The following is a 62,292-nucleotide window of genomic DNA, read 5'->3' on the forward strand; positions in this document are numbered from 1 at the left end:
GTTTATGGCCATACTCTCGCTTTGTTGAGAAACATGATCTGGTTGAGCATCCTTCCACTCTTCAGAAACATGAATGATCGGGTTGTTAAGTGGATTGCCTCCATGTGTGAATGAGCGTTGTCTCTGTCTCAGCCCCGTTTAGTGAGTGGCAACCTGTCACAGTAAAATAACTGAGATGAAGATATGGAAAATGTCGATTGCGCTTTTCAAATTGCTTGTGACTCAACAGTGCCATCTGCCGAACTGCCAAATTACTACCAATGATACGCCGCATGGTTTGGAAACGGAAAACTTTTGATCAATATACCCTTTTTCATTCCTTCATTCATTTTTGGAACCGCTTATTCTTTTAAGAGGTTAAGTTGGTTAAATGGGTAAAATTACAATTACAAGCTATGATAAATTGAAAGCCACAAGCCTTTGTTGTTGTTGTGGTTGTTGAGTAGAGCTGCGTTCAAGAGTAAATAATAGAGTACAGTAAATAGATCCATCCAACCATTTTCTTTCTTCAATATTTTTTTTTTACCCGCCACATTTGAAGAATACCTGTTATTTGTTTGCTTTTTCTACATTTAAATATGAGGACGTCTTCAACATTTTTTGATCCACCGCACACTCATCCTCTTCTTTTTCTAATCAGTTAATTACTTGCATAATTTAAAATGGGGGGAAAAAATGTCCCCGATATTTTGACATGAACAAATATTCGGAATGTCATACGCAAACATTTATTAAATGCTTTATTGTTTCTATTGTTCAACACAACATGTGCTTCCTTTAATATAGCCAACCGCTGTCAAACTAAAAGATCATCTGCGATTAATACGTTTAATGCAATAACTTTTTTTTTGGGTGATTAATCAATGAGTTAATGTTTTAACTTGGATAGCACTAATATATAGCAAGGCTGTATCTACATTTCTATCGTTTATCTGTCCTGTTCTGGTGAAATTCTCTGAACAGGATTAAAAATCTAGTAACTTTAGTTCAATCTCTCCAGCGATGTGTCATTTGTGCAGTCATGACAACAGTCTGTTTGTTTTATTATTATTGTTTTTATTTTTGTATTTATTTTGACAAAAATGCCAACATTATTTTGTAAGTACAGTCTTCCCTCGCTATAACGCGGTTCAGTTTTCGCGGTCTCGCTGTATCGCAGATTTTTTTTAAGTGCAATTTTGCATATTTTTTTACAGTAATATACCCATTTTATAAAATTTATGAAGTTTTGAACATTAGCAATGTTTGAACAAGAGAGAAATGTGAGAACATGTAAATGCCTCAATGAGAAAAGTGTATAAATTGTGTGGTAGGGGATTTTAGAGCCTTAAAACATTTATAAGAGTTGTACAGTGTTGCCGGTAACGCGTTACTTAGTAACGAGTTACTCAAAAAAGTTGCTTTCTAAAGTAACTAATTGTCTAACGTGTTACTTTATTCTACAAAGTAGTCTGATTAAAGTTACTGTCCAGAGAATCAATGCGTTACTCCACATTTTCATGAAGAAGGCAAACTATCTCACTGTTGTAACAGTCACAAACAACTACTGCTAACTATGAAGATGAGGCAGAAGTCATTGATCACCACACTGAATTCAGCCATGGTCTGGTCATGAATGGTTTGCACATTCAAAACAAAAGTGATGATACTTTTACTACTAGTTTTATTAACCAACAGGCACACAACACAACAAAAAAAGTGTGCATTATGGACCATAAAAGTGGTAAAAAAAATAATTTATTTCCATCCTCAACTGGTCCGTGAAGCATTATGGGATGAGGTCGTCTCCGCCCTCTCGCCAGGGGGAGTGACGTCAGACAAGTTACGTTTTCAGTAGGGGTGGAACAAAAAAACGATTCGACCGAACCATCGTTCGTCAAGGGGAGCTAAACGACCGTATCGGTTGCGAGTGAGGCTTTATGGTTTTCATAACAATAGCAAGAGTTCTGCGTCGTGCTCTACTTGTTTTGTTTACATTTCAGTAGCATCACCATTCAAGCTACTTCCGTGTTTCCGTGCTCGCGACACGGCGCGCGCGCGCGCAACGAGTGACAACATACAAATGGAGACAGTTAGCAGAAGCCGGTGCCGTACATCTCGGTATTTCCCATGGCTATCGAGTCCTCTCGGTGCACTTGGATGTCCCGGGCCGGCGTTGGTACTGCGCGCGAGCCAAAAAGAATAACTCCCGTGACGATCCAATGCATGGATTCAAACGACACAGGTATGTCCCACAGCCAACGCACCAGCTAAGCTAAAAGCACACTGCAAGTATCTCATTTCTCAGTTTGTGGCTCCCTGTCAACGTATACAACTAGCATGAGCAGCAGATAGGAGAACTGAGACGTGCCCGCGATTACGACAGCCCAAAAAACAAAATATAAACAGTAGTGATTCTGTGGTCATCATCGTGTCTCAGATTAAAAAAACAAAAAGATGTCATACATTCACCAAAAATGAAAGTGATGACAAAAGAAAAAACAATTGTTAAATACAAAAATTGTTGATTAAAAAGGGAAATGAACTTTTGGAAATATTTTTGCATATATTAAGTGGTTAAAATGTGTTTGATAGATTTATTGTTCCATAAGGTGGCTTCATATTTCTTTTGGCTGGACGGTAGGTTTATTTCATGTCTTAAATTTATGTTTCTGAAATACTTCACAATGTGCAAATATTCTGTTTAATTGTGTTGGTGTCTGTCTAAAGGTTAAATATTTATATTTAACATTAAATGATCAACCTTTTGTTTTCCTGATCCTTATTTTGAAGAGAAAAAAACAAACAAACCAAAAAACAATTATAACTGTCAATAACTACTAATAAATATTTAAACTGATACATGTGTACACACTGGAATAGCGGAACAAACAAACAATAGAGGAATTTAGGGGATTTTCATTTTCAACCTGGATAGATTTTTATTTTTTGTTTTATAAAAAGTATTTACGTTACAAGAAGTCAAGAGAGACTGCCTATTTTGTTTTTCATAAAAAAAACCCTTTATTTTCATGTTAAAAATGCACTTTCAATAAAGTATTTGGAACTCCGTTTCTACTGCATTATTTTTATGTTGAGATGGTGTTATCGGCAGCTGCTGAAAGTAACTACAAAAGTAACTTTTAATCTAACTTAGTTACTTTTAAAACCAAGTAATCAGTAAAGTAACTAAGTTACTTTTTCAAGGTAACTGTGGCAACACTGGAGTTGTAAAACATAAAGCTAACTACTTCGTGGATTTCATTTATTGCGGGTATTTTTTGGAACCTAACCCCAGCGGAAAACGAGGGAACACTGTACAGTTATAAGCTGTTTTGCAACATTATTTGCTTACGTCATGTCAGTATAACTATACTTGAAAAATAACGAAACCTGTCTCCCGCTGTCGTCGAGTGGCGTGAAGGTGCTCCCGTATCTGGACGACTGGCGGATATGCATCCGTCCAGAGCTCAGGCATTCGGAGACACGTCTGTGCCAGCGCTGTTCTACCAGCACGTCTCAAAGTTGGCACCACCAATGCCAGCTCGAGTGGCTGAAGCGCAGTTTGGCAGCACAGGACTACTCAGGGTCAGTGGTCTGCAGCAGACACTGTTCTAGAACAATGGAACTTCAGTTCTATGAGTCCCGAACGACCGCTAGTATTGCTTGTCACTCAGAGCCCTTGTGTGTTTTGCGCGAGAAGGTTCTGAGAGACCGTGTTCCTCATCTTAAACATGGGGATGATGTCAACCGGAACTATGGACTACATGTCCTTTTTTGTATTATTACTCGAGTGAGGCATGCGCGTGGAGGAACCGTAGTTACATTCATAACTGTTGTTTTTCATAGCGGGCGGCACGGTAGTCGAGTGGTTAGCACGTCCGCTTCCCAGTTCTGAGCTCTCCGGTTCGAGTCCAGGCTCGGACCTTCCTGGGTGGAGTTTGCATGTTCTCCCCGTGCCCGCGTGGGTCTTCTCCGGGTACTCCGGTCTCCTCCCACATTCCAAAGACATGCATGGCAGGTTAATTGGGCGCTCCGAATTGTCCCCAGGTGTGCTTGTGAGTGTGGATGGTTGTTCGTCTCTGTGTGCCCTGCGATTGGCTGGCAACCAGTCCAGGGTGTCCCCCGCCTACTGCCCAGAGCCAGCTGAGATAGGCGCCAGCAGCCCCCGCGACCCTTGTGAGGAATAAGCGGTCAAGAAAATGGATGGATGGATGGATGTTTTTCATAGCAGCTAGTTGATTTCATTATGGAAAACGCTTTTTTGTAATCCAAAGTACATAGTATATATTAAAAACAAAACAAAAAGAAATACTGTATGTAGCGTTATCGTCACTTTTAATAACAAAAAGGTTATGTGGCTCCCAGTGATTTTTTTTTTTTCCCTGTGTTAGACAGTCCAAATGGCTCCTTGAGTGTTGAAGGTTGCTGACCCCTGCCCAAGTATAACTCAAGGTAGATTTGTCCATCCATCCATCCATCCATTTTCTTGACCGCTTATTCCTCACAAGGGTCGCGGGGGGTGCTCACCTGGCTTTGGGTAGTAGGCGGGGTACACCCTGGACTGGTTGCCATCCAATCGCAGGTAGATTTGTTTGGACCAATATTAGCAATGACAACCAAAACTGCTTGGCAGAGGTGAATTTTTTAAAAAAATGCAAAGAATCAAGGTGTACTCTGATATTAGTGTGATATTAGTTAGCAGACCAAGAGAAGCTTATCCATGCTTTTATCTCCAGCAGACTAGATTACTGTAACGGTCTTGTGACTGGACTCTCTCAAAAGAACATGAGACAATTGCAGCTCATTCAGAACGCTGCAGCTCGAGTTCTGACCAAAACAAAAAGATCAGAACATATTACTCCAGTACTTAAGGATTTACACTGGCTCCCTGTCAGCTGTAGAATCGATTTTAAAGTTCTGCTACTCGTCTATAAATCACTAAATGGTTTGGGTCCTGAATATATCCAAGAAATGCTGATTGAGTACAAGCCCAGCAGGGCTCTGAGATCTACAGACTTGGGCCAACTAGTGGAACCCAGAGTTCGAAGCAAACATGGTGAAGCTGCATTTAGCTATTATGCTGCACACAGATGGAATAGGCTACCAACAGAAGTGAAGTCAGCCCCGAGTGTAAATGCTTTTAAATCCAGGTTCAAAACTTTGCTTTTTTCTTATACCTTTGATTAGGGACTTTTAAACAGCTTTAATTAAGTGTTTTTTTTTTGTTTGTTTTTTAACTTCCTTATGTTAAATGTTTGTTGAATAATGTTTTCAGATTGTTATTGTATGTTCTTTTTAGTTAATTTTGTAACCTATTTTCATTTATTTTTCTTCTTCTGAATGTTAACTACTGTTTGATGATGCTTATGTGTTGTCTTTCCTTGTGTAAAGCACATTGAGTTGCCTTGTGTATGAAATGTGCTATACAAATAAACTTGCCTTGCCTAGTGTATAAGACATGGATAATATAATTTCTCATTTTATTACACTGCGATTGGTTGGCAACCAGTCCAGGGTGTCCCCCGCCTACTGCCCAGAGCCAGCTGAGATAGGCGCCAGCAACCCCCGCGACCCTTGTGAGGAATAAGCGGTCAAGAAAATGGATGGATGGATTTTATTACAATAGGAAATGTAATTTGTGAATTTAAAGGTATACTTGACTCATTGAGCCGTTTTAAACAGTAAAAGATAATATCCATCCTTCTATTTTCTTAACCGCTTGCTCCTCACAAGTTTTGCAGCGGTGCTGGAGCCTATCCCAGCTGGCTTCAGGCAGTAGGTGGGGTACACCTTGGACTGGTTGCCAGCCAATCGCAGGGCACACAGAGACGAACAACCATCCACACTCACACGCACACCTCGGGACAATTCGGAGCGCCCAATGAACCTGCCATGCATGTCTTTGGAATGTGGGAGGAGACCGGAGTACCCGGAGAAGACCCACGCGGGCACGGGGAGAACATGCAAACTACACCCAGGATGGCCGGAGCCTGGATTGATCTTGCGTCCTCAGAACTGGACGGCGGACGTGCTAAGCACTTGCCGCCAAGAAGATAATATTTTGCCTATAATTAATGTGATAGCTTCATTATTTCTCATTAACAAATTGTTCGGGTCTGGAAGGGTAGAGGATCCAAGTGCAGGGAAGCAGGGCGAGGAGGCAGAGGTGCAATTAACACATTCACTGCCATAGACGATTTTAGACGTCAAAGATTATTTCTTTTCCTGGACTGGCAGTGAATGAGTTAAAAAGGGATTTAATTAATCAAAACAAGGAGGTAAACAAGGATCTGGCTGAGGAAAACAACAACGTCCAAAAAACAAGCAAGGCAATCAAAGACAAGACAATCAAAATTTGGGGGGAACTTCAGGGCAAGACATGAGGGAAAACAACAATGAATCGACGCGGACAGCGGGGAGGCAAGAAACTAAATACACATACACTAATTGACAATTGGACACAGCTGGGCAAGACACATGTGGCAGAGGATGCTGATTGGTTGACACATGAGGAAGGGCAGGCAAACACAGGTGGACATGACAATGCTTGACAAGACTAGGGAGGCACACAAGGACAACAAAACAAAACACAGATCATGGCTGAAACTTAAAGAAACATGAGAATAAACTCAAACAAAATCCACTCAAAAATATAATCCTGACAAAAGCAAAAAGAAAAAAACAGACCAAAACCCAACCCAAACCTTTAAAACTAATTTTGCCACTTGTTATCGACTGGATGTCCAATCAGGACTCAGTTTGTTGACCAAACCCAGAAAACAGGTGAGCCGTGATTGGTCGTTATCAATTTCCTCAGCACAGGTGATGTCATCTTCAGTCGACAACAAGTGGCAAAATTTGTTTTTAAAGGTATTAATTGTACATAAAAAGCTATCAAATGAATTCTGGGCAAAATATATTTTTAGTGCCATTTTCAGCTAAATGAGTCAAGTATCCCTTTAAACAGTTTTAGTAATTGAAAACAAAGGTCAAAGGTCTGTAGAGCCCAAAAAAACACCACTCACTGTTCCCATGGAATGCATTCTATGTCAGCAATAAGCGACAAACAATATTGGACGATAACTAGCTGTTTTTACTCAGTTTGCTGACACCAAGCCCAGCAGGAAGAGTTTTGGAACTTGGGAAAAACGTCACAGAAACATACAGAATGCTTCAGACTGCTTATGGACCCTCTTTTGCACGGGTCGCTCATCGGTTTTTGAGTGTCACAAGAGATTCAAGGAAGGCAGAGTCTGTGAGCGGGAAGAGCAGGAAAATCAGAATACGAGAGTTGGTGGAAATCTTCAAAAATCTTCTGCATTTTTATATGTATACATACTGAATATACAGTATACTGTATATCATACTTGCCAGTTGCCCACTCCGATTCAGGCGGGAGACGCCCGGATTTCAACCTGATCTCCCGCGTGTCTCCCGATCAGTAATTTATTCCGTTAATCCGCTGATTTTACAGCAAAGTAAACAGATTACATTATGGGGAATATTTGACCCAGTACTGTATCTGGCAACCTGTCATTCGGCAAACGTCAACAGTCGGGACACCCTTCCGTCACTGTCAATCCGTCAATATTTCAAGCCGAACCACATTGTAATCATCAATATGCGGGCGTCCGTCAATGCTCCGCAGTCAGCAAAATGAGACATCCGTCATTGATGATTTGCAGTATTCCTGACGGACGAAAAACCCTTCCGGCAATGCTTAGTTTGTAAAAAAAAATAATAATAATTTTCTGTCAAACGGCAACACAATGGGCGTCCATCACTGACGGATTGATGGACCTTCCGTCAAGACTGACGAAATGTCCATCTTTACTGTTGTCTGGGAGATTTTGCTATCACTTCTCAATAACAGCACCCCCCCCCCCCCCCCCCCCCCCCCTATTTCTATTCATGATTGCAAGTTGACCAGGCCCTGGTTAGCAAAACAGTCCCATACCATGATGCTCCCTCCACCATGCTTTACGGTGGGGATGAGCTTTTGATGTTGGAGAGCTTTTCCTCCATAGCCTACATGACATCCTGTGTTCCTCCCAACAATTCAACTTTGGTTGTATCAGTTCACAAAATATTTTGGCAGTACTTCTGTTGAGTGTCCAAGTGCCTTTTCGCGAATATTAAACATGCAGCAATGTTTTTTTTTTCTCTTCTTTCTAAGCATTGGCTTCCTCTGTGGAGTCCTCGCATTACATCATTCTTGGTCAGTGTTTTGCATATCATCAAAGTTTGTAAACTAGAAAACTAGAAAAACTGAGCGTTTATATTAAAGATAAACTGATGGCCTATAAATCATTACATGTCTACGACTAACTACGTCTTGAATGGACATGTTCAAAATTTTGAATATAACAACTTGAGCGAGGACTTTTGTGTCGTGCGGTCGCAAGTGCTGCCAAGTCAACGACGGGGACAGACGACGAGGATATACGAGGCATGTACCTCTCCTACAAAAATTTTACAAGAAGTTATCGGAACCATTGTGGGGGCTTTCGCCTCGACAAAACTGAAACATACAGCTAACGTTTGGTTAGCTAGCGGTTAGCATTCGCGCATGTAGCATGTAAACACGGACTTTTTGTAAGTCCGTACATGTAAAAAGAATCCCACAAATAATGACTAACTTAAGTAATTTCAATCACAACTAAGTCTAGCCCATATCATTGTCCAGGCTGAAGCTGATAGTTAAATCTTACCTGATATGAAGTGTGCGCTGCAAACACGAGCATTGTTGATGATAGTCTCAGACAGCCCAGTCCTTTCGCCTAATTGCGTTCAACCACAGCCGTCTGCGATTACTTGAATGGCAGAGGCTGGGATGCGACAGAATTTTTGTTGGTGCTTTTCCGGTTCTGGCAATCAAAAACACAACAAGACGACATTTTCTACAGACAACCAGCGTTGTTTTCTTCTAGCTGCACTTCCGTTGCCTGCAGCGGCAAGTTGTTTTTGCCTCCAGTATACACTGTGACGTCATCGCGACATAGGCCATGAAGGGGTCCATAGTTGAAGTGTGCACATAGATATTGGACTGTGCCAGTGATTTCTGTCACTCTCTGGTTATTTATTACTCATCTGTGAACTCGTGGCATCATTTTTGGTGGACGGCCACTCCTTGGCAGAGAAGCAACAGCAATTTGGAGACAGTTTCTTTAACTGGATTGAAGAACATCCAGAAATTTAGAGATAGTTGTGTAACCTTCCCCACCCTAAAATATACAAATCACCAATTCTTGATCGCAGTTCTTCAGAGAGCTCTTTTGAGCGAGATATGGTGCACAGCAGGCAATGCTTCTTTCTCATCAAGACAATCCTTATAAGGTGTGTTTTTGTAGTGGGCAGGGCAGCTTTCAGCCTCTCCTTCATGATTGGACACATACCTGACTTACATTTTAAAAAAAAAATGACATTAAAGCAGCACTAAGGAACTTTTCAACCATAATAAAATACAAAAATAACTCTTCTGATGAAACATCCACTTAAAACTAGTTGAATGGTACCTTTGCCTTCAGGCATAACATTGACGCATTTGTCCATATGGCGTCACCATAACCAACGTAAGCTGTCAGTTCCTTAGTGTTGCCTTAATTCAGAGGTGTCCAAACTGAGGCCCGGGGGCCATTTGCGGCCTGCCGTCCATTTTTCAGTGGCCCACGACATATGCTAACAATAGCATTTGATTCAGTTCAAATAAAATAAACAAAACAAAAATGTTTGGAGATGGGCAAAGTAAGAAGGGAGGGTATTGAAAAACAGGTGTCATTAAAGGTTATTTTAGTTAACTAAACCTAAAACTAAAATACAAAAAACAATATTGTTACCGAAATAAAAACGAAAATGCTTTTTAAAAAAGGAAAACTAACTGAAACTACATTTTATGTTTACAAAACTAACTAAAACTAACAATAATCATAGCAAAAAATGTCCTTCGTTTTAGTCTTTGGTAATAATGGGGATGATTTGAAATGTGATTTTTAGCAGATTTATTTTTGATATAAACTAGAATAATGACGTTTGAAATTATGTCACACAGAAGTGATGTCATCTAGCCAATAGAAAAGCATCAAAAGATGATGTCACTCACGTTTTTTTAAATATTGCACACAAGTCATACACATTAAAAAAACAACTAATACTGAAACTAACAAGCTAAACTAAAATTAAGCTCTTTTTTTTAAAGAACTAAACTAATAAAAACTAACAGAACCACCCTGAAAACTGATTAAAACTAGCTAAAATAAAAAATTCCAAAACTACAATAATTTACTGCCATATTACAAATAAATTGGTTTATATACTGTCACATTTTTCTAAATATGCAAAAGCACAAATGAATTATTTGTACAATTTTTAGGACTAATTACAATTTCTCTTCATAACATTATGTGGCCCTTGCGTCTTTCTGTTTTTTCTGTATGTGGCCCTCAAATGAAAAAGTTTGGACACCCCTGCTTTAATTGCTAATCAAGTCTCCTTATCCAGAAGGTTCCGTTACCCGCTTTTCTGTCATTGTTTGCTTGTTATTCTCATTAATAATATGAAAACATTTAAATGTCTGGATGTTTTTAGATAAAGCAGACACTGTTTTTTTTTTTTCATCCACTTGATTTTAAGAATTCCAAAAGCTCCAGGCCACTGTGTGTAATATATTCATTTAAAGAGCTTATTCATTCTGCAAATGTTTGAAACAGAACACAAGACATAATTTAATAAGAAACATACTATCAGTTTAAAATGCATATCCCTTCCATTAGTACTCCATTCTTTCCTATGTTTCCTGCACATTACAAATTATTACTTTCCTTGCCAGAAGCGTGGATATAATATAGGGCAGAACATTGAGGTGAGAGTTTTGGTGGTGAAAGTGGTTATTGGTGCTGGAGACAGTTTCTATATCATGCAGAGATAGAAGAGGGCTTGGATAGGTCAGCACAGAGATACCGAGGCTCCTCTGGCAGAGCAGAAGAAGGTGTTTTGGGAGAGTCACCGTCACTGGCTATACTTCACAAAGGTAAAACCTAGAGCTAGAGACCAGCTCTGCTCTCTTTTAGCTGATGGCTGGACTATCTGTCTGCAGATCTGAAGTCTCTGAGGGTAAGCTGGGCTCCTCCGGAGGATCATCTGTGTTGGTGCTTGTGGAGGCTTGAGCAGGGACCTTGTGCAATGTTGTCTCACCCTGAATCTCCGTTCCATCCTCATTCTCTTCGGACTGTACAGCTGACATGAGGTGCAGGGAGCCTGGGAGTTTAACGGGGCAGAACGCCGAGCCAGTTGGAATGAAGTTTACCTTGTTTTTGTCGGGACAGGAGAAGAGGGGAACTGATGCTGAAGTCGACTGCCTGGAGCTGAAATGCAGTAAGTGCAGTGTCACAAGGGAACATATGCAGCGTTAAGATTCAAACCACAAGTATCAGAACAGCTTACCTCATCTCCTCAAAGGCTTTAATCTTCTCACAACCTTCAGGCGGCTCTCTCTTGAACATGTAGCTGTTGTTGGGTTTGGGTGAGGAGGCAAATTTGGGAAGTGGAGAGCTACTTTCACTGTCTGTAATAATAAAGACATGTTTTAAAGACTGGAATATTACAACTAGTGTTGTTCCGATACCGATACTGCATTAAAACAGTGGTATCGGGATTGGTGAGTACTCACAAGTAACATGCCGATACCATTAATTCCAACGCTAATATAGGATTTTGGATGCAGCATCTTGTGTCTTGCTCGTGTACGACATTCACTGGTATGTCACATGTTCACGACTGTCATGATGGTGTCATGAAGGGGTGATGTTTTGTCTCGTGAGATGTTTTTGTTGTATCATCAAGTTTCAACTGAAGGTGGCGTTTGAGTTTATGTCCTGTTAGTTTGGGTTCGTGACCGTGAGGTCAAGTGATGTTACTGAAAATCAGTACTCAGTAAAAGTAAAAATCTGAAACAGCCCCAGACCTACAAAAAAGTCTCTTGATGCCACATGTTAAACCCAACAGGAAGTCCACCAGTTTGGGTTTACTTTCAAATTTTGCCCCATTTTTGTCCTATTACTGAGGTCCCTATTTTAAGAACGTTTCTTTAAAAGAAAACCCATTGACCTGAAATTACGGATGTTTCATCTGAAGAAGTTCCCGATGAAAAGTAAAAGCAGAACTTTATACTTCGCCGCATGCTGTTTGCCAAGAAAAAGTACGCTGATGTGGGTGGTGTAAACATGCGTGAAAATTCCTGAAAATTTGAATACACATCAGGACTGGCACAAAACAAAAAATCCATATGTAAAGGTTTACTGTGTAATTTAAAAAAAAAAAAAATTATTCCAGTGTGCCTTTACCCCAAATGTGCCGGAACCCCGAAGTGGCCCGGGCTGTGAGGGCCCTTCATAGCCACTCGCAGCTCTTTTTTTTATTTTTAAACCTGAGTTTATAAATGTAAGAATAATTGTAAATAAGTTATGATACATTTGCTGCAATGAAGAATGCTTTGCTTCGCACTGACATTCACATAGCCATATATGTTATTTTATCATACATTTTCTGCAATGAAGACTGCTCTGCTTGCAAAGAAGAATTGCTTTGCTCAAGAAGCTGAAGAACCAAAACATCTAATGGCGCAAAATGGTTTGAGCCAGTCTGCTGAGGTCACCTGTTTTCTGTGAAGAAATGATTGCAAACTTGACCACACATGTACTCAGCAATCTTCCACTCACATGCACAACACATAGACAAACAAGTACACTGTGTTCCAATTATGCCTTGCATTTGCATTTTAGCGTTGGAACACCCATGTAACTAGGGGCGTGGAAAGGGGTGTGGAAAACCAGATAAATAGAGAGGGTGAGGATAGGAATCTTCAGAGAGTGCAGGAGTGAATTGTGTCATTCAGTTCCTCTCCTCTCTCCTCACGAGCCCTAAACTGAGGGTCTTCTCTCCTCTTTTGTCATGTTTAATAGACGTCAAACAGGTAACCCTGACAATTAAAAAAAAAAAAAAAAAGTCATCTAGAATCTAGGCAGGATGGATGGACTGAGGCAGGCCAGGTGAAGCTAATCTGAAGGGCCAAACACAACAGAAAAAATTCACATACACAACACTCTTATGAGTCATGAAGCAAGAGGTTTTCAACCTTTATCGGGATCATAGAGTAAATCCTCTGTGGAGTAAGGACTGCTGTCATGTGATCCTGATGGACATGCGGGCGAGGGACAGGGCGACAGGCTGGAGCAACTGCTGGATCGCCCGGGGGCTGCGGGAATTTGTGCGTCAGTTCCTCTACAGCTGCTGCTGCGCTGCTGGGGAGGAAAGGGTGCCCGGCGGCCATCGGGAACCTCGAGGGACTGCGTTTATTGTGAGGGACAGCAAAGAGACAAAATATTTGTTGAACAAACCAGAGTGATTTTTATTTTTTTTTTACGCTTAGAATTTCTACAAGTCCTCTTCAATGCTGCTCTTGTATTTGTTTGTTGTGGTTTGATTGTCTTTATGCCTACCTACCTACCAGCCTGCTCACCCACCTACCTATAACATGTAATTAATTAATTTTAATGACTGGACACACCAGGTTGATGACCAGCCATTCTCGGTGGTGGAAGACATTGGATTCCGTCGCCTGCTCGCTCATTTGGAGCCAAGCTAGGTGCTGCCAGGACGCAAATATTTCACACACTCGCTAGTTGCGAGTTGTTTCTTTTTTCTTTTCTTTTTTTGTCATTTAACTTCACCTTAAATACATTGGGGGGAAAAAAATACATTTGATCAATGTGATCGATCGGTATTGGCTGATCTGACTCATTGGTATGATTGGTATCAGTATCGGCAGCATAAAACCCTGATCGGAGCATCCCTAGTTAAAACTTTGGACGATGGCCTTGCCTGCTACTGGAATTGACTTTCCACTGATATTTCAACAAATCCTGAAAATTTCAGGTTGATATCGTTTTCCTAAGGTACTGGTTGCTATGGACATTTGAAAGATGCAAGTACCAAAACTTTAAACCCCTTTTTCTCAAAACTGCTGTAACTTTGTCAATTTTTTAGGTACGTCTATGTATTAAATATAATTTTAAAGGAAATTAAATGCAGAATTCGAATATATCAAGATCACAATTTTGATTTTTTGGCACATGAGGACCCTTTTGGCAGAAATACTAAAACAGCAAAAATGTCACGTTACCTTTAATTATTAATCTGTTAAAGTCTATTACCGGTAATAAAGTTTCATTAATTTCATTTAATTTCATGAAAAAAAAACAATGCTCTACATAAAATAACACATTTAATCAACCTTTGTACTTCTAAAATGCGAAATGACCTTATTCTAGGAAAAACTAAGCAATGATAAAACCTCAACTGAAATGTTGCTTCAACAGGCCTACTTTTATTACTAAACCTGACAAATAACAGATAACGTATGGCAAATCAAACTGAGGCCTACCTTTAACTCCTCCTTCTCGCCGTTGTCTTTGATAAAGACTTTCTCTAACTCATGGTTGATACCCTCCATGCTGCTGGGTACCCGGGAGATTGAGGGCTTTGAGACCGTTATGTTGGACAGTGGCATCTGGGCTGACTTAGACATGGAAAGGCGCTGAAACGCACAGAGAGAGTCTCAGGAAACATCATAATTAACCAACATTTACATTAGTTTTATATAGACTAGGAATTTAATGTATGTAACACATGAGAAGTTCTGAGTTTTAAATTTGATAAAGATGTAAAAATTCAAGGGAAAAAGTTTAGGATTGTTCTTGTGAACGAGACTAAGTGCAATTTCTGGAGAAATTGCGTGGGAATGCTGAAAGCTGAATGCTAATCGCTAAATGCTAATCGCTGAATGCTAATGAAGGAAACAAAGATAAACTGTGAAAATTACAACGTAATTACTTATTAATTACTTATTAATTACTAGTAATAGTAATTAGTAGTAGTAGTAGTAGTAGTAGTTGTAGTAGTAGTAGTAGTAGTAGAAACAGTAGTAGTATTAATAGTAATTATTAACTCATTCACTCCCAACCATTTTCACTTAAGTGTTTTCCTGGATTTTGACTGATTTTTCAAGGCCCGTGAAATATTATGTTCTATTGCTATAAAAATATGGAACATACCAAAAGAGAGATTAAAGTCTCTTCTTTTATCAGGGAAAAAAAAGTATATTCCTATCTGTTTCCGCTGTGCAGCAATTAGCAATAGCACATAGCTAAGTTTCATCGTTTTTCACAATTCTGCTTAGAACTGTGGGGAAGTCAGCTCGTTTTAACATGGCCTGGTTGATCTCTTATACTCTGCTGCCACTCAACCATTTTCTTCAGTAGAGACACTGCATCAAAGCCTTCTCTATGCTCTGGCATAAAAAAACAAAACAAAACAAACAAACAAAACGTATAAGTACGTCTTTGGGACACTTAAAACATTTAAAATATGACGTATTTATACGTTTTTGGGAGCTAATAAGTTAAGTAGTAACTTGTTAGCAGTATACAATGTAAATATGCTTCACATTGCCTGTTAAAAGTATTCATGCAAAATGCCTTGCTACATCATTAATTTATTCGAGTTCATCTAGTTGTGGGAATGCTAAAGCATTCCCGCATATGTTATTGTGATTTTTATTCTCCACACTTTTTTTTGCCACCTAACAACTCCCACATAATACTTCCAATTTACATTGTTCAAATTTCAACTAGCTTAAAAAATTCACGCCTCCCTGGGTATATATCGTCTAATTCAACATTACTTACTGTATTTGCACAATTTAACATTTAATATCAACTTTTCCCCATTCATTTTCAATGGGACAGGCATTGAACTTTTTCTAAGTATCAGTTTCCACACTCACTTCCATATATATATAAAACTTATCATTATTAGCAGGTGTCTGATATTGCTCGGTGGCACAGTTGATAAATCGCATTGTCCAGTAACCAGGAGGTTATAATTTCATAATTTATCTCTCAATGTGCTTTCAGCATTCCCACACAATTTCTCCAGAAATTGCACTCAGTCTAGTTCTTTCACAAAGTTTATGTCTACTGAGAACCCCTGTTATTAGTATGTGTTGTCATATTTTAGAATAGAATTGTAACAAATATGTGAATGATAGTTTAGTTATTTGTTGCTGCGTTCCAAAACCTTGTAAGCCACATTTAGAGTTCAAATCATGTTTTTCAAAAATCATTCCACAGGATTTAAGTAAACATTATGATATTATGATAGTTTTTGAAAAAAACCTAAATCAATGGAAGAGGATTTAAGATCGGAATACTTATATTAAATGACATCAATGCTTATTAACAAACTATACTTTCCAATTACAATGAATGACTAGGTTTATAGTCAGAACAGTGTCATAATAAAACATTTTACAGAAAAGACAGAGAACTACCTGGGTGTAGCTGGATCTAGTGCAGAGTGTTTTTCACTGTGGTTTAAGTGATGACGTTAAGTGATGGTGTTGTTCTCTGTCACAGCTTTGCTTGCACTGGAGCTGTGTCCAGAGCTTTGCAGTCTGCTGGAATCACATTCAATCTAGGAATTGAACTTCAGGGGTGTCTGGTCCCTAATATGAATATTAAAGAGGAAGAAAACCTTACAGTTAGTAATACTAATTGTGCTGTGAGGAGCAGAATTTGGACACAGAAGCAGACAGGACACAGAAGTGGCAAAGCACTGGGCTTTATATACTAAAACACAAAATAACAGAGAGCAGATCTGGATGCAGCTTGGTGTTGTACGCTGAGAGGTTGGATCCCAAAGGCGCAGACACAAACAGGGTTTTAACTAGAGGTGTCAGTCGATTAAAACTTTTAATCGTAATTAATCGCATTACTTCAATAATTAGCTGACGATTAATCGCACATTAATCGCAAATCTCAATTTATATCAAGATTGACAATAAAATGTCAAATTTGTTCCCCCTAATTTAAATATTGTTTTATTTTTTAGCCATTGATAGAGTAATTTCATAACAATTCAATTAAAAAAAAGTTTAAAAATTAATTGAAAGAGTAATTTCATAACAATTCAATAAAAAAAAGTTAAAAAAAAAACAAAAGTACTGTACTGTAAAACCAAACCAAAGTGTGACTGATTTGTTTTGGTCATTTTTTGGTCACTCCAACATGGCATAATTGCATTTGTAAGACAATGGTGACCGCTCAGTGCATTTTTCTTTTCATATTAGGAGCTACCTAATTTTTAACATGAAGTAACTTGTGAAATTATGCACATTTTTAAAACTGTAAAATACAACACAGTCCCCACAAATATATGCATTCGCTGATGCTTTGATTTTGTCCAGACATCATATAGCCTAAAACTAGTTGAAACTGGATGCTGTTACATCAATACCCAAAACAAACAGGTAACGGGTCGTGAACTCTGGCGCACTGTCATGAACTCTACTCAAACTTAACCCAGGCGTAACCCCAGACATGAGACAAGACCCAAACATTACTCCTGCATGATCCGAGTCATGACACTTAGCATGTGAGAAAACTGGACGTTCTGACAATGTGTCACTGAGCAACTTTAGCTTGTCAAGTAGCGTGTATGCTATGTGACATAAAATGGTTGCAGTTGTGCCATGAAAAAGGGATATGCCACAAATGTGATATAACATGAACGAATGAAACAATCATGTCACATAACGTAATGGTTAGGATGTGAGGTATTTTTGCATTGAGAAAAATGTGCAAAACCACAAATTAATTCCAGTTTGACCACTAGAGTTCGCCAGATTTGAAGTAGAGCCAGCCACACAGTAACATACAAATTTGAATTCCTAAAAGGCATACTATAATCCACAAGATTCATATTCAATAATTATTGCTTACAGCTTCCTTAAGAGATAAATTAATCTCACACATATGTAACCAAAGCATTTGAGTTTATTGATATATATCAAGTTTTACATTTACTTAAGGCTGATGCCAAAGTATACTAATTATTGGCATCACATTATTTACCAGAAACAGCTTGATCTTATTAGTTAAGAAAGATAAGATGCCCATAAACTTATTTCTCACAAGAAAGTCTGTGTGTTAGGATTAAAAATGGCTATTCACTGTTATAAGCCATAAAGAAGCAGTAGGCCTGTCATGAACTGGTGAGATTAAAAGGATAATGGCATGTTTGTACATACATATATCTTACAATTTAAACACATGGTTATAGCCAGGCAGCAATATATAAGTGTGATATTTTAGACAAAAAATATGTTTTGTTTTATGTTTAATGTTTGTTTTATAAAACAAAAGGGTATTTGACATGAAATTGGTGATGTAAACCTCCAGGTTTTTAGTCCAAAAGATGGCTTAGTTGTAGTAGAGTAAGTTAATTGAGTGTTAAAACTTAGTAGTTTGTTCGACAAGTTAAGAAGGGGAAATCCCCTCCTGTAAGATGATGTCATGGGAAGACTACATGACTCTGCTGTAGACAATCGATATGAACCAGCCCTTATCAGCAGTATAAAAGTGAGATCTTGTCAAGGTTATGAGCTTTTTCTCCTGAATCTGCCAAACGAGGCCCGTGATTGATAGTGCTTTGTAAAAGACAGTTTTTATCTCCGAAACGTAAATGTGTGAAGCATAAGACTAATATGGGAAAAAATCTAGTTGAATACAGCTAAATTTAATAAGACAATAAGAAAAAGAGGGAACTCTCAGTGAGGGTGACAGGGAGAAGCCACAACAGCACGTTTTCCTCTTTATTGCCCAAATCTGTCTTAAAAAAATTAGAATTACGTGAATCGGGAGCTGGCCACTCAACTAGTCGCACCTAAAATGGATTAATACAAATGTGAGTTCTTTTTCACCCTCACTTTCTGGATTAGTGCAACTGATCATTGAGGGGAGGAGCCTCTGTAAAAATAGAGCGGCCAGTTTATACTCTTATTTCTACATGCTTAGTCAATAGGAGCGTTAGTTGATAATTATCACGATATTGTGGGGAGGTTGGCGATAATTAAAAAAGGTCACAATAAAAAAAATTTAAAAAAAAGCTCATACAAAAAAAAAATCAAAATACAGTATTGTGCTTTTGTACATAACAGCAATACATATAAACTACCTTCAATCGCTAATAACACTTAATATTGAGGCACTTATTCGCTAATGCAAGGCTACGTTGGGTTCCTCCACATAATGACTTGCTTCAAAGCATTTTACAATCCCCTTCATCTGACAATTAGTGTATTTTAAACATATAAGGGCCAAAACATACCTAAAGAAAATTAAACTGCACTAAAAAAAAACAACTAGCCACCAGAGGGTGCTTTAACTACACACATGGAAATCAACCGGACATATTTTTAATAGATGTATAGCTTTTAACTCATTCACTCCCAGCCATTTTCATGTTCTACTGCTATCAAAACATGGAACCTACCAAAAGAAAAATGTGTCTCTTCTTTCATCAGGAAGGAAAAAAAAAAAAAAAAAAAAAAAAAAAGAGTACGGTATATTTTTTATCTGTTTTCATGTTTTGTAGCAATTAGCATTAGAATTAGCTAAGTTTCATCATTATTCACAAACCTGTTGAAAATACTGGGGAAAAAAGCTTATTGCAACATGGACCTGGTTGATCTCTTATACTTTGCCGCCACCTGCTGGCCGTTTTTAATTATTATTATTATTATTATTATTATTATTTATTTATTTATTTATTTTTAATTTTTTTTATTGTAATAAGCACCATCGCTTTAAGCGACCGCTTCAGGTCAGAAACTGCATCAAAGCCTTCATACAAAAACTCCAGCATATAAAAACCTAAAAAACGTATAAATACGTTTTTGGGAGTGAATGAGTTAAATATCCTGAACATGACGACAACGATATTGTGGCAGTTTTAATATCACGATATTACCGGTATCGTTACATCCCTAATAACACTGAGGCGGTGATAACCTGGAATTATCCTTCTCGACACTGGCTTAAAAGCTCCCGTCAACACAGGGAACCTGCAAAGCAGTGGACCGGGCTAAAGGGGAGTTTTTAACCCTTTAAACGGAGAGTCAGTAAGGTAAGCGAGCTTAAATACTTAACTAGGGTTGTCAAAATGCCAAACTTGATATTGATACCCAGGAAAATAGTTAATACTCAATACCATTTTCAGTACCTACCGCGGAGATTTAAAAAAAAAAAAGGCAAAGAAAAATATTATTACGATAACCACAAATAAATAATCAAATAAAATGATTAATAATCAGAAAATGAAAAAAAATCTAAACAATCATTATTATATAATAATATATTAATAATAATATATTTTTTAAAGGCTGATTTAAAGTGCAAATATCTGTTAAGGCATACATGGTTTTAGGAAGTGCACTTTATTCTATGAATGACTGAGTTGCCGTCTCACTGGTCTGAATTTTCTGTGCTACTGGAAGATTTTTTTTTTTTTGCAATAAGACCAACATGTAAATGTGCTCCTCTGTGAGTCTTGCCCTTCTTGGGTTGCAAATGAGCCCTGATGTACTAAATACACGATCTGAGGCACAACTTGAAGCAGCAATACACAGCAGGGTTCTTGCAGGAATTACTAAATTAAATTTGAGACCTTTTTTAATTCTTTCACTCCCAGCCATTTTCACAGAAACAATCCCGTTCGCTTCCGGCTGTTTGACTGGATTTTGACTGATTTTGCAAGGCCCACAGAATATTGTGTTCTATTGCTATGAAAGCATGGAACCTATCAACAGAAAGATTAAAGTCTCTTCTTTCATCAGAAAAAAAAGTATGTTTCTATCTGTTTCCGTTTTGCAGCGATTAGCATTAGAAGAGAGCTAAGTTTAATCAGTTTTCACAAATCTATTTAAAATTGTAAGTAATTGAGCTTTTTTTCCACATGGCCCCAATTGATCTCATCACATGCTGGCCGTTTGTGTAATAACTACCCTTTCTGCAACCGTTCTTTGCAGTTGAGAGGCTGCATCAAAGCCTTCTGTATGCTCTAGCATAAAAAAATACAAAATAAAAAAAAACGTATTTACACGTTATTGGGAGCAAATGAGTTAAAGACCTTTTTAGACCATTACGACAAAATTTTCAGACCAACTTTTCAGACCAAAATTTGCCCCCCCCCCCCCCCCCCCCCCCCACACACACACACACACACACACACACACACACACCAAAAGAAGAAAATAAAAGTCAAACATTCAAACATGTCGAACTTAATTTGACTGACAATTCTTTATGCTTAAATTGACTGCGGTGACGGTCAAACAGTCATTAGTGCATTAGTGCACTTCAATCTTCCAAGTAGCATGAGATTAAGTACTGCTTACCTGGGTGAAAAACAAATAGTACTCATCAGAGAAACAAGGCCAGTGATCAATGAGGTTGGGCCCAATGAATGCAAATAGGGGAGTCAGACTGGTGAATGACCCCTCTCACCACGACCACCAAAGGCTGTCAACTGTTGAGAAAAAAAAGACACCAGGAATATGGTAACATTACGGTGACAATAAAAGTGTACAAAAAGTGAACAACTGTAAAATATGTTTGCATTACGTTCACCAAAACAAAAATCATTGTGAACTACAGTGGTTGAACTAGGTAGAAAGCACATATCCACTATGCTTGAAAGGTACACCGAGACACACAACATCTTTATTGAAAATGCCATTAATCCTTTCAAACCTTCCATACCAAAAAAATGTTGTAGTGTGACTGTCTATTATAAAAAGCAACGTTAGCGCTCCAAGATTAAAAATAATATATTTTTTTTTTTGTCACACTGCATCCGTTCAATGCTGTCTTCTGTTGTGCCAGCCTTGGCCACTTGGAGGCAGTATAAGACAGATCCTGTTCATTGATGCATGATTGTGACTCCTACTTGAGTTAAAGGCAGTATGTGCCTTTTTGCAGCAGACAATCCTCTTGACTGGAACAGCAGTGGGGTTCATAAAGTCTCAACACTTCTCTGAACTCATTAGTATGGTACGAAGTGTGGAACTAGCTGCTCCACGCAGAGGATAACCCTTGTGGAGCAATAAAAAATGTATTACCAAACGCGTCATGCAGTCGACTCCACACATTGGACGGCCACTTTGGAAGTCATTTATGAATATTTTCTTACTTCCGCCCACTCAAAATGTTCAGTGGCATCAGACCTATCCATATATACTGTATGTAGTTATTTATTTATTTATTTATTTATGATACCCTCTATGTACAATAAAAGCAATACTGTGCTATGAGCAAAAAACAATGATGTATGTATAAAAAAAATCCAATTGGAATATTTGATATGATGTAATTAGGGCCTTGAATATGTTAATAAATGATCACAACAACATTTTTTTGGAACGCTCATTTTTTGACAATGGCACTTTTCTATTGTTTAGCCGGCTAACGCATCATGAAATCCAAACATTGGACAACACTTTCAAAATGTGATAACTAAGTCACTTATGAATATTATTTTTATTTATGACCACTCAAAATGTTCAGTGGCATCTGACCTATCCATACATATAGTTTTTTATTTATTTATTTTATACCCTCTATGTACAATAAAAGCATTAATGTGCTATGAGCAAAAAACAATGATGTGTATGTCTATAAGAAAAAAATCTAATTGGAATATTTGATATGATGTAATTTGGGCCTTGAAAATGTTAATAAATAACTTTTTTTTTGCAATAACTTTTTTTGGAACGTAAATGATACGTTTTTTTGGACCGTTTTTTTGGAACGCAAACGCACCTCCCTCCTCATCTCTGTGGCTGCCTGCAAAACCACAGGCACATCCCAAAAAAAAAAAAAAAACAAGACAGCTTTGATTACAAGACAGCTTTGCTAAAAAGTATTGACAAGGATAAAACATGAGGCGATTTATTTTTATAAATCTTCTGTGCAGCATTATCTCTGGAAAAAAAAAAAAGTACTCTGCAAAAAAAGTGGTCATCCTGTCATTTTGTTCCAAAGGCTAAATGTTGCCTCAATCGTTCATTAATTTGTATACACCAGCATTGATCATGCCCGTAAGCCCCGATTTACGTGTTATTGTGAAATCATCCTCATCATTGTTTGGTGTACTTGCCAGTGTGTCGATTTAGCCAATATTTACCTCCTAGTAGCGATCACCCTACCCATACGTGGACAATTGGGGATAAAATCCTTATTTCCTCTGCCTTCTGGTCATCTTCTTACTGCTCTGGACGCCAATCGGGGATAAATACTTATCGGATTCATCCTGCGATGTAAATAGACTGGAAAAATCCTCATCCGCCATAGCATTTAGCAAGCTTCTCTTTTATGTGAACTTCTGCTGTGCGTTACTGTTATTGTGACCTTCCGGCGCGTAATCGCTGCACTCTTTTTTTCTTTATTAGTAGTGCACTTACTCACACAAATGGTCTCACAGCGATTTTTTTTCGTTTTTTATTAGTAGTGCACTTAGACAAACAAACGGTCTCTCGGATTCGCTGCCTGGCCAAGCAATAGTACCAGAACACACATCGCTGCACGTACTAGCGGGCTGAGTTGGAAGGAGCATTCTAAAGTGTCAAGACACCCCGATCCAGTTGGGGGAGAGGGAAATATTTCAAATTCAAACGCTAGACCAATAAGAGTTGAGATAGCGACATGAACAACAATCGAGGTTGGATGCTGATTCAAAATGATACCAAACGCGCATACTGCAATGCACAATTTTCAAATACCATATTTCACAAAATAACTTCAGCCAGCAATACACAAACACCCGCACACAACTATTCTAGCAATCCAGACAGTTTTAATTGCATTAATTTGCAGTAATGTGCCGCCATTGTAGCGTACCAAAAAACATTAGATAGTCCCTGGCGCCACCCCGTGGTTAATGGGTGCAAACACATTCAAACCCTAATTTTTGATTTCCCCCGTGTGTTGACTTGGAACTGAACGGATTGAAGCGGAAATCACGGGAAATGCATTATAACATACTGTAGTTTACAGTGCATCAAAAATTAGCAATTATAATGGGAGTCTATAGCGCCAAACATTGGAATCATCCATCCATCCATCCATCCATCCATCCATCCATCCATCCATCCATCTTCTTCCACTTATCCGAGGTCGGGTCGCGGGGGCAACAGCTTTAGGAGGGAAACCCAGACCTCCCTCTCCCCAGCCACTTCAACCAGCTCTACTGGCGGGATCCCAAGGCGTTCCCAGGCCAGCTGAGAGAGTCTCTCCAGCGTGTCCTGGGTCGTCCCCGGGGCCTCCCGCCGGTGCCCGGAACACCTCCCCAGGGAGGCGTCCAGGAGGCATCCGAACCAGATGCCCGAGCCACCTCAGCTGGCTCCTCTCAACGCGGAGGAGCAGCGGCTCGAATCCGAGTCCCTCCCGGATGACCGAGCTTCTCACCCCATCTCTAAGGGAGAGCCCGGACACCCTGCGGAGGAAACTCATTTCGGCCGCTTGTATCCGGGATCTCGTTCTTTCTTGTGCTGCCTTGTTGGGCCGCGGTCGACGGCTCCCCTCTTGGTGGAGGTTCTTCTGCATGCCAGATCCATCACACCGGCATCTTCTAAAATTCAAACAGAATTTGCTTCTCCCTCCCACTGCTCGCTGAATCAGTGGAGGCTGGTGTCTGTGGATCTCACTCTGCTTCATCTATCCTTCCCTCCTTCCTCTCTTTTGTTTTTCCTTTGGTCTCTTAAAGGTTTCTGGGGTTGGCGTAAGACTGTTTTTGTAACCATGTGGGTGGCAGGTGGTGTTTAGTTGGTGCTGGATTTCACTTTGATTCATATTTCCTTCCTTTGACCTTTCCTCTGGTCTCCCGACCTTCTGAACTTCACGACTCTGGCAAGACTCTAAAGTATCCGGTTAAGGTGAAGGGTAATGGGATTTTTATTAGGTTTTAGGTGAACTAATGAGTACAAATTTACACAAATTCACACGCGTGCACGCACGCGCACACACACACACACACACACACGCACGTACACGCACAGGCATACGCACGCACACACATGCGTACATACGCACACACACACAAAAAAAGAGAGCAATGGTGGTAAGATGTTGAATCAGTAAGACTGCAGAATGAACAATTCTGAGGTCTCGCTTTAAAAAAAAAAAAGAAGAAAAAAAAAGAAACAAAAAAGGGCTCCAGGGGGGAGGGGACGAAGGCGGGCAGGGGAGGGGGCAGGAGGACGAGTGGAGAAGACGACAAGAAGGGGAAAAAGTGGCGGCAGGGCAGAATGGGGGAGTGAGGGGTGGGTTGGATGGGAGGGTGATGAGGGAAAAGGGATTATTATCAAATAATAAGCGAATCATTACTAATTTATTGAAATTATTTGGATTATGATTATCCAAACATTAAGTACATTTTTACTTATTCATTTAAATTATTTGGATTATGACAAATCAAACAAGTAAGCCTTTATTCATTTATTTCATTTATTTTAATTATGATTATCCAAACTAATTCACTGAATTTATTTCGATTATGATTATTCAAACATTAAGTGAATTTTTACTCATTTGTTTTGATTATGGTTATCCAAACAAATTTATTGAATTTATTTGAATTTTATTATTATTTTTTTATTGAATTTATTTGGATTGATTATTCAAATATTGAGTGAATATTTACTCATTCATTGAATTCATTTGGATTATGATTATTCAAGCATTAATTGAATTTTTACTCTATTATTGAATTTAATTTAAATAAGATAATTACAATTCTTTTGTGATTTAGTGAAGCAGTGATAGCATAAAGGCATCCCGTTTCTATAATTTTCTTTATTTCTTTTCAACTTTAAGTTCTATCTTAGTCATACTTAATAACCACTTTGGTCTTTTAACGAATGAATAACTCCACCATATAATCGGTAACTGCTATTCCCTGAACCTTTAAAGTTACTTTGTCTTATTTTAAATTAGGAAAACAAGTCCGTGAGCGTTTAACAAAAGCAGCTAAACTTATTTAGGTCTTAACAAGTGCAACCGATCGTTCAGAGAAGGAGCCGCTGTAAAAAGAGCGTGTTCAGATTTTATCCTTATTTCAAATTGGTTACCCAATCAGGGTTATTTTTCGGAAGCAAAACCCGACTGACACTCTAAAACTGGGGCGGTGAGAACCTAAACGAATCCTTCTCGCAGTCGGCTTGGAGAGTTCCCGTCAACTCCTGAATTTTGACTGTGTTACAGCACGTGGAGATAAAGCGGAGCTTTAACCCGCACTTAGTTCTGCTTACAAGTGCCACACTAGCAGCATCGGTTTGAGGCCCCATGGACTTGAGGACAGAATTTTACTCTGAGATTAGACGCCGAAAGTGTACATATAATTCTCTAACCGCTTTAAGCATCAAATTTTATTTCTTTTATTTTCTCTTTATAAACGTGGTATGTGAGGGAGAGAGTATTGGATGGTGATCTAAAAGCTGTGTTCTATTCTATTCTATTCTATTCTAATATGCCATTTGAATTTGGCTCTGCCAAGTGTGAAAATTACTTTTGAGTATTTCAACAAGCATCAAGCAAGTTTGGCTGCACACTGAGTTAACTGAGTTCCTTTTTTTTTTTTTTTATCAATTTAATCTCCAGAGTTAATGCTTTAATTTTAACAGCCCTATTTAATGTTAAATTTTTACAATATCAGCGATCTATTTTTATTTGTTTCCTCTATTGTGAACCCTATAACACTTTTTTAACTCATTCACTGCCATTGACGGAAAAAGACGTCAAATGATGCATTTTTTTCTGGGCTGGCAGTGAATGTGTTAATCAGTTTTGCTTTTGCTAAGGGACTACAGTATGTTATTTATTTGTTAAATTTATTTAATTTTATAGAAGATTCTGGGGTTATCTCATGTTTTTATTTTGTATAGTGGACGCCAGGAGAGTATGAGAGCTTGTATGTAACATTTTTAAAATGAACATCATGCAAATCAACTTGCGATTATGATTGGTTAGCTAGGATCCAATCATGAACCAGAAAGCGACATCATCCAAATTGTGTTTTACTGCTTTAGACACAAAAACATTTCATGTCCATCCGAAGGGGTTATTGTATATCAGGATAGGTAGCCTACTGTTAGTGTGAAGGGATTCAATTCATGCCATGATGTGAATTTGAGGCCCTATCGCTCAGTCCTCAGTTTCTATTTGAAGGACGTTTAAAAGAAAAATGTGAAAATAATTTACATACCTGTTTCTATTTGAAAGAAATTTATGACAAAAATATGAAAAGAAAAATACATACAATCTTACATACAACGAACAACAAATCTGTAAAATTTTAAACTTTCTTGTTTAAAAAAAAATAAAACATTTTTTTACATACAGTATTACAAATAAATTACACATTTACGGGGGGGGGCTGCCCCCTGCTGTCATACAGCCTCCTTACAGTCCTTACATTATTAGAGTACTAACTTGTCTGTGAACGGCGCTATACAAATGAAGGTTACTTAATTAATTACTAACTTATTTATGTATTATATATAATTCTCGATGTGTACATAAATATTGTGTATATTATACATCCACCCAGACTAGCCCTCATAACGTGCAAACATCCATCCATCCATCCATCCATGTCGTTTTGTAAACAGAACCATGTCATCAGTTACAATTGTCGCTGCTGCTTGTTCATTAAATGAGGGATGTGTTCTAAATTTACCAACTTAAACCTCACCCTGTGTATTTCGCGGTACAATTCGGCGTATAAATAATTTACATAACGGTACTAATTCAGATGATAAATGCTGACCTACTTAGTCTATCATTCTAACTAATCCTCACCAAAACAAACGTGGCGTCTGATGACAAACGCTGGGAACCGAATAACACATTTGAGATTTGAATGGATTAACCGTTTAATGGTGACATAATACATAAGCCGAATAAAATACAACGCTGTCAAGCTCCATATGCGGTAAACTGTTGTTTTTAAACTCACGCAAACGTTGACATTAGCGCCTCATACTTAAATTGCCTTATTTTACGATGGAGTATTGGTACTAGCGTCGCTCCATTTGAGACGGAACGGTACTTAGCTTAGCACTATGCTATCGAAACGATGATAGGTTCGTTGCAAAATACGCCTTTCCATTACCTTCAGATTCTCAAAATGAGAGTGTGCTCGTTGGTAACTTCCTGGCAATCAAGGATGGACTCGTTCTGTGCAGACCAGCCAGATGTCCGACCTGCCTGCAGCCGGACTGGCGGGACTTGAGCGAAGGGACGAAGTCAATCCAGCGTTGTTTCCAGCTAACGAGAAACAGAAGACGGTTGGGGTGTGCTGGTTTCCACGCATAGCAAAAGATTCTGCCCCACGGCGCGCATGAGCCTGCAACTGGATCGCGGTGCAGGAGGAAAGAGCTAGTGGATGAAAGTGACACTTTCCAAGAGCGGTCGCAATGATGATGCAGATTCTGATTAATTTAAATACCTCCTGTAAACATCATAGTAGTATAACTTCAAACGACACATATATCTGCAAACCCATACATAAAACAGTTCATAATATTTATCTGTAAATATAACTCTTGACAAGGATTAATTTTAGGACGTCCTCTTAAAGCTATGTCACTTCACTCTAGTCTTTTATTGACTTTGGACCACTTCCTGAAATGTGTCAATTGGAATGCTGAATTATTGGCAGAGGTGGCATACTGTAGTGCAAGTACAGAATAGATACAGAACACTGGTAAAAGTAAAAATATTGCTTCATGTTATGATGTCATTTTTACAAGATTCTATTTCCGTGTACCAAGACAAGAAATAAATGAACCTATACTACAATGAACAATATATATTTGTTATTATACATTAATGGTTTGGTCTTATATGTTATGATTGAACCATGATTAATATAGACTTTGAAAATAAAAAAATATATATATATATAATTTTTTTTACTGTCGGCAGGTTTACCATGATGTCATACACCACCATGTTGAAGGTCGACATTAATTGTTGTGATGTTTATTGAGTGAATAGCACATTCATTCTCGAACCTTTTACAGTACCAGCGAGCAAAATACAGAGTTCTCCATGTACGACCTTAAAACATCGTATCGTAGCAGGTCTAAGTGGTACCTCAACATTATGCAGTTTGACCATTAACGCAGTGTCTAAATATATTTAGGGGATTCTTCACTTATTTAGCCCATTATAGCAATAAAAAGTTAATATTTTGTCTATAATTAATTTGATACTTTCATTATTTTTTACATAGAATTAGGACCTTTAACTCTTTCATTCCCAGCCCTTTTGCTCCTGTCTGTTTTACTGGATTTTGACTGACTTTGCAAGGTCTACAGAATATTCTGTTCTATTGCTATAAAAACATCCGTTTCCATATTGCAGCAATTAGCATTAGAATATTGCTGTTTCATCATCATTCACAAACCTGTTGAAAACACTGGCAAAAAGAGCTTGTTGCAAATGGCCCTGGCTGATTTCTTATACTCTTCTGCCACCTGCTGGCCGTTTTTTGCAATAACTACCATTTAAACAACCTTTATGATTTAGGCATTAAAAAAAAAAAAAAAACAGAAAAAACCATATAAATATGTTTTTTGGGAGTGAAGAACAAAGAATTGAAAAACGTACTTATACGTCTTTGGGTTTGAATGAGCTACTTTATTTTGCAACTTGCTGTCGACTGAAATCGACATCACAAGGTCTCAGATAACCAATCTCAGCTGTTTTCTAGGTTTGGTCATGTGACATTCACAAGCTGAGCTGTGATTGGTTATCTGAGCCCTTGTGATGTCATTTTCAGTTGACAGCAGGTTGCAAAATGTGTTTTTAAAGGTACTAATTGTACATGAAAAATAATGGAAATATCAAATTTATTATAGGCAAAATATTAATGTTTGACTGCCAAAAATGGCTAAATAAGTAAAGTATCCCTTTAAATATAACTGAACTGTATTGGGATTCTTTCAAGTCCCCCCCAGGGTGAGCCCAAACACCACTAGTGGTACTAGTACCAACTTTGAGAAAAAGAATCACTAGTGGAAATACAGAACCATTCCAATCTCAACCTCCAAAATGGCGGACACACCAGTGCTGATCACCTAATCAAAAACTGGCAAAATGGGGGGAAAACAAATAATAATAATAAAAAAAAACTGCACAGAATATATTTTCCCTCTTTAATTAACGTACATATTGCTCACACAAAAAATAAAACATTACATTTCACATTTACTTAAGCGCTGTTCCAATAGCTTTGCTAACACCGTGAACTGTGTAACAAACCTAAATTAGCTAATTGTAACATCTAAATAAAAAAAAAGCAGGTGTATGTTTTTCCAGATTAGAAAAAGAATTTCTGAACATTAGAAGCGTGTGATTTTTTTTTAGCGCTGACTTGCCGCCTTCGCTATAACTATTTTTTGTAGCTGACAAAAAAAATACAAATAAAAAATATTTGAAATATGGCCATGCATGGATGGATTCTGAGGTTTGAGTACATAACCAAGATCACAACCATGGTGACTTTAGCTCCCTGTAATTATGTCATTTTTAGTAAGTAACAAGACTGTTTTAATAAAGTAAGGAGTAGAAAGTACAGACTAATCTTAATGACAAATGCAGGGAGTAACTGTAAATTGACAGTGGGTCACTGGTTTTACTTTTAACCCTTGGTAATTTGCAGTACAGTAACAATTATTTCATACACAATAGTCAGAAAAAAATATGTATTACTATGTTGTCACTAATAGCTACTCACACAGTGACCAAGATCCACATTGGCTGCAGTAAATAAGAATAAATCAGCAACATTAGTAATTGATGGTTAAGAGTTTGCCTTCAATCAATAATACAACTTTATGCTTACTGTAGACTCAAAGGCAGCAAGGCAAAGTAAGTAAAATGTCAACATCAAAAATACAGTACAGATTGATTTGTTGGCAATTACTACATCCCTATGTAAAATAGATTATCTTTAAAAAATAATAATAACATGACAGCAATGGGTAGTGTGGGTTATTCATATACAAAATGAAACTCATTACAAAAGATGTAATTATCTCCACTTTTCAGATTGTGTGTCTGGTTGTTCACTTTTACTGATTGACAGCGATAATTAACCTTTGGAACCACTTTTTGTAAATCATTTTGATAAGTTGTGTCCCGTGAGATATTTTATCCATGTGAAATGTGCATTGGCTCAGTAAAAGCACTGTTGTATTGGAGTCCATATTATGGTAACCAATTTATTTATGTATTTATTTTCATTTCACTGTATCATGAAAAATGTTGCAACAGTGTAAGAAAACCAAATCTAAAGTAAACTAATATTAAAGATTGATTCACTTAATTTGGTGGAGAATAAAGTTACCGATAAGTTGTTAGGATGAGACTTTTTTTTTTTTTGTAACAAGTGGTTTACTGCTGTACTTCATTAACATCATTGTTGTTAGCATGATTGTCTTGACTGACAGAATCGGTGCAATTTGTCATCTGAGATCGACTAAAGCCCATTAATGAACCTCAACAGGATGTACAGTAGCAAATGCAAGACACAACAAAATTCTTTTCAGTTGGGTACGGTGAAATGAAGGATGGATTTCTCTAAAGTGAAGTCATACTGAAAATACATTAGGTTGGAGTTCATGTCCTTGGACAGCAGCATGTGGGTAACAGAAGAGAACCCTTGTTGCATTTCCTGAACATGAGGTGCCAAAGCAAATGGGATGTCACCAAGGACATCAGGAGCAGATGATGAAGACTCTACTACTGAGGAACGATCGCCCAGGTGGGTGGGTGATGGATCTGTACTCAAAACTGTTTCCACTGGGCGAGCTGGAGCAGGACATTCAGCCTATGAAAAGGAGAAACAGAATTAGTCATATCATATTAATGTGTCTTCTTTTATCGTTATAAATAATCACTACGGGGCTATAAGGATGATGATGAATCACATTCAGCATTGTTATTGATGGATAAAACTTGATGCAGATGGGAGAATCAAAGAAAATAAAATGCCTTTTTCAAATATTAAGTCATCATTTGTGTATGTAGTGTGTTTACATTGTCTGTCAAAGGAACAATTAGTTACTGTTGCTTAGGGGTGTGCTCAAAAAATCGATACGGCAATATATCGTCGCGGGCCTCATTACAATACACGTATCGATACGCAGAGTCGATATTGCTCGTTAACTTTAAATAGGCAATTATCGTTTACCTTTGCAGCTTGCATTATACCTAAAAAATAAAAACCAGCAGCGTCTTTGAAGTTAATTGACTTCAATTAATGCAAAAATAGCTCACCAGTGATTGGACACTGTGTCTTGCTAAAGAAAAATTAAAGCAGAGGAAGAATATCAACATTTATTTACTTATAAACTTAACATGGCACGTGTCTCAATGTGCCAATTTTCCTATATTTTATTTAAAAAAAAACGAAATATAATGTGCTGCATGAAAAAAATGCTGTTTTTATTCCTCCAAATATTTCAAATAAGCACTTTTTTTTTTCATTTTCGAGCTGTAATTTTAATACTTTGATATTTATCGGCTCATGCCTATTAATAAATTTTACCGGTGTGTCTGTGAAAACTGTTCCCTGCTCTGCAGCACGTACACATTTAGAGCAGGCATGCCGCTTGGTGATAAACCACAAGAGCTACTAACAAAAACATTTTTTGTCATCCAGCATAATAAACATATCCTTTAGGTATACATATGACTGTTATTATAAAATGCAAGTAAATGAATGCAAAATATCGCGATACGTTTCGCCTTGAAGATCATGTATTGGGATACATATGTATTGCGATACGTATCGTATCATAACCCCTGTATCGTGATACGTATCGTATCGTGAGGTTGGCGGCAATACCCAGCCCTACTCTTGCTTACTTCGTCCAAGTCTTTGAGAAGACAGTGGATTCATTTTATTTTTTAAGAACATGTAAAGACAGCATTTCTCAAAGGACTGTTTTGTTACTGAAAGCCTATTCAGAGCTGTATTTCCAACGGTGTGACACGACTGCAAACGTGAAAAATGTATGTGGAACATTTTATCGACGTAGCCTTCCTTCCTATCCTTTCAATTAGAGATGTGCCATATTATCTCTTCTACCATATTACCAGTGTATTTATACATTTGTCTTGTGGAGGTAGTTTGGTTACAATAGGTCAGATATGATAAAGCAGACCGTGGTTGGACAATACTGAAGCGGTCACGTATTGTTTGGCCAAGATACAATCCGCTAGGGGTGTTAAAAAAAAATCGATTCGGCGATATATCGCGATACTACATCGCGCGATTCTCGAATCGATTCAATAATCGGCAAAATCGATTTTTTTTTTTTTTAGGATTACTCATTCACTGCCAGTCATTATAGAAAATTTTTACATTTCCAATACTCACGTGATATTACATTCAATAATTATATATAAACCGAATCTACCAAATAACAGAATAGACTCCCTACTTTTTGTCCCGTCCCGTTCTTTTATAATTGACAGCAGAAAAATGTAGGTTTGCCAAAATACAGCCATTTCTCCCATGGACTCTGAAACTGTGTTTATTTCCTATAAAATGGGGCAATGATGTCATCTACCGGTGGTTGGGCATCAGTAAAGTTGTTTCCAAGTTTGATATTTACAGTGGAGCATGCTCAGATTCGCCCCCATTTAGCACCGCTCTAAAAAATACAATTGACAAGTATACTTGTCAAAGGCAGTGAATGAGTTAAGCATGGAAGAATGTTATATGAACGGAACATTAAGCCTTAATATTTTATTTCAATGCTGTTCAAACATGAAACAAATTACAACCTCTATAAGACTGAAATTTCAGATAAATAAATAATACATTTTCATATAAATCTTACACTCTACAAGCTTACTGATTAGTATTTTCTAAATTTGAATGAAAAAAAATCGCAACAATCGACTTATAAATTCGTATCGGGATTAATCGGTATCGAATCGAATCGTGACCTGTGAATCGTGATACGAATCGAATCGTCAGGTACTAGGCAATTCACACCCCTACAATCCGCGGTGGTTATTTTGCCGTGATTGGCAACTCGACACCTATTTGACGTGACTTTGTGATGGTAACTAGCCGCTAAGTGGTCTCGACGAGGCGGCTTGCGCGTTGCAACCGCGCAGTGGCTTAGAAAGCCTGGTGGGCCATCTGGGTAATACAATTAAACTGAACAGGAGCATTATTATTCCAAATAATTGACTTTTTGATATGGGTTAAGATTACAAATGGAAAATGCTCACCTTTGATGGCAATACGATAACATTTGTTGAAGGTTGTTCAATGTTCATCAACTGTATCTTCCTTCTCTGCTCTTCAACCGTTTCTCCTGCAAAGAAATAATTTCATTAGATATTAAATCTAAAAAATAAAATAAAAACAATTTTAAAAAGAAGTTGATAAACATGTAACATATTTTCCACCAAAATAAAATGGGGAAATGGGAGGAAGAGGGGGTATAAACAAACAAACAAGAAAAGAAAACTTTTTGTTTTTTACAGTGCTCAGAAATGTAAAGATTTTAATCAAAATCTCAATGAACATAAAAAAAAATTCCAAAATTTTGACAAATTGTTTTCTGTAGAATATGTGCTTAACTCACAACATGAAAGTAAGGTTTCTAATAAAATGCATAGGTTACAAAGATCGGACCAACTTTTTACTGGTGTCTACAACCACCCGCTGCTACTAGGAACAATACCGGATATCTGCAAATCCTATCCGTTCCCAAAAAAGTCTCCGGCTAGAAACGATGAAAAACTGCGCAAGGCATAACAATTGACATGGCATTGTGAATTGATACTTTTACTTTTTACACCAATGCATATTATACGCAGTTTACATCGATATTCAATCGATTTTCGATGCATCGTTACATCCCTATTCGGGAATGCTTCATTAAAATTTGTGGAGAGCACCATTGAGCCATTTATTGAAAATTACACAAGAAATATTTAAAATGTTGACAGGTCTGATGTGTGTGCGGTTTTCACCCATGTTTAGACCCTTGAAAACAGAGAGAAGACATTTTTAAGTGAAAAATTTGATGCCACGCCCCCGGCATATAGTATGTTAAAAACCTTTCTTTTTTTTTTTCCTGATGTTGTTCCGGGTGTTGAGATGGTACAGGTTAAATTTGAAGTCAATCAGGTTAACATATTACTACCAATACACAATTGCCCCTGTATTTGATCATTGTTATACGTATATTACCAACAAATTGAATTATAGAAAAAAAATCATGAACAGCGGCAAACGAATTTTTTTAAATTCTTGTTTACGAAGGATTTGGTGAAAATAAATGTTTATAAACAACGGTTAAAGGCAAATTCCAAAATGAAAATAAGTCCATTTAGAATTCAACATATAGACACACTTTTTTTTTTTTGTTGTTCAGCGTCCCACATTGGTGGGTGGGATCAGGCCTAGAGCTAGTATCCGTGGCTTCAAGGCGCCAAAGATTGTGTTTCTTACCAATGATAACAAAGCCTCCATCAGCTTCTCTCGACTCTGAGGGTGACTTCTTTGAATCTTTACGTAAACCCAGGAAAGAAAACATGGTCGCCCTGTTTAAAAAAAAATGTTCTGGATAAGTCAACGGTAGCGTTTAGTGTCAAATGGCATTTTTCAATAACCTCAAAGAAGGAAATATGTAATTACTTTAAACGTCTATATGTTTTGTATTACAACATCCGACATTGTACGTCAAACCTAGGTTATGTAACGTTAAAAGCACGCTAGCACTTTCGGTCCTGCTTTGTTATGAAGTCGAGGAATCAACAGTCCTACACTTGTTTCAGTTGCGTATTTAAATTGTGTTGCGTTGATATTTGACAATCCGTTCCTCTATAACAAATACCAAATATAAGCAATTATCTTCACGTTTGATTTGTTTCGAATTACCGTGTTGTTGTGACCTCTATGTTATACGTGTCCGTGTAGATATTGCCTTTACTATCAATAGTTCCTGTCATTTCATGTCCTCGGAGAGTCATTTAAAGCATTCTTTATCGGTTTCGACTTCTAATTAAATTTTAAAAAGTAAAATTTAGATATATATTGTTATTAAGCCGACGTATGTTGGCAAAATACGTCTATTATCGCGGCGTAACATTCTTACCAAAGATTTCTTCCGGAAGTAAATATTAAACGGACAGCGGATATGTCGTAGAAACTTTGGGTCCGTTCTATTTTATAACCCAGCTTTTGCCGTAGTAGCAAACCTGGTGGATTATTTGCTGAAGCGTATACTCTCCACCCACGCGGGGTATAAATTACAATAAAAATAAGATCATAGCATTTTGGCGCCATATATTGGTGTGTTGGGCGTCATTTAACGCCATTACGTATATCAGTTAAGATGTCTTTCATCCTGGATGTTCCAAAACCTCGAATAAATTCATCTATGCTGTCGCGATATATTAACAAACCAGTCTGTTTCGTCGGGCGTGTTGAGAAGGTAGCTGTTGTGTCTTACTAACGTGATACAGAACACGAGAGACGGAATATTACTCAAGTAAACGTTAACATGCTGTACTTTATTGTTGTACGTTTGTTGTTGGTTAGGTACACCCAACTGGAAAAACCTTCACTGTTGTGGATGGACAGGGACAATGCGTGTGTGTTGAATTAAATGACCCGGTGAGTATCTGTCTGTAAGTATCTGTGTGTAAAATTTCCGTGATCGGCAACTCGCCACCTTGAGCTATTTTGCTGTGAATCGCGTGAGAACTACAGTACAAATTATGCGCCAGTAATGTCTACTAGTTTGTGGCATAATGTTTAAGGCGGTCACCCCGAATTTAGTTACTGTCACGGTTTCGAGTTCCGCTCTGTTTATTTATTTATTTATTTTTTGCAGTGGATAGTTGGCCTACTACTAGTAGTTTTGTTTTTTGGCAGTGGATAGTTTGCCGTGACCGGCAAATGGCCTACTAGTGCTATTTTACCGTGAACGTCATTGGTCAGTCGCCAGACCGAGTCATGCACTGGGCGTGCTTCCTGCCTCTGCTCATCCCTTCTGTGTCTTTAGACGAACTTTTCATTTTGTTTTACAGAAGATATGCAGCTATTAGCATTACCAACATAACCATCAGAGCATAGGCTGTTATCGGAATTATCTGCCTAACCCTAACAATAACCGTCAGTGCATATAGGCTGTTATCGTCAATAACAGCCTTATCGTCAATAACAGCCTAACAACAACCACCAGGGGCATATGCATAGGCTGTTGTCAAGAAATTGTAGTAAAAATAAAAAAAATGTACAGTCCGAGAATCAAACCTGTTGCTTTGCTCTTTCAGGGTGACCAGCATATATAATTATGCCACGCGCAAGTAACTGGCACAGAATTTGTACTTATGGTTCTTGCGTGCCTCACAGCAAAATAACACTAGGTGGCGAGTTGTTGGTCACGGCAAAACATCCACTTTGTTTTTTTGTGTGCTTGTTTTTTTTTTTTACGGAGCAATTGCTTGACAACAGCCAATTGACAATTCTGAACATTCAGGCATTTCTGCTCTTTCCACAAAGCAACGCTTCATTTCCATGACTTATTGTATTGCTTTTTTCTGTGACAAGCACATAAACCAGACATATTGTCAGATGTGTATTTAGCCCATATTTAGGGGTGCTTCGGCACCCCCAAAGATTTAGTGTTTATATAGATATATTTTTACTGTTCTTTTTAACGAGCTAGAAAATTATATCGTATGTATAGAAACCATAGAGTTTAAAAGCAATATTTCAACAACTCAGCCCTCCGCTCCCTCCCACCCGCGCTGGATCGTATCCTCAGCCTCCTGAAATAATTGCCCAAAGTCTTTTTTTCGACCCTTTTTTCCTCAGAAAACACCCAAAACGGACCCACATTCTGATTACGTGTTAATTTCATTTTCATTTCAGGGGTATAATTTTATATATATATATATATATATATATATATATATATATATTAGGGGTGTGAATTGCCTAGTACCTGACGATTCGATTCGTATCACGATTCACAGGTCACGATTCGATTCGATACCGATTAATCCCGATACGAATTTATAAGTCGATTGTTGCGATTTTTTTTCATTCAAATTTAGAAAATACTAATCAATACGCTTGTAGAGTGTAAGATTTATATGAAAATGTATTATTTATTTATCTGAAATTTCAGTCTTATAGAGGTTGTAATCTGTTTCATGTTTGAACAGCATTAAAATAAAAATATTAAGGCTTAATGTGCCGTTCATATAACATTCTTCCATGCTCAAGGTGTGAATCCTAACCCGAAGTCAGACGTTTTGTTGAATATTTTTCCATTAAAAATGGAAGTTTAAAAATCGATTCACACACACAAAAAAAAAAAAAAAAGGCAATGATGATAAGACGTTGAATCGGTAAGACTACCGAATGAACAATTCTGAGCTCTTAAAAAAAAAAAAAAGAAAAAAAAAAAAACGAAAAAAAAAAACGATTTTTTTTAAATTGAATCGATTCGAGAATCGCGCGATGTAGTATCGCGATATATCGCCGAATCGATTTTTTTTAACGCCCCTAATATATATATATATATATATATATATATATATATATATAAATAATAAACTATCTGTTCAACTAAGGATGTAGCCAATTTTAGCAAAGGTGGCCAGCATTTTTTATTTTTTTTTATTTTGACGACTTAGGCCAATATTTTCATCATTAGCATACAGCTTGAATTTGTTAACATATATGTACAAGTTAGTCATAAAGATGGTGACAGGTGAAAGGCAACAGACTAGCAGTAACTTTTGTTAAGGTGCTGTTTGTACCAGAATTCCTTGTGCAATCCAAAATAGACAATAGTACATTTGAACTTTTAGCTCAAATACTGTTGCCTTTAACATATATAACAACTCATGTTGAGTGCATTTGAAAATAAAACCAAAACTAAATAGCAATTACTAGGGGTGTTAAAAAAAAAAAAAAAAAAAAAAACGATTCGGCGATATATCGCGATACTACATCGCGCGATTCTCGAATCGATTCAATAATCGGTAGAATCGATTTTTTTTTTTTAGGATTCACACCTTGAGCATGGAAGAATGTTATATGAACGGAACATTAAGCCTTAATATTTTATTTTAATGCTGTTCAAACATGAAACAGATTACAACCTCTATAAGACTGACATTTCAGATAAATAAATAATACATTTTCATATAAATCTTACACTCTACAAGCTTACTGATTAGCATTTTCTAAATTTGAATGAAAAAAATCGCAACAATCGACTTATAAATTCGTATCGGGATTAATCGGTATCGAATCGTGACCTGTGAATCGTGATACGAATCGAATCGTCAGGTACTAGGCAATTCACACCCCTAGCAATTACTAATATGAATACAACAAACATGTAAACAATATTAAAAAAAAAAATCTTTTTGAGGTGTGCACGTTGATGGCTTCATAACATTGAAGTGGAACGGAGTCTTTTAGCATTGTAATGTAGCGTTAGGAGGTTTGGTTTACCCACTGATTTTCCATGCAATTTTTTCGAGCAGGAAGTACCCCAAAACCTCAATCCCCCGCACCCCTCATCTACGTTAACCAGAACAACAAAGAATTTATTGGATTCAGACATCTTTGTTGTTTACATTTTCCTCAAACGCTTTGAGGGCGGAGCTGGGACACTCCAATTGGGATAAATCCAACTTCAAACTTTCCTTGAATGCAGATAAGACCGCCATTTTGACATGGCGTAATTTCGGAATGGTCAGTATTCTCTGAGGGTTATGATTAGAGTTGGGCATTTAATGCTGATAAATATGAGACCAGCATTATCAGACAGATCTTTTAATGAAAATATCAGTGATCTGGTATCATTTCCCTGTGACAAGTATTTACCCATAAATGCACAAGGGGGTCAAAAATGACAGAGTGGTAATTATCTCTGAATATTATTGTTGTTGTTGTTGTTTGTTTGTTTGTTTTTAAATCCCAATAATGTATGTATAAGCATACTTTTGACATCCTGCATTTTTTAATTTTAAGAGGGTCATATGATTTCCCAGAGAATTTGATGGGAACCTTTTTATTTTTGTCAACTGTGCCGGTCAAAACATAAATTAAGTCCAGCACACAGACTGTTTAAGTAATGCACCTCTTACTCCACCTATTTTACTTGGGAAAACCAACACTTCAAGGTCTTGCCTTAAATTTAGAACTGCAAATTAGAGTGCATATCCCTGAGATGGTAAAATGAAGCATCGACAAATTCCAGCCAAATGGTTTGGACATGGTTCAAAGCTTCCATCAAACCAAATATTTATATGAATAATTTAGAGACAAATCTCGCCCTGTACGTGGTGGACAATGCATTAATCGTTCTAATTTAACGTAATTCGATTGTAATCACATTAAGCACGTTCCCAGTCTGTAAATTACTACCTGTTTAAAAGTTGTATTCATAACTACCGACAAAAGCTTAGTTTAGTATACTTATAATCCATTTATATGTTACCATTTACAGTGAACAGTTTTTCCCCTTTATCTTCCAGCTTCAAGAAGAGTTGTCTGGAATTGTGGAAGTCATTGGAATTGTGTCCAACAAAGGAGCTATAATGGCCAACACATTCAACATGCTCCGAGAAGACAAGGGCATTCCGTTTGGTAGGTCATCATGTATGAACATGACAGATAAGCTCTGATTTGGATTTACTTGAAATTCTATTCTGCCCATGTGTCTTAACAGACCTGGAACTCTACGATGAAGCTGTAAAGGTCATCCATGATTTTCCCCAGCACTACCCTTTTGACGTGGCTGCAAGTGCATGAGCTGTATTTTTTTTTTTTCTGGAGGTTTTTTTTGTTTGTCTGGTTTTGTTATTGAAAGGGAAAAAAATGTGTAGTACTGAAAATGCTTCAAAATAAACGTTCTGAAATATAATTTGTGCAAGTTTGTCCTTAAACCACTGACATGACCATTCACACCGGGCCATTAGATACATTGATCACCTCTTATCTGTTTTAATGAGTTGCACATTCTGAAAAAAATAACATTACTCTCAATGTTGAATTTTTGGTAAGCTGCCATCAAAATAAGTCATGCTAGTATACCCGCACCCAAGAGACATTGCTGTTGCGGGGCGTTGTGGCTCATTGGTAGAGCGGTCGTCTCCCATCCGTAAGGTTGTGGTTTCGATCCTCACACTTGGTGACCATGGTGAAGTGTCCTTGAGCAAGACACTTAACCCCGATTTGCCCCCAGTGGATCTGGCAGCGCTCTTGCATGGCAGCAGTCGACCACTGGTGCGTGAATGTGTATCGCCAGTATATGTTTTATCACAAATCTATTGCACATGCAGACTGCAGGATGATATTTTGTGGCACCCTACTAGGCTAGACAGTATTAATGCAACAAGAAGGTAAAATTTGAATATGTGATCTTGACTTAAGTGCTGGGTTAGAGTGTGCAGGCAGGAGATGCGACACATTTAAAAAAAAAAAAAAAAAATGCTGTTATTTCCCCAATCCATTAACTGGGTAATTGCGGATTTTGAGCAGACTAATGTACAAGTTAAGGTTGGTTTAATTAATGATTTTGACCCAGCAAATTAGGTTAGAGATTGGATTTGGGTGGGCTGAAGAGCTTTATTTATTCATTTATTTCAAGTCAAGTCGAAATATGACTTTGGCCATTAAATGAGATTAAGGCAAGGTAGTGAACATGAACCATAATGGCCAGCAGGGAGCAGTGTAACCAAATACGTTCGTTCATGAAATATTTCCATTTATGGATTGGAATTGGTCGCCATAGGTTCAAAATGGCACCAAGACTCATGCGGCAGAGAAATGCAAAAGAAAAAAAGAAAAAAGTATGTGACAAGGCCAGTGACTCACTCACAGCAGAGGTGGGAAAAGTACAATTACTTTGTCTAAGAAACTACTTTGGTAAAAGTATTCACTCAAATAATTACTAAATTAAAAGTAAAAAGTACAGGTTCTGAAATATACTTGATGAGTAAAAGTAAAAAGTATTTTTACCAGATGTGTCCTCCGATGTTACAAACATAATTGGAAGTATATTAGCTAAGGGCATAACTTCAAGACTGACCATTTTTTGGCATGGGTATATAGTGACTCTCGGACTTGATTTGCGTCAGTCCAAGTGAGTATCACTTGCTCATGTTTCTCGTTCCTCAGTCCACTCCGCTGACACGATTGGACCGTCTTTCATATTGTTAACTGGCAGTCTGCAGCATTTATTATGTTCAAATTATCCTCTGCAGTGGATAAAAATTAGCCAACTGCTGACTGTGATTTATGTATATATTGAAATATTTGGGAAATACCAGTACTACCGATATCTACAGAAGTAGATGATATTTAAAATAATGTTTGTTTGTTGTTACCTTAATCTCCTGACCATAGTCTTATTGAAATCTGTCCAACTCCTCCAGACATTTTTGCCTATTCCGGTGGCCCATATCATGTAAAATCCACTTTTTTGAGCTAGTAGGGCTACAAGTAGGGCCCGACCAATTAATCGGCCGCCGATTATAATCGGCCGATTATTAGGATTCAAACATCGGCCAAACTAAATCGGCAAATTGGGCCAAATGGCTGATTATTTCCCCCTTTAAATGTTATCTAAGAAAACCAACGCTTCTGACGCTGCCCTGAATGCACCATTTTGCTTTCGTAGCATTAGCAACTAGCAAGTGTGTAGTGTATGTTATTCTGGTTATTCTGTTGTCCCTAAGTGTCCTTTAAGCTGTTTAATGACACCGCAGTTGGAGTTAACTGTAAAACTAACCACACAATGTAAATAATTACATCCACTGTATATTTAAATACAAAACATGCTTAGTTTCTAAATCATCACTAGCCTAGCACGAACAGGAAGTTAGCAAATGCTAACAGAAAGACAGAAAGTTAGTGTTGACTTCGGGAGTGTTTTTCCTTCAAAATAACAAATATCCACACAAAAATATTGTGGGAACACATAATCACAGATGAGATAACACTACGCATACGCAAAGGCACAAATTCTTCCCAATGAGTGAAAAAGAAGTTATTTTAATAGAATTCAATCGCAACCTTCTTCTGTACTCACTTTAAGTGTGTACACCATGGATGCATGACACCACATTGCCTCCAAGAGGCTAAAACGCACAGGAACAGTTAAGTTATCTTGATTAATATAGCACTATATATATTATATATATTTTTAATAAATAATCGGCAGATTAATCGGTAATCTGTATTTTTTTCTCCCAAAAATCGTTATCGGCCTCGGCCTCAAAAAGTGCATATCGGTCGGGGCCTAGCGACAAGTGCCAAAATGTACAGACCAATTTGTTTGTATTGCATTGAATAAATTCAGTTTGACTGAGGTATTAATCACAAGCAAACACATGCAGATACAAAGACTAGGCTACTTAAATATGAATAAATATACATCACAAGACACAATATGATCTTCCAGACCTTTGCTTCAATATTTTTTCTCAAGCTTAGCCTTTTTTTTTGTTTTTATTTGCTAATGACCTTTAGCATTAAGCCTTTATGTTGTCTTGATGTGAGTGTGCACACAGGTCATTTACATTTAAAAAGATTGTAATAAACATTAGTGTTCCATAGTCAATCGGGTTTAATAATATTTCTCATAATTTTTTATTTAGGCAGAACGTCTCACACGAGCAAAGCAGGGAAACAGCTTGGGGAGTTCTTATATCTGGGGTTTTTTTTGGGGGGGGGGCATTCAAAGTGTTGTATGGATGTAATGATGCACATAGATGTAACGGTAGCAAGGGGAGAAACGAAAGGAGGGAATGCAAAACTTTACATAAAACCAGCAGTACCTTTTAATTATTATTATTATTTTATTATACTTGCTGCCGAAAGATTCATGGCAAAATGATCAGAAGCAGATTGATAGAAGTATGTGGAACCTTCTTAAGAAAAAAAAAATATCCAGATGGGATGGTTATCTCTCTCGGCATAATGTTTGAAGAGAGACTTAATGACCTCACACTGGTGGATCACCTGTTGCAGGTAAACACTCTGAACAGCTGGACACCAGGCTCCAGAGTATGGAGAGCCACACCTTAGAACAATTTGCCCCGCTTATAGAAAGATGGGAAGATGTCATTGTTCTTTCAGAAAGGCTTGTTGGGACCGATGAGGAAATAAAGTCATGTTTGCATCTACTGAAATAAATCAATATTTTAAATTTTAACGATGGAACGAAAACAGGGAGAATGTCTATAAAATGTGTTCATAATAATGAATCCACATAGCCACTTAACAGATAGTCCACATTTTGCCAAGTTTTCCAATTACTTGGTAACAATTGTGTGTGTGTGTTGGGAGGGACTACCTCAGATTCTGAATTACATAATTCCAATTTTTTTTTTCTTAATCAGAACATGTATGTCAAATAGGAACCCCAGACCCCAGAGAACGTTTTTTTTTTTTTTTTTTCTTTGCCTTGTTAGGTAAGTGTGATGGTCTCTATGTCACGTACCGCAGCTGAAAGTAATGTCTGCGCCTATGTAACTTCCGGTCCCATTTACTTCCGTTAAAATTGGTGTTTTCCACTCCACCCCTGCACGATTTACCTCCCTTTTCTTTGAAGTATGCAAGTCGTATCCTTCAAGTCCTGTACAACATTACACTATTACAACAGGAGGGGGAGCTGTTGTTCAAGTTATATGCCGGCTACACAAGACTGGATAGTTGTCAGCTGTTGGTGGGGATCCACCGATATAGTCTCCTCATGCGAGGTAAAAAAACAAACAAAAACAAAACAAAAAAAACACGATACTACAGTGCTCATTGTACGCTGCTAATTAAATGTCTTAACGTTTTTCATTCGCCTATATGTAATGCTCATGACTAGTCGCAACAGTAACCGGAAACAGAGTAAGCGCAAGCTAGTTTCCACCGGAAGTCCCGCCTCCTCCGTGGTATCATTGCACTGTTACTTCTCCAACTACTGCTAAAGATTAGAAGGCAGTGGTGCTTTTATTGTCAGCGTGTGCGCAGGGAGGATAGCGCTCCATATGCCACGTGACTGATCCCCGCTTGCATTTGTTTACATGCAGGAAGCTGACAAGATAGTGGTGGCAAGCAAAACCAGTGGTGTCCAAACTATGGCCCGGGGGCCATTTGCGGCCCCCGCATATAAATATAAATAATACATGCAATAAAATGTTATTTTAGTTAACTAAAACTAATGAAATAACTAAAACTAAAATTCAAAAAACTATTTCATTAACAAAATAAAATAAAAACGAAAACTTTATAAAAAACGAAAACTAACTGAAACTACATTTTATGTTTACAAAATTAAATAAAACTAACTATAATTATAGCAAAAATGTCCTTCGTTTTAGTCTTTGGTAATTAATTTAATGCATGAGCCTTTGGGGATGATTTTAAATGTGATTTTTAGTAGATTTATTTTGACATAAACCGGAATAATGACGTTTGAAAGTATGTCACACAGAAGTGACGTCATCGAGCAGCAGCCAATAAAAAAGCACCTTCAGATGACGTTGCTCCCATGGTGTTTTTTAAATATTGCGCACAAATAATACACATAAAAAAAAACAAAAAACTAATACTAATACTGAAACTAACAAACTAAACTAAAACGAAGCATTTTTTAAAGAACTAAACTAAACTAATATAAACTAACAGAACCACCCTGAAAACTAGTAAAAACTAACTAAAATGAAAAATTCCAAAACCATAATAACATTATTGCCATATTACAAATAAATTGGTTTATATACTGTAGCATTTTTCTAAATATGCAAAAGCACAAATAAATTAATTGTACAATTTTTAGGACTAAACGCAATTTCTCTTCATAACATTATGTGGCCCTTGCGTCCTTCTGATTTTCTGGATGTGGCCCTCAAATGAAAAAGTATGGACACCCCTGCTGTACACCAATGTTTCTCAATTCCGGTCCTCAGGCCCCCCTGGCCAGCCTGTTTTCCATGTCTCCTAATTGCAACGCAGGTGAGGATCGTTATCAGGCTTCTCCAGAACTGGCTGATTAGCTGTCATTGGAATCAGCTGCATTGGGAATTGGGAGACATGGAGGACCGGAATTGAGAAACACTGCTGTACACACATCTGTCGAGGAAGTACGCATCTGTACTTGCTCCTGCACTCGCTCGTGACTTCTAACTACTTGTTGTTTTTTACATTGGGATTTTTGCCTGACGAAAAAAGAGCCGACGAGATTGAGGAGATAAAATCTCTTGTAAAACTCAATGTAATGGTCTCCGAATTACTTGAAATGAAGAGCATTGAGCCACTTCTGCAGGAAATCCAGCAATTGAAGAGAAAGACACAAAGAAAAAGATCGACGCATTGTTGCCTTGGAACAAAAAGTGGATGATTTGGAAACAGAATCATCGTATCAACGATGTGCCTGCTGCGGCTGGAACAAGCGCAGAGGATTCTGACCAAACTTCAGGGAACGAATCTATTGAACAGCAAGTGACAATTCATTGTCGAGATTTGGGATTAACTGCTGCGCACATTCCGATGTGCCTTTTGCTTCCAACTGGAGGGACACGACCACCGCCAATTCTGATCAGGTTTGTTGACAGAAAGAAAAAGATTGCTCTTTTAAGAGCTTCGCTGTAAACAAACACGTCTAAGTCAACGAAAATCTCACGAAACTAAACGCTGACACCGGCAAAAGGGCACGACAACTGAGAAAAAATGGACTTATCGAACATATGTGGACACAACATTGCCGAATCTTTATTTAAACAAAAGATAACTCATCTGGTCCAGAGAAAACACGAATCGTGAAAAGAGTGGAAAAATTGACCAAGTTTGAATTGTGGATTATGTTTCACCCAAATGAAATTATTGTACATACAGTGTTCCCTAGTTTTCCGCTGAGGTTAGGTTCCAAAAAAATAACTGCAATAAATGAAATCCGCAAAGTAGTTAGCTTTACATTTTACATTTATTATAAGCCTAAATGTTTTAAGGCTCTAAAACCCCTCACCACAATTTTATACACTTTTCTCATTGAGGATTTAAATTTTTCTCACAATTCTCTCTTGTTTAAATGTTCAATAAACGTTCAAACCTTCATATATTTTATAAAATAGGTATATTACTGTAAAAAAACAAAACAAAAAAACATGCAAAATTGTACGGAAGCGTAGCGCTGCCTGCCAATGTGGAGTAAACATTTTTGGCTGGAAAGAATGTTAGAACATACTGGCAAATATGTTAGAATATACTCGCAAATATGTTCGAACATACTCACAAATATTTTCAAACCTCGGTTTTCGAACATAATCCGTTCCAGAAGGCTATTCTAAAAGCGATTTGTTCGAAATCCGAAACAATTTTTCCCATTATAATTAATGTAAATAATTTTAATCCGTTCCAAGTCTAAAAACAACTTTTTCCAATTTTTTTTTTAATACTATTTTACACCATAAACTGCACTGTTTACCATAAATATGAAAGGGTAGAAATAGACACTGTTTCATTGAGATATCCTATCTAAAATGATGAAAAAAAACAAACAAAATGCAAACATTTCTTTTTTAAATTCAATAGTTCTGCGCACTACCTTCCTCTTTTCTTCACCAGCTTTACCACTTGCACTTGCTTTCTTTGGACCGATTATTAGGGGCTAATACACGATGCAAAACTTAAAAAAATAATCATAATAATTGCGTAAATAAAAAAACAGGTCTGCTCCAAACGAACTTTGAACACGAATGTGCTACGGAGGAAGCATCCTGGGCATTCGAGTTAGCTCGGCTCCCGAGTGAGTCGCGTTCAGGTACCCTCGGCTTTTTTCAGTTTGGTTGAGAGCTGAATTTTTGGACAAGTTCTGAGATGTAAAATTCTCAAATTTTCTGGTTGAGAACAGAAGCGTTCGAAAACCGAGGTTTGATTGTATGTTCAAACATACTCGCAAGTATGTTGGAACGTACTTGTAGGCTACATGCTACAAAGTTAGCATACCTTCCCATAATGCCACAGGGTATTATTTGCGCATGCGCGAGTGAAAAAAATGACGAATCTAAATCATGCGCGGCAGAAATAATAAATCGTAAAAGTTACAAATAGACACTGTTTTTTGTCTACTTAATTTTCTAATGAAGTGGTAATGTGGCCCAAATGCCTAAAAAATTGGGTTTTATTTTCACCATCTGGAGTCACTGTTAAAATTAAACAGAGATGAAGAAGTCATCAAGGTTTGAAAATTTGATGACGCCTGCAATGTCTTCGCAGACAAATAATAAAGAAGCTGTTAGCAAAATCCCATGTTTCACAGTTGTTTTGTTGTCCCGTTAAAATATTTAAGTTCACTGGAATGGAATCTGTATTTATATCCATATGGCCGCAGATGGTATGCCAGGTACTCCAGAGCATAGAGTTGAACAGCGTAAATGTAGTGAAAGGACACAGCAAAATCTGAACAACATCCTGGACCCTGGAGAAAAAGAGTAAGAAATTCGTTAAAATTCACAACCAGCACAAACAACAGTGCAATTAACTACTAGGATTGTCAAAACTCAATCGAGCAGATGGCCAAAAATCTTTGAAATCCAAAGTTGATGAAATTTAAGTCATAACTGCCTAAAAAATCAGAAGGACGCAAGGGCCACATAATGTTATGAAGAGAAATTGTGTTTAGTCCTAAAAATTGTACAAATAATTTATTTGTGCTTTTGCATATTTAGTTATATATTTTAGCTATATATTTAGTTTAGTTTTTTTTTTGTTTTGTTTTTTATTTACGTAGTTTTAATTTTTCAGGTTGGTTCTGTTAGTTTTTTTTTTTTTTTTATTAGTTTTAGTTCTTTAATGAATGCTTAGTTTCAGTATTAGTTAGTTTTTTTTTGTGTTGTTTTTTTGTTTAGTTTTTTTAAATGTGTATTACTCGTGCACAACATTTAAAAAACACTATGGGCGTGACGTCATTATTCCAGTTTATATCAAAATAAATCTACTAAAAGTCACATTTAAAATCATCATAAAGGCTCATGCATTAAATTAATTGCCAAAGACTAAAACAAAGGACTTTTTTGCTATAATTGCTATTGTGTGTGTGTGTGTGTGTGTATATATATATATATATATATATATATATATATATATATATAGCGATTTTTTTTTTCATTCAAATTTAGAAAATACTAATCAGTAAGCTTGTAGAGTGTAAGATTTATATGAAAATGTATTATTTATTCGTCTGAAATTTCAGTCTTATAGAGGTTGTAATCTGTTTCATGTTTGAACAGCATTAAAATAAAATATTAAGGCTTAATGTTCCGTTCATATAACATTCTTCCATGCTCAAGGTGTGAATCCTAACCCGAAGTCAGACGTTTTGTTGAATATTTTTCCATTAAAAATGGAAGTTTAAAAATCGATATACACACACACACACACACACACACACACACAAAAAAAGGCAATGATGATAAGACGTTGAATCGGTAAGACAACCGAATGAACAATTCTGGAAAAAAAAAAAAAAAAAATTTTTTTTTTAATTTTTTTTTATTGAATCGATTCGAGAATCGCGCGATGTAGTATCGCGATATATCGCCGAATCGATTTTTTTAACACCCCTATGTGTATGTGTGTGTGTGTGTGTGTGTGTGTGTGTGTGTGTGTGTATATATATATATATATATATATATATATATATTTTAGTTAGTTTTGTAAACATAAAATGTAGTTTCAGTTAGTTTTCGTTTTTGTTTTATTTCGTTAACGAAATTGTTTTTTGAATTTTAGTTTTTTCGTTAGTTTTAGTTAATTTGAATAACCTGTGTTTTTGACACCTTCCCTTCTTACTTTGACCATCTCCAAACATTTTTGTTTTTATTTTATTTGAACTGAGTCAAATTCCATTTTTAGCATATGTCGCGGGCCACTAAAAAATGGACGGCGGGCCGCAAATAGCCCCCGGGCCGAAGCTTGGACACCCCTGCCCTAAACCTTAACAGGACATCCTTCATTTTTATTTTACAGGTTCCACTAGCCAGAAAGCTGAATTCTTGCAGTATTTGTGAGGTCACAAACTCCAAAGAATACATCATGTAGGCTACCACTCCCGCTGATACGTTTGCAGCCCTTTTTTAGGTCGCATCAATCAGGCGTCGTTTAGGCTAACAAACGAATGGTCGCTGCAATTGATTCTGTTTTCGCAGAATTACTCACTGTTTCCTTGTTGAATTTGAACAGCGAGAGGTTCCGCCACGATGTTGCTAATTTTGGAACGCTACGCATTTTTTGAGCACACCCCTAGTGGATACCATATGAAAGACTGGATTCCGTTCTTTCATGAGGGGAAAAAAAAAAAAAAAAAGTATGCTTCTACCATATTCCGTTCTTTAGTAATCACCATTTGAAATTAGGTCATTTGAGTGACATAAACGAAAATACAAAAATATTAAACAAGCTTTTTGTGAAAAGGTACATTTTTTGTGCACAACAGTGACTTTGACAATATTTTTTTTAGTGACAAGGCAGCGCTGCACAAGACGTTGCGCTGCCCATTCAGACAGAGAAAAAAAAAAAAACTACATAAACGTAAATTAACGTTTTTGGCGGCATTCATGAGGATTTTAGAATGCGTCATTAAACGTTTTTGGCAGTCAAAGAGTTAATGAATTGTATTCTTACTTGAATTGGAGGGTAGTGCTCATAACTCAGATGCCAAGGTTTCCTTTGGAACTGTCTGACCAAATGCAGCTCGGGAGGGAAAGGATGAAATGTTTGTCTTGCTTTCACATCTCTGGTATCTACTGGTTCCACCTTCATTGTCTCCATACACTTCCCCAGAGCCATGTCCTCTGTAGATGAGAAGTGAGTGCATGCTCCTGTAGTGAAACCTTTCACAAATCTCCTTAGTGCTTCCTTACTGAGGACGTATCCGGCTCCACCACTCATATAGCCTTGCTTGACAAAAGGCCGAAACCTTCTTCCCAGGTACAAAGGCTTCTCGGGATCAAGCTGAGACAGCATGTACAGTAGATTCTCTACAATCACATATGTGTCATCATCTGCTTTTAAGAACCAATCTGCATTGTCCAGGTGCCGTTGGTGTATGTACTCAAAGGCCCGGATGGTCTTCCAATATAAGTGCTCACGTCCCTCACTGACATTCAGTTTGACAGTTGGGAAGTCGGTCTTAACAGAACTCATGTACAACACTATGTTGCAGCGCTTTGCCCATGTTTCTTGAATGTGCTTGGTCCGGGACATCATATTCTTCGGCCCGGTCATGATCCAACACAAGATACGAGTTGTTTGGGAAGAATTTGATGTAGAACTCAAGTTGACACCTAGATGTAAAACAAATCATGTATCATTAATGTACTGCATACAAGAGTCACCACTCATGCATGCACACGGCAGAGACATTGTAGCCCAATTAACAAACACTCAACACTTCTGGGAAATTGATTTTTTTTTTCTTGTTTCTAGGCATAGCTTGATGGCTAACCGCACATTGTAGTGGTAGAAATGGGCAAAGTTCTTATAAATAAAAGTGGCAACTGCGCCAAATCGTCAAAGATGAAAGAAATGAGGGCACTTATATACTGTTCTTTGGTTGCATCAGCTTGTCACCGTTTTAGCCTCACGCAAAAAAAATTGGGCCAATGGAAAGGGTGAACAAGTTTCCCGGAATACCTCAGCAATTCTGCACTGAACTGATCGCAGTCTTTGCACTTTTTTTCCTTCCAAAATATTTTATGTATTTACAAAAAAAAAAAAAAAAAAAACTCAGATGCTTTTTTACAGGTTATTTAATGTTTAGGTTTATTTATTTATTTATTTTACATTTATTGGAGTATGATTTTCATTCAATATTCTCAATACATTCAAATGTAGTCATTACTTACATTTTACTTTCCTACATTCAAGTACGGTGTTATATGTTTGAACTGTGCATAATGTTGCAATGGTCTACATAAATACTAGGGCCCGACCGATATGCACTTTTTGAGGCCGATGCTGATACCGATTTTTGGCAGAAAAAAATACAGATTACTGATTAATCTGCTGATTAGTTATTAAAAATATATATAATGCAAATACTGTTTGAAAGTGCTATATTAATCAAGATAACTTAACTGTTCCTGTGGGTTTTAGCCTCTTGGAGGCAGTGTGGTGCCATGCATCCATGGTGTGCACACTTAAAGTGAGTACAGAAGAAGGTTGCGATTGAATTCTATTAAAATAACTCGTTTTTCACACATTGGGAAGAATTTGTGCCTTTGCGTAGTGTTATCTCATCTCTGAGTAAGTGTTCCCACAAGATTTGTGTGTGGATATTCGTTATTTGAAGGAAAAACACTCCCGAAGTCAATGCTAACTTCCTGTCTTCCTTTTAGCATTTGCTAACTTCCTGTCCGTGCTAGGCTAGCGATGTTTTAGAAACGAAGCATGTTTTGTATTTAAATATACAGTGGATGTAATCCTTTACGTTGTGTGGTTAGTTTTACAGTTAACTCCAACTGCGGTGTCATTAAACAGCTTAAAGGACACTTAGGGACAACGGAATAAGCAGAATAACATACACTACACACTTGCTAGTTGCTAATGCTATGAAAGCAAAATGGTGCATTCAGGGCACTTTCAAAGTGTTGGAAACTTCGTTTTTCTTCGATAATGTTTTAAGGGGGAAATAATTGGCCAATTGGCCGATTGTTTTGGCCGATGATTGAAGGCCAATAATCGGCCGATTAATCGGTCGGGCCCTAATAAATAATGTGTATTTTAGGAATAAAACCTCTACCTCGTTTTTAAGAATACTTAGGTCCACTATGCTATTGTATTAAGATGCTGATCCAAATGGTGAAACTTGTAGAGTGGCATTTTTTTGGTTTGGTCTATATACTGCTATATTTTGCACATGCAATTTTATTAATTAAGTGGAAATTAAGAGGAAAAAAGTGGAAGTAGTCGGCTGTGCTCACGTTTTGTTGACTCGCTAAAGTGCTCCACGGTCCTCAATTGTTCACCAAGGGACACGCCTCCTCCGCTCTGGTGCGCAAGAAAGCACGAATGAGCGGCAATCGTTCCAAAAAAACACTACGCGGTAAAACGCTCACGAAGGAAGTGTTCCACTTCGCCTTTTCGGTTTTGATGAGAATGCAGCATTCGTCTTGTGTTACTTTAAGCTCTCTATATATTGGTCGGGAGCTGAACATAACTGTTGCTGATATTCAGTATTCCACATTAAGTGCTGAAGGACTTAGTGCATCATTGCACATTTACGGTGGTACAGCTGACTTTATCCGTGCTTGATGACTATCCGCATTGTTTACACAGCTGTCATTTGTTGGTACTACAGAACAAATATTGTACCTTTTGACAAGCTTGCAACCCAACTAAATAAAAAAATAATAATTCAACATTTATGAAATTTCTGGTTACCTTTGTGTCCAAGTTGGTTTCTTTGCCAGTCATCTTCTATGTGGATCTCTGATAAATCGGAGACCAAAAAGTAGCGCAGGGACATAAATCCAATCAGCAATCCAGTGATAAAGACTGACCGTGACCTAAATCTCATTCTGTATTACCTGTCAAATAATATCTTTAGTTGACAAGGTCAATTTCCTGAACTAAAAGTCTAGGCACTTGCACAAGAGTGTCTTTGCCCTTGTGCCCTGATGGGAAAAGTTCCCTTTCTGCTGGAGCCTAATTCAGTTCATTCATCGATCTTAAAACAACAACAAAACAAAAATCCTCGCTGTCTTCAATTCCACCCAACAGTCGCTTGATATAATAAGGGCATTTATTTGAGTTCAACTGTGCCTTTCAATGAACCGCTCAGCAGACACTCCCTCTTTCTCCTCCTGCTCTCCTGACTCCTCTAGATATTTTTTTTTTTTCCCTTCCCCCTGCCTTGATAAATTGTCATTTACATGCGCCTTAGCTCTCAACCAGCAGTTGAGCACAGATATGAATAGGCGGATACGACGCACTGCTTTCAGGTGCGTGCCTACGATGAGGGTAAGCTTGTGTTACCACATTCCATGTTTAACAAATGTGAGAAAGATAAAATAAACACACACACACACACACACAAAAAACCCACAGCCCTTGTTTGTGGACATAGTCCATTTTTGTGGGCGGCACAAAAAATAAAAGAAATTGCACATTGTGGTTGTAAACCATGACCACACTGTAAAAGAACAAAAATGGAAATAACCTCCATCCATCCAGCCATCCATTTTTTTTTAATTAACTGCTTCCTCCTCACAAGGGTCGCGGGGTGCTGGAGCCTATCCCAGGCGGCTTTAGGCAGTAGGCGGGTACACCCTGAACTGCTTGCCAGCCAATTGCAGTGGAAATAACTTGTCATATTGTAAATAAATCTATTTTCCGGCTCCTTTTACCATTTTTAACTCATTTGCTCCCAATAACATGTAAATAAGATTTTTTTTTAAATGTTTTAAGTGTCCCAAAGACGTATCTATACGTTGTTGTTTTTTTTTGTTTTTTGTGCTAGAGCATACAGAAGGCTTTGAAAACACAAAATTGGCGGGTTTTCACAGGGTGAACTCCACGGATTCTTACTTACTACTGATAAATCTATTTTATGAAGTAAAGATTATTTAGTGCCCCTGGTAGTGGAGCGAAACTGAACGAAAACGTGTCTGACCTGACGGCCTATTGATGCAGCCTCTCAACTGCAAAGAACGGTTGCAGAAATGGTAGTTATTACACAAACGGCCAGCAGGTGGCAGCAGAGCAAAGGAGATCAACCAGGGCCATGTAGAAAAAAAAGCTAAATTACTTAGAATTTTGAATAGATTTGTGAAAACTGATGAAACTTAGCTCTCTTCTAATGCTAATTGCTGCAAAACGGAAACAGATAGAAACATACTTTTTTTTTCTTTTTTTTTTTTTCCTTGATTAAACAAGAGACTAATCTTTCTTTTGCTTTGATAGCAATTGAACACAATATTCTGTGGGCCTTGCAAAATCAGTCAAAATTCAGTAAAACAGCCGGGAGCGAACGGGATTACTTCTGTGAAAATGGCTGGGAGTGAATGAGTTAAAGAGATAATTAATTTGATAGCATGATGAATTTGTATGTATATTAAACTTTCAATGAAAAAAAAAAAATCCTCACATGGGCAAATGTTGGACTAGGCTGCACAATATAATACACAGTTAGACTGACTGGAGTGCATCTAGGCCTGATACCGATTAGGGATGTCATAAGGACAATATCGTGATAATGTGATATTAAAACTGCCACAATATCGTCGTCGTCATGTTCACAATATTTAAAAGAAACACATCTGTTAAAAAAAGTCAGGTTGATTTCCATTTGTACAGTTCTAGCACCCTCTAGTGGCTATTTTATTAGTGCAATTTAACTTTCATTAGGGATGTTTTGGCCTTCTATGTTTAAAATCTATGCTCATTGTCAGATGAAGAGGAACCTTATTTGCTTGTGAAGCGATCAATGTGTGCTTGCATTAGCAAGTAAGTACCTCAATATTATTAGAGATTGTAGGTGGCTTATATGCATTGCTGTTGTGTACAAAAGCACAATATTGTGCTCTTTGTTTAGTATGAGCTCTTTTCTATTTATTTTATTTTTTTTACAATATTGTGACCTTTTTTAAATATTGCCAACACCCCACAATATCATGATAATTATCATTTTGTGACCTTCATATCGTGATAATATCGTATTGTGATGTTTGGATATCGTTACATCCCTAATACCGATACCAGGTATCGGTACTCGCCCATTCGCAAGATTGTGAGAGTGCGGGTCTATCACAGCTCATCAGGTCCAGTTATTTTTAAAATATGCACATATTTTACAGATGTCATGCTATTATAAATAGCATTCTTTTGTAGGCGGAGTGTGAGTTGAGGATTCAATTCGGTTAATCAAACCAAAATATATTTTCGAATACAAACCGTTTTTTGTTTTTTGTTTTTTCCCCCCCCATCCCGAGCCTCTCGTGTTCTTTACTATATCTTATGTAGTCAATTAGCGCTCTCTACTGGCCAAAGTTTGATGCAGCAGTTAAGCAGTTGGTTATGGTTTTCACTTCCAATCACAAAACAAAATAAGGAATGAGAGCAGAAGCGTCAGTAGGCAGCTTCGGGTGAGTCCGGCAAACCTCGGCAATTGCGGTGGCGTCCATTTTGTTTTATTGACAGAAGATTTGCTTCCAGGTTCAAGTTATTGCAATACAGTATTGCGATTGAGTTTGTCAACTAAACGTGAAATGAATGATGGCTCATCCAACAAACAACAAAAAGTGGTACGGAAATTACTGCAGCGTCATCAATTGTTCAAGTTGCTCTAAGAAGATTGACGAAGCAATGGGAAAATGTGTCAAAATACTCTTTTTCACAGTCCCCAGAAAACCCAGAAAATGTAACAAAAATGCACCTTTCAGAGTTTTAATTGATGATACCGCAATTAACAAATTATCTAATAGCACAATATGCCTTACTAAAAGGAAATAAAAAGAAATAAATTTGAAATAGTTTGTTTTATTAATAATAATAATTTTCGTTTACAAATTGTATGACTAATAATAATATTACAAACAATAAACCAATTACAGTATTTATGTAAATAACAACACAAGTTCCTTTACCGTGGTGACTGAGTACAAGGAAATTAAAGCTGATAATTTTAAGTTATCTTTATGTGGGTTTCTTAACATAACCTGCTTTCAACAATATCTGGTGTGGACACAAGATGGCAGAAATGCTCCAGGAAATCGTTGGAACTGTTTGCCTATTAATTTATTGGGTGCCCTTTCATTTTGTTTCCCTTTATCTGTACATAAATAGTTTCGGTCAAATAAAGAAAAAAAACACAATGGGCAAAAAGTAATATATTTTATTGATTGAATTTATTAAAATCTAGCAACAGATTTTTTTTTCTTTTCTCCAGGTTTAAAAGAATTTATAATTCTCAACCCTTTTAGTGTAATTAGACGAACACATGACCAAAAAAAAAAAAAGCTTAATATGACTCTTTTAAGAATGTTGTTATAGTACATTGCACTGATTCATGACAAAGTGCTACTGTGACTCACTATGCGAAGGACATTCTCCAAGAGCTTTTGCCTTGCAATATGCATTTTGCAAAATCCAGTCTCAAGTTATTTTAATAACTATTTTTCTCTTGTTACCAGAAAATCATAGCAACAATTTTACAGTTAATCCAACTGAGAGGATTTACAGTGGATATAAAAAGTCTGTGCATCCTGTTCAAATAGTATAACAATATGTAAGAAAATGCGGTTCATAAAACATAAAAGACCATAATCAGAATAATAACAATACACATACATGTTTATAAATAAAACAAATAAAATATATGATGGCTTCTTTTACATTAGCATTTAGCATGCAGGTGGTGCAGTGTTTTATTCGCCCTTGCTGCATATATTGTATGAAGCTGTTGCTAGATAATAGGAAGTAAGAAAGATTGACGTATCTAGCGTCGTTATTTTTTATGTCACTGGCTGGTGCACTGTGCTTGTAAAGTTGTAATCTCTCAATCACAGTATGGATGATGTCACTCATATGCTACAAGTGGAGCTTGAAAGGAAACAAGCAACTGTAGTTTTCTAACAGCCGATATTTTGGCCAATGGCGAGTGACACGTACAGACCGGTTCTCTCCTGTCACATTTAGTCATCACACTTGCTTGACTTGATTACATTTTAGTGCCAGCTCTCACTTTCGACTCCACATTGGGGGGCTAAGACGGTAACTCTTTGCGGTTGTCATAGCTCCTTGTGCTTGTGACATTGAAGAAAAGCAGCAATATAGCGCTGATATTCTCTGCTTAGTTAGAACGGGGCTGTTTAAACATGCTGCTGGTGAACGCGCAAAACAAAAAGTGTTGATACTCTCAGCCAAGAATGTCACGGCTAAAAAAAACAACAACAAAAAAAAACAGTTCACAATGAGTTTACATGAAACACTTTACATGGATCTAAAGATCAGGATGCTTCTGCAGAGCTTGCTGATGAGATGATTACAGTATATGAATCAGCTGTGTTGGATGACTGAAACAACCCTGCAGGATTCCGACTCTCAAGGACCAGGAATGAGGAAGGAAGCTCTCCTGCATGGGGAATACTGGCATTATGGGAAAAAAATAAATGCTGCAAATTCGAAAAATACATTTACTTAATTTTGTGTGTGTGTGTGTGTGTGTGTGTGTGTGTGTGTATGTATGTGTGTATATATATATATATATAATATATATATATATTAGGGGTGTGCCAAAAAAGCGATTCATAAAAGAATCAAGATTCTCATTTATTAATCGAATCTATTAATATCCAAAAATCGATTTTATTTAAATTAGAAATGAAGAAGGGGAAAAGGGAGTTGTAGCTCACATGCTGTTTTTGTGGGGGAAAAAAAGGCACTTACAATACAAAATTAATAAATATTTAAACAAAAAAAAAGAACTTTAATGTCTCTATTTGTCATTTTGTCTTGCAAAGCGGACTGGAGTAGATCATGACATTGTTGTGCATATCTGTAAATTGAAGAAGAAATCATTTGTCACTCAAATAATTTTGAATTGAAAATCGTTTGAATCGAGAATCGATTCTAAATCGAATCGTAGACCCAAAAATCATAATCGAATCGAATTGTGAGACAGTCAAAGATTCCCAGCCCTAATGTGTATGTATATATGTGTGTGTGTGTATATATATATATATATATATATATATATATATATATATATATATATATATATATATATATATATATATATATATATATATATATATATAGGGGTGTGAATTGCCTAGTACCTGACGATTCGATTCGTATCACGATTCACAGGTCATGATTCGATTCGATACCGATTAATCCCGATACAAATTTATAAGTCGATTGTTGCGATTTTTTTTCATTCAAATTTAGAAAATACGAATCAGTAAGCTTGTAGAGTGTAAGATTTATATGAAAATGTATTATTTATTTATCTGAAATTTCAGTCTTATAGAGGTTGTAATCTGTTTCATGTTTGAACAGCATTAAAATAAAATATTAAGGCTTAATGTTCCGTTCATATAACATTCTTCCATGCTCAAGGTGTGAATCCTAACCCGAAGTCAGACGTTTTGTTGAATATTTTTCCATTAAAAATGGAAGTTTAAAAATCGATTCACACACACACAAAAAAAAAAAAAAAGGCAATGATGATAAGACGTTGAATCGGTAAGACTACCGAATGAACAATTCTGAGCAAAAAAAAAAAAAAATCGATTTTTTTTTTTTTTTTTTACTGAATCGATTCGAGAATCGCGCGATGTAGTATCGCGATATATCGCCGAATCGATTTTTTTAACACCCCTAATATATATATATATATATATATATATATATATATATATATATATCCACAGATTACACAAACACCAACAAAATTAGCCTCTGTTAAACGATTACCCCGGGTTTTCACTGGATGCGGTTGCGGTGCGGTTGCGGTGCGGTCCGGCGACGCAAGCAATTAGATTCCATTCATTCGAATGGTGCAGTTTACACCGCTTGCGGGTGCGTTGCGTGTCGACTGCGGAAGGCCTGCGGCGTGCCGCAAGCCTTCCGCAAGGATAGCCTATTTTCTATTTTTGCCGGACGCCGCAGCGGTAGGCCTCCGGCAAATGGCAAGCTAGCACAAAACACATCGAGCGGGACAGGAAGACCGAGGCAGTTTCAAAATAAATTTCCGGTTACCTTTCAGAATAAAACACTCGCCAGCTCCTATTTCGCAAGTTTTTCAGCAAAACGTGACGTGGGCGTCGCCGGGCCATGTGCTCATTCACGGTTTAGACACCAGCGAACATGGACGAGGAGAGGTTTATATTGGAGGTGGAAAACCACAAAATAATATATGACACGGCACATCCTTTTTATAAGGACTGTAATGTATTGTGAGTTTGATGTTCGCGATTGCTTGTTGTGCCCGTCGCGCTTGCCGTACTGAGCGGCAGCCGGACGCGGAAGACAGAAATAAAGAGTGGACCCGCAATGACCCGACTCTCGTTATTAATATACTTTACAAGGACAACCAAAAAAAGGATGCTGCATGTTATCTCATAGCAGAAGAAGAAGAAAATGTTAAATCAAAAGAAGTCCACCTCTCGTTGTGAAATGCCACATGATCGCGCGCGCGCGGTCCCGCGAGACACGTTGGGAAGTGGGCGGCGACGGAGCTGCCGGACCGCAGCTGTGCGGAGCCGGTGTGGATTGACAAAAAAATTGACCCGTCCGGAGCACGCAGTCAAGACGCACCGCACCGCAACCGCACCGCAACAGCATCCAGTGAAAACCCGGGGTTAACAATCGCAATTTGCATTAGCCCAGAATAAACTCGAGTCACTATTGTACTTTTTCCTGAAAATCACTTCATAGTCCAACATAATGAAAAATCCAATTTGATCACAATATTATTGCACTTAAATAGCGCTTCATCTTCATCATGTGTTTACTATGCCTGGCGCATTTGCTTGTCTCGTTCAAACATATTGATTGTCGAAGCCTACAACGGCCATTGATGCAGCATACTAAAGCCTGATTTATGCTACTGCGTTTGCTCTTGCGTTAATGACCGGCGTAGATCACATGATCTACGCGAGCCATTAGGGGGACGTAGCTCGCTCGTGATTGGTTTGTTCGATGGCGTACTCAGCTTCTTTTCTGTTTTTGCGAGTTTACATTAAATAATTGCCGCGGTGATGATCTTACTATATGCCCCGTCTTTGTTTCCATTCCATCCCATTCAAATCCATAAATGTCCAAAGTGAGTTCGTTTCTACCGCCAGCGTCCGTGCAAACTCCTTTCCTTGCGTCTGTTGTTCAGTGAATTGTGTCAATTTGACGTGGTTTTTGCACATTTGGTGGCCCTTACTTATGGCAAATGCTGAATTTATCATGACAGCACGCTATTTGGAGGAGTGAGGAAAAAAAAACTAAAAAAAACTTGGCTGAAGTCGCCATACCTGGAAGAGTCTTGCTCTATGTTTAACAGTAAGTAGATAAGCCTTCCTGTTGCTGATGTATGTAGGACCGCCCGCCATCTTATGTGTGTCTAGCCGGCGGCAATAAATTCATTAAAGTTCTTATTTATTTCGCGATTTTGATGCGGATTGTTTTGTTACAAACATAAGACATGTAGCGATATTAATTTTGTCATGACTGGGTCACGCCCAAGTTTGGGTCATGAGTCTGTTTTGAACTGATGTAATCTGCCTCGAGTTTCAACTGATTTTAAGCTATGTGATGTCAGGAGCTACGTGAGGTCAAGAATATTTAATCTCTTTACTTGGTCAACAGCCAATCAGATAATTCCATGTCAGTCCTGTTACCCCCATGTCTAGGCACAGCCAATCCGATCAATTGACTGTCTATTTAAGACAAACCGAGAAGTGTGTTTGTTGGATTATTACCTCTGTTCCTCTGTGCATCTCCACAGCCCAAGGGGGCTTGGCATCTCATGATTCTCGATGCATTCTCGTTTCTCGTCTAGTCAAGCTTGTTCTATGCCTCTCGATGTTATGCGAATAAAGAGTTAAAATCTTATTTGTGGCTGCGCTTTTGGGATCCAACCTCAGAACGTAACAAATTTTCTCCCTTTTCAAGAGACCACAAACAAACCCTAAGAAGCATCCTAGTTAGTAGTGGTGAATCGGAGTTCATCAGCAATGAGTGTCCATGCGGAACACGGAATAATGTTTCCAGGCCTCCCGGCAACATCCAGGTGCCGCAAATATGTTTTTTTCTAATTTAGTAAAACAGCTTCGACACATGCATTTTTGCGTCGACCACTTTTTCTGGTCGACCCAACCGACTTGGTCGACTTTTATTCCCAGCCATACTAGTGTGTAGGAGCATGTTTCACTTGTATGCGTGAACGCATTTCAGGGTGTTTATAAGAGTAATTCAGGTGTGTTTACGAGAGTATTTCACTTGTGTGCATGGGCCTATTTCACTAGTGTGTATTAGCATGTTTCACTTGTAGGCCCCTATGCGTTAATGCATTTCAGTGGTGTTTAAAAGAGCAATTCAGTTGTGATTATTAGAGTATTTCACTTGTATATATGAAGGTATTTCATTGGTTTGTATGAGCATGTTTCACTTGTATGCGTGAACACATTTCAGTGGTGTTTATAAGAGTAATTCAGTTGTGTTTATGAGAGTATTTCACTTGTATATATGACAGTATTTCATTAGTGTGTATGAATGAGAGTGATTCACTTGTATGTATGAACACATTTCAGTGGTGTTTAAAAGAGCAATTCAGTTGTGATTATTAGAGTATTTCACTTGTAT

The 62,292-nt window shown here is 37.5% G+C and overlaps 4 protein-coding genes across 8 annotated transcripts; 1 reads left to right on the top strand and 3 right to left on the bottom strand.

Moving 5' to 3' along the window:
- Positions 1 to 10,633: 10,633 nt before the first annotated feature.
- On the bottom strand, positions 10,634 to 28,362 carry glcci1a (glucocorticoid induced 1a). Of its 2 annotated transcripts, XM_077507824.1 has the most exons (7): positions 28,042 to 28,354; positions 21,272 to 21,402; positions 16,367 to 16,540; positions 14,420 to 14,572; positions 13,112 to 13,322; positions 11,422 to 11,542; positions 10,634 to 11,342 (listed from the first exon to the last, which is right to left on the bottom strand). In XM_077507824.1, exons 4-7 carry the CDS (start codon positions 14,561 to 14,563, stop codon positions 11,045 to 11,047), a joined length of 774 nt encoding a protein of 257 aa, XP_077363950.1. In that variant the 5' UTR covers positions 14,564 to 14,572; positions 16,367 to 16,540; positions 21,272 to 21,402; positions 28,042 to 28,354; the 3' UTR covers positions 10,634 to 11,044. The 2 variants fall into 2 exon arrangements, with proteins under 2 accessions (XP_077363950.1, XP_077363951.1); XM_077507825.1 differs by lacking the exon at positions 16,367 to 16,540 and having other exon boundaries at positions 28,042 to 28,362.
- A 1,715-nt stretch (positions 28,363 to 30,077) lies between these two features.
- On the bottom strand, positions 30,078 to 36,175 carry umad1 (UBAP1-MVB12-associated (UMA) domain containing 1). 3 transcript variants are annotated; one of them, XM_077507547.1, is made up of 4 exons: positions 36,065 to 36,175; positions 35,419 to 35,510; positions 34,188 to 34,273; positions 30,078 to 31,767 (listed from the first exon to the last, which is right to left on the bottom strand). In XM_077507547.1, the coding sequence occupies exons 2-4, from the start codon at positions 35,501 to 35,503 to the stop codon at positions 31,483 to 31,485; spliced, it is 456 nt and encodes a 151-aa protein (XP_077363673.1). In that variant the 5' UTR covers positions 35,504 to 35,510; positions 36,065 to 36,175; the 3' UTR covers positions 30,078 to 31,482. The 3 variants fall into 3 exon arrangements, with proteins under 3 accessions (XP_077363673.1, XP_077363674.1, XP_077363675.1); XM_077507548.1 differs by lacking the exon at positions 36,065 to 36,175 and adding an exon at positions 35,848 to 36,052; XM_077507549.1 differs by lacking the exon at positions 36,065 to 36,175 and adding an exon at positions 35,605 to 35,841.
- rpa3 (replication protein A3) lies at positions 36,111 to 40,864 on the top strand. The gene is made up of 4 exons (XM_077507550.1): positions 36,111 to 36,403; positions 36,511 to 36,585; positions 40,476 to 40,587; positions 40,670 to 40,864. Exons 1-4 carry the CDS (start codon positions 36,305 to 36,307, stop codon positions 40,750 to 40,752), a joined length of 369 nt encoding a protein of 122 aa, XP_077363676.1. The 5' UTR covers positions 36,111 to 36,304; the 3' UTR covers positions 40,753 to 40,864.
- Positions 40,865 to 46,685: 5,821 nt separating this feature from the next.
- c1galt1a (core 1 synthase, glycoprotein-N-acetylgalactosamine 3-beta-galactosyltransferase 1a) lies at positions 46,686 to 53,795 on the bottom strand. 2 transcript variants are annotated; one of them, XM_077507110.1, is made up of 4 exons: positions 53,377 to 53,795; positions 50,856 to 51,278; positions 50,617 to 50,786; positions 46,686 to 48,412 (listed from the first exon to the last, which is right to left on the bottom strand). In XM_077507110.1, the coding sequence occupies exons 1-4, from the start codon at positions 53,510 to 53,512 to the stop codon at positions 48,248 to 48,250; spliced, it is 894 nt and encodes a 297-aa protein (XP_077363236.1). In that variant the 5' UTR covers positions 53,513 to 53,795; the 3' UTR covers positions 46,686 to 48,247. The 2 variants fall into 2 exon arrangements, with proteins under 2 accessions (XP_077363236.1, XP_077363234.1); XM_077507108.1 differs by having other exon boundaries at positions 50,617 to 51,278.
- Between the last annotated feature and the right edge of the window lie 8,497 nt (positions 53,796 to 62,292).

Source organism: Festucalex cinctus, chromosome 19 (assembly GCF_051991245.1).
Source record: "Festucalex cinctus isolate MCC-2025b chromosome 19, RoL_Fcin_1.0, whole genome shotgun sequence".
In the NCBI taxonomy this organism is placed as follows: domain Eukaryota; kingdom Metazoa; phylum Chordata; class Actinopteri; order Syngnathiformes; family Syngnathidae; genus Festucalex; species Festucalex cinctus.

Excerpts from the sequence above, each read along its gene's own strand:
- umad1 (XM_077507548.1), bottom strand. The coding sequence starts at position 35,939 with ATGACTCTCCGAGGACATGAAATGACAGGAACTATTGATAGTAAAGGC. Across the intron at positions 35,511-35,847 it reads ATAGAGGTCACAACAACACG|GGCGACCATGTTTTCTTTCC; the intron begins GTAATTCGAAAC and ends TTTTTTAAACAG. Across the intron at positions 34,274-35,418 it reads TGGAGGCTTTGTTATCATTG|GAGAAACGGTTGAAGAGCAG; the intron begins GTAAGAAACACA and ends ATTTCTTTGCAG.
- rpa3 (XM_077507550.1), top strand. The coding sequence starts at position 36,305 with ATGTCTTTCATCCTGGATGTTCCAAAACCTCGAATAAATTCATCTATG. Across the intron at positions 36,404-36,510 it reads TCGTCGGGCGTGTTGAGAAG|GTACACCCAACTGGAAAAAC; the intron begins GTAGCTGTTGTG and ends GTTGTTGGTTAG. Across the intron at positions 36,586-40,475 it reads GTGTTGAATTAAATGACCCG|CTTCAAGAAGAGTTGTCTGG; the intron begins GTGAGTATCTGT and ends TTTATCTTCCAG.
- c1galt1a (XM_077507108.1), bottom strand. The coding sequence starts at position 53,512 with ATGAGATTTAGGTCACGGTCAGTCTTTATCACTGGATTGCTGATTGGA. Across the intron at positions 51,279-53,376 it reads AAACCAACTTGGACACAAAG|GTGTCAACTTGAGTTCTACA; the intron begins GTAACCAGAAAT and ends TTTTACATCTAG. Across the intron at positions 48,413-50,616 it reads AGCACTACCCTCCAATTCAA|GGTCCAGGATGTTGTTCAGA; the intron begins GTAAGAATACAA and ends CTTTTTCTCCAG.
- glcci1a (XM_077507825.1), bottom strand. The coding sequence starts at position 14,563 with ATGTCTAAGTCAGCCCAGATGCCACTGTCCAACATAACGGTCTCAAAG. Across the intron at positions 13,323-14,419 it reads GCGAGAAGGAGGAGTTAAAG|TCCCTCGAGGTTCCCGATGG; the intron begins GTAGGCCTCAGT and ends CAATAAACGCAG. Across the intron at positions 11,543-13,111 it reads ACTCTATGATCCCGATAAAG|ACAGTGAAAGTAGCTCTCCA; the intron begins GTTGAAAACCTC and ends TTATTATTACAG.